Here is a 72,089-nt window from a genome sequence, read left to right on the forward strand (position 1 = left end):
CGTCACATACGCACGGGCGCAATTCGGATGTAATTGGAGAAAGACTGCAGGAGGCGCGCATACCGGTATAGCGGTATGTTAAAAAATCATATCGTTTTTTTTTCAAAAACCGGTATACCGGTTAAACCGGTATACCGCCCAGCACTACTCCTACCCATATGTATAAATACAAATATACAGAGAAGGAATGTTCTGGGCACACAATAAGCTGTACCCCCATACTGTACTGTCTAAGGGAAACACTATGGCACCTCCTACCCATATGTATAAATACAAATATACAGAGAAGGAATGTTCTGGGCACACAATAAGCTGTACCCCCATACTGTACTGTCTAAGGGAAACACTATGGCACCTCCTACCTAGAGCTGGGCGGTATGACCAAAAATTTATATCACGGTATTTTTCAAAATTATATCGGTATCACGGTATTTGACGGTATATAAATAAAAAATAAATAATAAATATTGGTGGCCCCCAACAACCCCAGCGCCCCCCCAACAACCCCAACACCAACCCCAGTGCCCCCCAACCCCCCCAGCCACAACCCCCCCAACCCCAACCCCCCCAGCCACAACCCCAGCCCCCCCAACCCCAACCCCCCCAGCCCCAGCCACAACCCCCCCAACCCCAGCCCCAGTCACAACCCCCCCAGCCCCAGCCCCAGCCACAACCCCCCCAGCCCCAGCCACAACCCCCCCAGCACCAGCCACAACCCTCCCAACCCCAGCCACAACCCCCCAACCCCAGCACCAGCCACAACCCCCCCAGCCCAACTTACCCAACTTGTGGTTCCTCCAGCTCCAGCGATGCGTCCTAGCGACGTCGCGTGCGCGATGACGTCACATGCGCGCCGACGTCACATACGCACGGGCGCAATTCGGATGTAATTGGAGAAAGACTGCAGGAGGCGCGCATACCGGTATAGCGGTATGTTAAAAAATCATATCGTTTTTTTTTCAAAAACCGGTATACCGGTTAAACCGGTATACCGCCCAGCACTACTCCTACCCATATGTATAAATACAAATATACAGAGAAGGAATGTTCTGGGCACACAATAAGCTGTACCCCCATACTGTACTGTCTAAGGGAAACACTATGGCACCTCCTACCCATATGTATAAATACAAATATACAGAGAAGGAATGTTCTGGGCACACAATAAGCTGTACCCCCATACTGTACTGTCTAAGGGAAACACTATGGCACCTCCTACCTAGAGCTGGGCGGTATGACCAAAAATTTATATCACGGTATTTTTCAAAATTATATCGGTATCACGGTATTTGACGGTATATAAATAAAAAATAAATAATAAATATTGGTGGCCCCCCCACCCCACCCCAAACCCCCAACAACCCCAGCGCCCCCCCCAACAACCCCAACACCAACCCCAGTGCCCCCCAACCCCCCCAGCCACAACCCCAGCCCCCCCAACCCCAACCACAACCCCCCCAGCCCCAGCCACAACCCCCCCAACCCCAGACACAACCCCCCAACCCCAGCCACAACCCCCCCAGCCCCAGTCACAACCCCCCCAGCCCCAGCCCCAGCCACAACCCCCCCAGCCCCAGCCCAACTTACCCAACTTGTGGTTCCTCCAGCTCCAGCGATGCGTCCTAGCGACGTCGCGTGCGCGATGACGTCACATGCGCGCCGACGTCACATACGCACAGGCGCAATTCGGATGTAATTGGAGAAAGACTGCAGGAGGCGCGCATACCGGTATAGCGGTATGTTAAAAAATCATATCGTTTTTTTTTCAAAAACCGGTATACCGGTTAAACCGGTATACCGCCCAGCACTACTCCTACCCATATGTATAAATACAAATATACAGAGAAGGAATGTTCTGGGCACACAATAAGCTGTACCCCCATACTGTACTGTCTAAGGGAAACACTATGGCACCTCCTACCCATATGTATAAATACAAATATACAGAGAAGGAATGTTCTGGGCACACAATAAGCTGTACCCCCATACTGTACTGTCTAAGGGAAACACTATGGAACCCCCTACCCATATGTATAAATACAAATATACAGAGAAGGAATGTTCTGGGCACACAATAAGCTGTACCCCCATACTGTACTGTCTAAGGAAAACACTATGGCACCTCCTACCCATATGTATAAATACAAATATACAGAGAAGGAATGTTCTGGGCACACAATAAGCTGTACCCCCATACTGTACTGTCTAAGGGAAACACTATGGCACCTCCTACCCATATGTATAAATACAAATATACAGAGAAGGAATGTTCTGGGCACACAATAAGCTGTACCCCCATACTGTACTGTCTAAGGGAAACACTATGGCACCTCCTACCTAGAGCTGGGCGGTATGACCAAAAATTTATATCACGGTATTTTTCAAAATTATATCGGTATCACGGTATTTGACGGTATATAAATAAAAAATAAATAATAAATATTGGTGGCCCCCCCCACCCCACCCCCCCAACAACCCCAGCGCCCCCCCCAACAACCCCAACACCAACCCCAGTGCCCCCCAACCCCCCCAGCCACAACCCCCCCAACCCCAACCCCCCCAGCCACAACCCCAGCCCCCCCAACCCCAGCCACAACCCCCCCAACCCCAGCCACAACCCCCCCAGCCCCAGCCACAACCCCCCCAGCCCCAGCCCCAGCCACAACCCCCCCAACCCCAGCCCCAGCCACAACCCCCCGAACCCCAGCCCCAGCCACAACCCCCCCAACCCCAGCACCAGCCACAACCCCCCCAGCCCCAGCCCAACTTACCCAACTTGTGGTTCCTCCAGCTCCAGCGATGCGTCCTAGCGACGTCGCGTGCGCGATGACGTCACATGCGCGCCGACGTCACATACGCACGGGCGCAATTCGGATGTAATTGGAGAAAAACTGCAGGAGGCCCGCATACCGGTATAGCGGTATGTTCAAAAATCATATCGGTTTTTTTTCAAAAACCGGTATACCGGTTAAACCGGTATACCGCCCAGCACTACTCCTACCCATATGTATAAATACAAATATACAGAGAAGGAATGTTCTGGGCACACAATAAGCTGTACCCCCATACTGTACTGTCTAAGGGAAACACTATGGCACCTCCTACCCATATGTATAAATACAAATATACAGAGAAGGAATGTTCTGGGCAGCAGGGAGGGAACATGGGGTAGCAGGCAGGGCACAGGGGATAAGAGGTAGGGTACAGGGGGTAAGAGGCAGGGCACAGGGGGTAAGAGGCAGGGCACAGGGGGTAAGAGGAAGAGAACAGGGGGTAAGAGGCAGGGCACAGGGGGTAGCTGGCAGGGCACAGGGGGTAAGAGGCAGGGCACAGGGAGTAGGAGGCAGGGCACAGGGGGTAAGAAGCAGGGCACAGGGGGTAGCAGGCAGGGCACAGGGGGTAGCTGGCAGGGCACAGGGGGTAAGAGGCAGGGCACAGGGGGTAGCTGGCAGGGCACAGGGGGTAAGAGGCAGGGCACAGGGGGTAGCTGGCAGGGCACAGGGGGTAAGAGGCAGGGCACAGGGGGTAAGAGGCGGGGCACAGAGGGTAAGAGGCGGGGCACAGGGGTAAGAGGCGAGGCACAGGGGGTAACAGGCGGGGCACAGGGGGAAGAGGCAGGGCACAGGGGGTAGCTGGCAGGGCACAGGGGGTAGCTGGCAGGGCACAGGGGGTAAGAGGCAGGGAACAGGGGGTAGCTGGAAGGGCACAGGGGATAAGAGGCAGGGCACAGGGGGTAGCTGGCAGGGCACAGGGGGTAAGAGGCAGGGCACAGGGGGTAAGAGGCAGGGCAAAGGGGGTAGCTGGCAGGGCACAGGGGGTAGCTGGCAGGGCACAGGGGGTAGCTGGCAGGGCACAGGGGGTAAGAGGCAGGGCACAGGGGGTAGCTGGCAGAGCACAGGGGGTAAGAGGCGGGGCACAGGGGGTAAGAGGCGGGGCACAGGGGGTAGCTGGCAGGGCACAGGGGGTAAGAGGCAGGGCACAGGGAGGGCAAAGGGGGTAAGAGGCAGGGCACAGGGGTAACAGGCAGGGCACAGGGGGTAAGAGGCAGGGCACAGGGGGTAAGAGGCAGGGTACAGGGGGTAAGAGGCAGGGCACAGGGGGTAGCTGGCAGGGCACAGGGGGTAAGAGGCAGGGCACAGGGGGTAAGAGGCAGGGCACAGGGGGTAAGAGGCAGGGCACAGGGGGTAAGAGTCAGGGCACAGGGGGTAGCTGGCAGGGCACAGGGGGTAAGAGGCAGGGCAAAGGGGGTAAGAGGCAGGGCACAGGGGGTAGCTGGCAGGGCACAGGGGGTAAGAGGCAGGGCACAGGGGGTAGCTGGCAGGGCACAGGGGGTAAGAGGCGGGGCACAGGGGGTAGCTGGCAGGGCACAGGGGGTAAGAGGCAGGGCACAGGGAGGGCACAGGGGGTAAGAGGCAGGGCACAGGGGTAACAGGCAGGGCACAGGGGGTAAGAGGCAGGGCACAGGGGGTAGCTGGCAGGGCACAGGGGGAAAGAGGCAGGGCACAGGGGGTAGCTGGCAGGGCACAGGGGGTAAGAGGCAGGGCACAGGGGGTAAGAGGCAGGGCACAGGGGGTAAGAGTCAGGGAACAGGGGGTAAGAGGCAGGGCAAAGGGGGTAAGAGGCAGGGCACAGGGGGTAACTGGCAGGGCACAGGGGGTAAGAGGCGGGGCGCAGGGGGTAAGAGGCGGGGCACAGGGGGTAAGAGGCGGGGCACAGGGGGTAAGAGGCGGGGCACAGGGGGTAAGAGGCGGGGTACAGGGGGTAGCTGGCAGGGCACAGGGGGTAAGAGGCAGGGCACAGGGGGTAAGAGGCAGGGCACAGGGGGTAGCTGGCAGGGCACAGGGGGTAGCTGGCAGGGCACAGGGGGTAAGAGGCGGGGCACAGGGGGTAAGAGGCGGGGCACAGGGGGTAAGAGGCGGGGCACAGGGGGTAAGAGGCAGAGCACAGGAGGTAAGAGGCAGGGCACAGGGGGTAGCTGGCAGGGCAAAGGGGGTAAGAGGCAGGGCACAGGGGGTAGGAGGCAGGGCAAAGGGGGTAGCTGGCAGGGCAAAGGGGGTAAGAGGCGGGGCACAGGGGGTAGCTGGCAGGGCACAGGGGGTAAGAGGCAGGGCACAGGGGGTAGCTGGCAGGGCACAGGGGGTAGGAGACGGGGCACAGGGGGTAAGAGGCGGGGCACAGGGGGTAGCTGGCAGGGCACAGGGGGTAAGAGGCGGGGCACAGGGGGTAAGAGGCGGGGCACAGGGGGTAAGAGGCGGGGCACAGGGGGTAAGAGGCGGGGCACAGGGGGTAAGAGGCGGGGCACATCCCAACACCGCACTGTATATAATGTATTTCAGGCCCAGATGCAGATCCCGGGCAGGAATAGGCAGGACTGGCAGCTGGGTGGGTCGGTGACTAAAGCTCTAGGGACACAGTCCGGCCTGGGCCCTGCGGTACATTTGGGCCCCTGGGGGCCGCCTATACTATGTGGGCGGAGCTACAGAGAGCGCTAAGGAATGCAGCGCAAAACGTGTTGCCCCGGGGAGGGTAAAATGATTGCTCAGTGCCCCCACCCACTGCCCCAATAGCCCCACCCAGTCACTTACCCTCTTTGGCCTTCTTTCTCCGGGCCAGGGTGCCCCCCAACTAGCCCAGGAACGAGTCATCTTTCTTCCGGGAGGGGGGAGACTTTGGGGTGGGGGATTTCGGGCTGGAAGGAGACTTTTGGGGGGACGTTGCCATGGCTGGGAAAGGCGCAGAGCTGAACAGCGGGGCGGGGCTGGGGCGTCACAGCGGGGCGGGGCTGAGGCGTCAAAGCAGGGCGGGGCTGAGGCGGCACAGCGGGGCGGGGCTGGGGCGTCACAGCGGGGCGGGGCTGGGGCGTGACAGCGGGGCTGGGACTGGGGCGGCACCGGAACCTCTCAGGCGGGATCCGCCCCTTTTTGTTACCCCAGCCTCGCCCACTTACCCCGGGCTGGCACTGTTACCTCAGCCTCGCCCACTTACCCCGGGCTGGCACTGTTACCTCAGCCTCGCCCACTTACCGCGGCCTGACACTGTTACCTCAGCCTCGCCCACTTACCCCGGGCTGGCACTGTTACCTCAGCCTCGCCCACTTACCCCGGGCTGGCACTGTTACCCCAGCCTCGCCCACTTACCCCGGGCTGGCACTGTTACCCCAGCCTCGCCCAGTTACCCCGGGCTGGCACTGTTACCTCAGCCTCGCCCAGTTACCCCGGGCTGGCACTGTTACCCCAGCCTCGCCCACTTACCCCGGGCTGGCACTGTTACCCCAGCCTCGCCCACTTACCCCGGGCTGGCACTGTTACCCCAGCCTCGCCCACTTACCCCGGGCTGGCACTGTTACCTCAGCCTCGCCCAGTTACCCCGGGCTGGAAGTTTCCCTGTTACTTTCCAAACTTGACACAAAGTCTCGTATTTACTAACAACCGTCCCTTGTTTGCGACCTCTGCCGTAAGTCATCCCCTTACTGTGCGTCTCCATGCAGTGATTCTGTAATAACACACAATTGGGCACACTCTGGGGCAGATTCATTAAAAGTCCTGTACAAGTGAATAGAGAGATGCGAATTGCCCCTGTGGCAGACTGTGCCCCATTCTGCCCTCCCCGTTGCCCCCCCTGTGCAGCCAGGCACATGATACATAATACAGACCCATAAAACTTTCTCCTGTTCCATTGACCCCCAACACTTCATGTCATAATGTGGCCCCCAAGCACTGGGCACTGACACACTTACAGGTATATACAGTGTAAGACAGTAATTATTGGGCCCCCAAGGATACCAGCGCCGGACTGGGCTGCTGGGGTACCGGGAAAAAACCTGAAACCCCCCAGGGCGATACCGTGATGCAACGTCTCCCTCCCCGCGCCACAAGTAAGTCAAGGGGTATTATAGGGGCACTGATTCCCCCCAGGGCTGAGGGTGCTGGTTGCTGGCACCGTCGGGGTATTAGGGGCACTGATTCCCACTGGGGCTGAGGGTGCTGGGTGCTGGCACTGTCAGGGGGTATTAGGGGCACTGATACCCCCTGACAGTGCCAGCACCATCAGCCCCAGTGGGAATCAGTGCCCCTAATACCCCCTGACAGTGCCAGCACCCTCAGCCCCAGTGGGAATCAGTGCTCCTAATACCCCGACGGTGCCAGCAACCAGCACCCTAAATCCTCAGCCCTGGGGGGAATCCGTGCCCCTAATACCCCCTGACAGTGCCAGCACCCTCAGCCCCAGTGGGAATTAGGGGCACGGATTCCCCCCAAGGTTTAGGGTGCTGGCACTGTCCGGGGGTATTAGGGGCACTGATTCCCACTGGGGCTGAGGGTGCTGGGTGCTGGCACTGTCGGGGTATTAGGGGCACTGATTCCCACTGGGGCTGAGGGTGCTGGCACTGTCAGGGGGTATTAGGGGCACGGATTCCCCCCAAGGTTTAGGGTGCTGGGTGCTGGCACTGTCCGGGGGTATTAGGGGCACTGATTCCCACTGGGGCTGAGGGTGCTGGGTGCTTGCACTGTCAGGGGGTATTAGGGGCACTGATTCCCACTGGGGCTGAGGGTGCTGGGTGCTGGCACTGTCAGGGGGTATTAGGGGCACTGATTCCCACTGGGGCTGAGGGTGCTGGCACTGTCAGGGGGTATTACAGGGGCACTGATTCCCCTCAGGGCTGAGGGTGCTGGCACTGTCAGGGGGTATTAGGGTCACTGATTCCCACTGGGACTGAGGGTGCTGGCACTGTCAGGGGGTATTAGGGTCACTGATTCCCACCGGTGCTGAGGGTGCTGGCACTGTCAGGGGGTATTAGGGGCACGGATTCCCCCCAGGGCTAAGGGTGCTGGCACTTTCAGTGGGTATTAGGGGCACTGATTCCCACTGGGGCTGAGGGTGCTGGTTGCTGGCACTGCCAGGGGGTATTAGGGCACTCATTCCCCCCCAGGGCTGAGGGTGCTGGTTGGTGGCACCGTCAGGGGGTATTAGGGGCACTGATTCCCCCCAGGGCTGAGGGTGCTGGCACTGTCAGGGGGTATTAGGGGCACTGATTCCCACCGGTGCTGAGGGTGCTAGCACTGTCAGGGGGTATTAGGGGCACTGATTCCCACTGGGGCTGAGGGTGCTGGGTGCTGGCACTGTCGGGGTATTAGGGGCACTGATTCCCACTGGGGCTGAGGGTGCTGGCACTTTCAGTGGGTATTAGGGGCACTGATTCCCACTGGGGCTGAGGGTGCTGGCACTGTCGGGGTATTAGGGGCACTGATTCCCCCCAGGGCTGAGGGTGCTGGCACTGTCAGGGGGTATTAGGGGCACGGATTCCCCCCAGGGCTGAGGATTTAGGGTGCTGGGTGCTGGCACTGTCAGGGGGTATTAGGGGCACTGATTCCCACTGGGACTGAGGGTGCTGGCACTGTCAGGGGGTATTACAGGGGCACTGATTCCCACTGGGGCTTAGGGTGCTGGCACTGTCGGGGTATTAGGGGCACTGATTCCCCCCAGGGCTGAGGGTGCTGGCACTGTCAGGGGGTATTAGGGGCACGGATTCCCCCCAGGGCTGAGGATTTAGGGTGCTGGGTGCTGGCACTGTCAGGGGGTATTAGGGGTACTGATTCCCACTGGGGCTGAGGGTGCTGGCTCTGTCAGGGGGTATTACAGGGGCACTGATTCCCACTGGGGCTGAGGGTGCTGGCACTGTCAGTGGGTATTACAGGGGCACTGATTCCCCTCAGGGCTGAGGGTGCTGGCACTGTCAGGGGGTATTAGGGGCACTGATTCCCACTGGGGCTGAGGGTGCTGGCACTGTCAGGGGGTATTACAGGGGCACTGATTCCCCTCAGGGCTGAGGGTGCTGGCACTGTCAGGGGGTATCTGGGGCACTGATTCTCACTGGGGCTGAGGGTGCTGGTACTGTCAGGGGGTATTACAGGGGCACTGATTCCCCCCAGGGCTGAGGGTGCTGGGTGCTGGCACTGCCAGAGGGTATTAGGGGCACTGATTCCCACCGGGGCTGAGCTAGATAGACACGTGAGATGATACAGATAGATGATATATATGATAGCTAGGTAGATAGATAAAGCACTTAGATTGATAGATAGATGGATGATAGATAGATAGATAGAGCACTTCGATAGATATTTGATTGATAGAGCACTTAGATTGATATATGGATAGATAAACGATAGATAGATGATAGATACAGGGGCGGGCCAAGTTTTTGGGTTAGGCAGGACACTGGCCCAGTTGCTGGTTCCGCCCGGGTACTGATGGCTTTCAGCTTCTGTACAAACTCATTCTGTGTCGGAAGCTCAAATTCATTTTTACTTTCACTCCCTTCTTGCTGCGCCGGAGTTCTGTAAATGACAGGGACAAAGGGCGTTCTGCAGCTGGAACTGTGTGTATCTGTTTGGCTGCACTGATTCCTGGGGGTAGGAGCTGCCATGATGCTTCCCCTGCCAAGGCACGCCAGAGGGGCCCCCGCCATAGGCTGCAGTTCAACTGTGCCCAGACTCTCATAGCATGGGGCTAAGTGGTTTGGGCAGAAAAGTACATTTTCCCTAGAGAAAGCTCTTGGTTTCCCAGGTTATTTTGGACTACAGCTCCCAGCAGCCTCCAAAATATTATTAAACGGTGAAGCATTCTGGGAGCTTTAGTCACGCAACAACGGAAAAGGGTTCGAAAAGTGACGCAGCTCAAAGAAGCCTTTCCTCCAATGAGAATCCTGCCTGCTTTGTGTACACCCCTCTTTAAATATATGAGCATTGCTGGAGCTTTAAAGGGGTTGTTCAACTTTGCGTTAACTTTTAGTATGATGTAAAGAGTAATATTCTAAGACAGTTTGCAATTGGTCTTCATTTTTTATTTGTAGTTTTTTTTAGTTATTTCATTTTCAGTTCAGAAGCAGCAGTCTGGAGTTTCAGTAGTTTTATGGTTGCTAGGGTCCAACTTACCTTAGCAACCAGGGAGTAGTTTGGATGAGAGATCGTAATATATAAAAGAGAGGGCTATTTGTAGTTTTTTTAGTTATTTCATTTTCTGTTCTGGAACTCTCCGGTCTGGAGTTTCAGCAGTTTTTTTAGTTGCTAGGGTCCAACTTACCTTAGCAACCAGGGAGTAGTTTGGATGAAAGACCATAATATATAAAAGAGAGGGCTATTTGTAGTTTTTTAGTTATTTCATTTTCTGTTCTGGAACTCTCCGGTCTGGAGTTTCAGCTGTTCTTTGGTTGCTAGGGTCCAAGTTACCTTAGCAACCAGGGAGTAGTTTGGATGAGAGATCGTAATATATAAAAGAGAGGGCTATTTGTAGTTTTTTAGTTATTTCATTTTCTGTTCAGGAACTCTCCGGTCTGGAGTTTCAGCAGTTTTTTAGTTGCTAGGGTCCAACTTACCTTAGCAACCAGGGAGTAGTTTGGATGAGAGATCGTAATATATAAAAGAGAGGGCTATTTGTAGTTTTTTAGTTATTTCATTTTCTGTTCTGGAACTCTCCGGTCTGGAGTTTCAGCTGTTCTTTGGTTGCTAGGGTCCAAGTTACCTTAGCAACCAGGGAGTAGTTTGGATGAAAGACCATAATATATAAAAGAGAGGGCTATTTGTAGTTATTTAATTTTCAGTTCAGGAGCTCTCCAGTCTGGAGTTTCAGCAGTTTTTTGGTTGCTAGAGTCCAAGTTACCTTAGCAACCAGGGAGTGGTTTGGATGAGAGACAGTTATATATATAAAAGAGAGAGCCTGGATAAAAAAGAAAGTTACAAAAGGTAACAATAAAACTGGAGCCTCGCAGAGCAATAGTTTCTGGCTGCCGGGGTCACTGACCCCCATTTAAAAACTGCAAACAGAAGAAGAAGGCAAATAATTCAAAACTATAAGAAATAAATAATGAAGACCAATTGAAAATGTGCTTAGAACAGGTCACTCTATAACATACTAGTTAGCTTAAAAGTGGACCTACCCCTTTAATAGCCAACAGGCAAGTATCACACAGTAGAATGCACGAGCCCCCCAAATTCTTGGGGCTGATATAAAATCTACAATCACCTGTATGTCCTGTACCTGTTTAATCAAACAAGTGAAACCTGTAGGCGCGGGGCTCGCACTCCGGCAGGGCAGTATTAATTACCTGATCAGCTTAGTCCTTGTATCAACTTGCCCTTTAATCTGTAAATGTGGCTAATTGCGCTGCACTGACTGATGCCGGCTTTGGATACCTGTTGCCATAATACAAGTACAAGCCATTCATGAATAATCCCTTTTCGGTTTCGGGGGGCTGCGGGGTGCGCTCGGCCAATAAGCTTATTTACTAACAAACGAGTGACGTCACTCGCTCCCCCTTCCAGGAATTTCAGGTTTGGGCTCTGTAAGCCTATGCGTTATGTGATTGGCTTATGGTGCACAGCAATGCTAGGGTTAACTAATCTCTGTGTGCCCGGGGACCTATTTTTCGGCATTTGCCATTGGCTCATTTATTTCCAATAGACCCCCTGACTGCTGTTCTGTGAGAGACACTGCCTGGTGGGGAACTGATTTAAAGGCACAGTTTCACTCTGTACCCATAATGCACCTTCCCCTGAGGGGTCTGGTGTAGCCGGGGTTATGTCTCACAGCAGCCATAGCCACCAGCACTTGGAGGGTTAATACTGCAACCACTGCTAAAGGTAGAATCACAGTTAAGGTAAGTACAGGTAATGCACAGGTAAGTACTAAAGGTAGAATCATATGGCCACTGTACAGGTAAGTACTAAAGGTAGAATCATATGGCCACTGTACAGGTAAGTACTAAAGGTAGAATCATAGTGGCCACTGTACAGGTAAGTACTAAAAGTAGAATCATAGTGGCCACTGTACAGATAAGTACTAAAGGTAGAATCATAGTGGCCACTGTACAGGTAAGTACTAAAGGTAGAATCATAGCGGCCACTGTACAGGTAAGTACTAAAGGTAGAATCATAGTGGCCACTGTACAGGTAAGTACTAAAGGTAGAATCATAGTGGCCATTGTACAGGTAAGTACTAAAGGTAGAATCATAGCGGCCACTGTACAGGTAGTACTAAAGGTAGAATCATATGGCCTGTACAGGTAGTACTAAAGGTAGAATCATAGCGGCCACTGTACAGGTAAGTACTAAAGGTAGAATCATATGGCCAACTGTACAGGTAAGTACTAAAGGTAGAATCATAGTGGCCACTGTACAGGTAAGTACTAAAGGTAGAATCATAGCGGCCACTGTACAGGTAAGTACTAAAGGTAGAATCATATGGCCACTGTACAGGTAAGTACTAAAGGTAGAATCATAGTGGCCACTGTACAGGTAAGTACTAAAGGTAGAATCATAGCGGCCACTGTACAGGTAGTAAAGGTAGAATCATATGGCCACTGTACAGGTAAGTACTAAAAGTAGAATCATAGCGGCCACTGTACAGGTAAGTACTAAAGGTAGAATCATATGGCCACTGTACAGGTAAGTACTAAAGGTAGAATCATATGGCCACTGTACAGGTAAGTACTAAAGGTAGAATCATAGCGGCCACTGTACAGGTAAGTACTAAAGGTAGAATCATATGGCCACTGTACAGGTAAGTACTACAAGTAGAATCATAGCGGCCACTGTACAGGTAAGTACTAAAGGTAGAATCATAGGGGCCACTGTACAGGTAAGTACTAAAGGTAGAATCATAGCGGCCACTGTACAGGTAAGTACTAAAGGTAGAATCATATGGCCACTGTACAGGTAAGTACTAAAGGTAGAATCATATGGCCACTGTACAGGTAAGTACTAAAGGTAGAATCATATGGCCACTGTACAGGTAAGTACTAAAGGTAGAATCATATGGCCACTGTACAGGTAAGTACTAAAGGTAGAATCATAGCGACCACTGTACAGGTAAGTACTAAAGGTAGAATCATAGCGGCCACTGTACAGGTAAGTACTAAAGGTAGAATCATATGGCCACTGTACAGGTAAGTACTAAAAGTAGAATCATAGCGGCCACTGTACAGGTAAGTACTAAAGGTAGAATCATATGGCCACTGTACAGGTAAGTACTAAAGGTAGAATCATATGGCCACTGTACAGGTAAGTACTAAAGGTAGAATCATATGGCCACTGTACAGGTAAGTACTAAAGGTAGAATCATATGGCCACTGTACAGGTAAGTACTAAAGGTAGAATCATAGCGACCACTGTACAGGTAAGTACTAAAGGTAGAATCATATGGCCACTGTACAGGTAAGTACTAAAAGTAGAATCATAGCGGCCACTGTACAGGTAAGTACTAAAGGTAGAATCATATGGCCACTGTACAGGTAAGTACTAAAGGTAGAATCATATGGCCACTGTACAGGTAAGTACTAAAGGTAGAATCATAGTGGCCACTTTACAGGTAAGTACTAAAGGTAGAATCATATGGCCACTGTACAGGTAAGTACTAAAGGTAGAATCATATGGCCACTGTACAGGTAAGTACTAAAGGTAGAATCATAGTGGCCACTTTACAGGTAAGTACTAAAGGTAGAATCATATGGCCACTGTACAGGTAAGTACTAAAGGTAGAATCATAGCGACCACTGTACAGGTAAGTACTAAAGGTAGAATCATATGGCCACTGTACAGGTAAGTACTAAAAGTAGAATCATAGCGGCCACTGTACAGGTAAGTACTAAAGGTAGAATCATAGTGGCCACTGTATAGGTAAGTACTAAAGGTAGAATCATATGGCCACTGTACAGGTAAGTACTAAAGGTAGAATCATAGCGACCACTGTACAGGTAAGTACTAAAGGTAGAATCATATGGCCACTGTACAGGTAAGTACTAAAAGTAGAATCATAGCGGCCACTGTACAGGTAAGTACTAAAGGTAGAATCATATGGCCACTGTACAGGTAAGTTCTAAAGGTAGAATCATATGGCCACTGTACAGGTAAGTACTAAAGGTAGAATCATAGCGACCACTGTACAGGTAAGTACTAAAGGTAGAATCATATGGCCACTGTACAGGTAAGTACTAAAAGTAGAATCATAGCGGCCACTGTACAGGTAAGTACTAAAGGTAGAATCATATGGCCACTGTACAGGTAAGTACTAAAGGTAGAATCATATGGCCACTGTACAGGTAAGTACTTAAAGTAGAATCATAGCGGCCACTGTACAGGTAAGTACTAAAGGTAGAATCATATGGCCACTGTACAGGTAAGTACTAAAGGTAGAATCATATGGCCACTGTACATCTAAGTACTAAAGGTAGAATCATAGTGGCCACTGTACAGGTAAGTACTAAAGGTAGAATCATATGGCCACTGTACAGGTAAGTACTAAAGGTAGAATCATATGGCCACTGTACAGGTAAGTACTAAAGGTAGAATCATAGTGGCCACTGTACAGGTAAGTACTAAAGGTAGAATCATATGGCCACTGTACAGGTAAGTACTAAAGGTAGAATCATAGCGGCCACTGTACAGGTAAGTACTAAAGGTAGAATCATATGGCCACTGTACAGGTAAGTACTAAAAGTAGAATCATAGCGGCCACTGTACAGGTAAGTACTAAAGGTAGAATCATAGTGGCCACTGTACAGGTAAGTACTAAAGGTAGAATCATATGGCCACTGTACAGGTAAGTACTAAAAGTAGAATCATAGCGGCCACTGTACAGGTAAGTACTAAAGGTAGAATCATATGGCCACTGTACAGGTAAGTACTAAAGGTAGAATCATATGGCCACTGTACAGGTAAGTACTAAAGGTAAATTCATATGGCCACTGTACAGGTAAGTACTAAAAGTAGAATCATAGCGGCCACTGTACAGGTAAGTACTAAAGGTAGAATCATAGCGGCCACTGTACAGGTAAGTACTAAAGGTAGAATCATATGGCCACTGTACAGGTAAGTACTAAAAGTAGAATCATAGCGGCCACTGTACAGGTAAGTACTAAAGGTAGAATCATATGGCCACTGTACAGGTAAGTACTAAAGGTAGAATCATAGTGGCCACTGTACAGTTAAGTACTAAAGGTAGAATCATATGGCCACTGTACAGGTAAGTACTAAAGGTAGAATCATATGGCCACTGTACAGGTAAGTACTAAAGGTAGAATCATAGCGACCACTGTACAGGTAAGTACTAAAGGTAGAATCATATGGCCACTGTACAGGTAAGTACTAAAGGTAGAATCATATGGCCACTGTACAGGTAAGTACTAAAGGTAGAATCATATGGCCACTGTACAGGTAAGTACTAAAGGTAGAATCATATGGCCACTGTACAGGTAAGTACTAAAGGTAGAATCATAGTGGCCACTGTACAGGTAAGTACTAAAGGTAGAATCATATGGCCACTGTACAGGTAAGTACTAAAGGTAGAATCATATGGCCACTGTACAGGTAAGTACTAAAGGTAGAATCATAGCGGCCACTGTACAGGTAAGTACTAAAGGTAGAATCACAGTGCTACCTGCCCAGGTAAGTAGTATCATCATGACAAGTGAACAGGTAAGTACTACAGCTAGAGTCACAGGGCTACCTGTGCAGGTAAGTACTACAGCTAGAGTCACAGGGCTACCTGTGCAGGTAAGTACTACAGCTAGAGTCACAGGGCTACCTGTGCAGGTAAGTACTACAGCTAGAGTCACAGGGCTACCGGTGCAGGTAAGTACTACAGCTAGAGTCACAGGGCTACCTGTGCAGGTAAGTACTACAGCTAGAGTCACAGGGCTACCTGTGCAGGTAAGTACTACAGCTAAAGTCACAGGGCTACCTGTGCAGGTAAGTACTACAGCTAGAGTCACAGGGCTACCTGTGCAGGTAAGTACTACAGCTAGAGTCACAGGGCTACCTGTGCAGGTAAGTACTACAGCTAGAGTCACAGGGCTACCTGTGCAGGTAAGTACTACAGCTAGAGTCACAGGGCTACCTGTGCAGGTAAGTACTACAGCTAGAGTCACAGGGCTACCTGTGCAGGTAAGTACTACAGCTAGAGTCACAGGGCTACCTGTGCAGGTAAGTACTACAGCTAAAGTCACAGGGCTACCTGTGCAGGTAAGTACTACAGCTAGAGTCACAGGGCTACCTGTGCAGGTAAGTACTACAGCTAGAGTCACAGGGCTACTTGTGCAGGTAAGTACTACAGCTAGAGTCACAGGGCTACCTTTGCAGGTAAGTACTACAGCTAAAGTCACAGGGCTACCTGTGCAGGTAAGTACTACAACTAGAATCACAGGGTTACCTGTGCAGGTAAGTACTACAGCTAGAGTCACAGGGCTTCCTGTGCAGGTAAGTACTACAGCTAAAGTCACAGGGTTACCTGTGCAGGTAAGTACTACAGCTAGAGTAACAGGGCTACCTGTGCAGGTAAGTACTACAGCTAGGGTCACAGGGCTACCTGTGCAGGTAAGTACTACAGCTAGGGTCACAGGGCTACCTGTGCAGGTAAGTACTACAGCTAGAGTCACAGGGCTACCTGTGCAGGTAAGTACTACAGCTAGAGTCACAGGGCTACCTGTGCAGGTAAGTACTACAGCTAGAGTCACAGGGTTACCTGTGCAGGTAAGTACTACAGCTAGAGTCACAGGGTTACCTGTGCAGGTAAGTACTACAGCTAGAGTAACAGGGCTACCTGTGCAGGTAAGTACTACAGCTAGAGTCACAGGGCTACCTGTGCAGGTAAGTACTACAGCTAGAGTCACAGGGCTACCTGTGCAGGTAAGTACTACAGCTAGAGTCACAGGGCTACCTGTGCAGGTAAGTACTACAGCTAGAGTCACAGGGCTACTTGTGCAGGTAAGTAGCCGTGACACCCGTTTGGGTGCAGTCACACTCACGGGTGATGTCACTAGGGAGCCCGGGTGCTGCTCTATATATGGTGCTGTGTATGTTTGGGTGCCTTAGTCGGGGTGGGAATGGTATTTCCCGGCTAATTACACAACGAAAGCCAAATATGGGGCTAATTAGTGCCGCATTGTGCAACATAGCTCAGTACCACGGGGAATAGGGGGTGCACCTACTGATGACAGGAATAGGGGGTGCACCTACTGATGACAGGAATAGGGGGTGCACCCTACTGATGACAGGAATAGGGGGTGCACCTACTGATGACAGGAATAGGGAGTGCACCCTACTGATGACAGGAATAGGGGGTGCACCTACTGATGACAGGAATAGGGGGTGCACCCTACTAATGACAGAAATAGGGGGTGCACCTACTGATGACAGGAATAGGGGTTGCACCCTACTGATGACAGGAATAGGGGGTGCACCCTACTAATGACAGAAATAGGGGGCGCACCCTACTGATGACAGGAATAGGGAGCGCACCCTACTGATGACAGGAATAGGGAGTGCACCCTACTAATGACAGGAATAGGGAGTGCACCCTAATAATGACAGAAATAGGGGGCGCACCCTACTGATGACAGGAATAGGGGGTGCTGCTACTAATGACAGGAATAGGGGGTGCACCCTACTAATGACAGAAATAGGGGATGCACCCTACTGATGACAGGAATACAGGGTGCACCCTACTAATGACAGGAATAGGGGGTGCTGCTACTAATGACAGGAATAGGGGGTGCTGCTACTAATGACAGGAATAGGGGGTGCACCCTACTAATGACAGAAAGAGGGGATGCACCCTGCTGATGACAGGAATACGGGGTGCACCCTACTAATGACAGAAATAGGGGGTGCACCCTACCGATGACAGGAATACGGGGTGCACCCTACTAATGACAGAAATAGGGGGTGCACCCTACTGATGACAGGAATAGGGAGTGCACCCTACTAATGAGAGGAATACGGGGTGCACCCTACTCACAGAAATAGGGGGTGCACCCTACTAATGACAGGAATACGGGGTGCACCCTACTAATGACAGAAATAGGGGGTGCACCCTACTGATGACAGGAATAGGGAGTGCACCCTACTAATGACAGGAATACGGGGTGCACCCTACTAATGACAGGAATAGGGAGTGCACCCTACTAATGACAGAAATTGGGAGTGCACCCTACTAATGACAGGAATAGGGGGTGCTGCTACTAATGACAGGAATAGGGGGTGCACCCTACTGATGACAGGAATAGGGGGTGCACCCTACTAATGACAGAAATAGGGGGTGCACCCTACTGATGACAGGAATAGGGGGTGCACCCTACTGATGACATGAATAGGGGGTGCACCCTACTAATGACAGGAATAGGGGGTGCACCCTACTGATGACAGGAATAGGGGGTGCACCCTACTAATGACAGGAATAGGGGGTGCACCCTACTGATGACAGGAATAGGGGGCGCACCCTACTAATGACAGGAATAGGGAGCGCACCCTACTGATGACAGAAATAGGGGGTGCACCCTACTGATGACAGGAATACGATGTGCACCCTACTGATGACAGGAATAGGGAGTGCACCCTACTGATGACAGGAATAGGGGGTGCACCCTACTAATGACAGGAATACGAGGTGCACCCTACTGATGACAGGAATAGGGAGTGCACCCTACTAATGACAGGAATACGGGGTGCACCCTACTAATGACAGAAATAGGGGGTGCACCCTACTAATGACAGGAATACGGGGTGCACCCTACTAATGACAGAAATAGGGGGTGCACCCTACTAATGACAGGAATACGGGGTGCACCCTACTGATGACAGAAATAGGGGGTGCACCCTACTGATGACAGAAATAGGGGGTGCACCCTACTGATGACAGGAATAGGGAGTGCACCCTACTAATGACAGGAATAGGGGGTGCTGCTACTAATGACAGGAATAGGGGGTGCTGCTACTAATGACAGGAATAGGGAGTGCACCCTACTAATGACAGGAATAGGGGGTGCACCCTACTAATGACAGAAATAGGGGGTGCACCCTACTGATGACAGGAATAGGGGGTGCACCCTACTGATGACAGGAATAAGGGGTGCACCCTACTGATGACAGGAATAGGGGGTGCACCCTACTGATGACAGGAATAGGGGGTGCACCCTACTAATGACAGGAATAGGGGGTGCACCCTACTGATGACAGGAATAGGGGGCGCACCCTACTAATGACAGGAATAGGGAGCGCACCCTACTGATGACAGAAATAGGGGGTGCACCCTACTGATGACAGGAATACGATGTGCACCCTACTGATGACAGGAATAGGGGGTGCACCCTACTAATGACAGGAATACGAGGTGCACCCTACTGATGACAGGAATAGGGAGTGCACCCTACTAATGACAGGAATAGGGGGTGCACCCTACTGACAGGAATACGGGGTGCACCCTACTGATGACAGGAATAGGGGGTGCTCCTGCTGATGCCAGGAAGACAGGGTGCTCCTGCTATAACAAATAAATAATGAAGACCAATTGCAAAGTTGCTAGGAATAGGCCATTCTATAACATAGTAACAGTTAACTTAAAGGTAAACCGCCCCTTGGCAATATCAGTTATGTTATTGGCCATGGGACTGGGGCACCAAGGAACCCACCCCCGGCCCATTATACACTAAGGCCCACTGACTTGCCGGTACCAACAGGACTCCATTGCCCTTTAAACTGGGCCGGCCTAAAGCTGGGCATAAGCCGCAAACTGGGATGATCTCTATTTGGCATCCAGGCGACCGACTGGATGATAATGGGGGGCCAATGGAGCCCTGGTGGGGGAGGGGCACATTGGCGTTTGGCCAGGCACCATACATAGGCCAATAAGCTTCCGACTTTGTGCTTTGTTTCCTGCAACACAGCGGTATTCTTCCAATAAATGATATTTACTTTCATTCCTGAAAAATCCTTTATTTTGGGTTTACATTGCCTTTAGCTTTGCTCATAGCCTCAACAGTGAGGGTGATTCACTTTATTTGTTATACAGCTCTGCCACCCAGTGGCCAATGAGAGTATTGCAGCTGATTATTGATTCCTATACAAATACATTTTATAGACAGGGATGGGGGAAAATAGCTTTCTATCCCCTTCCCTCACCCCCTGTTATGTAGTGTGTGTATATAACACTATTTAGCCCCCCCAGCACTGCTTTCTGCACCTTAAACATAAAAATAGCCACAGCCGAATCCGCACAGGCGATTGGTTTATTGAGTTTAGTAGGTACAGTTCAGCACCCATTTGGGGTGGGGTAACTTTAGTAGGGGAACCCTTCACTTTATGTTGAATTTCCCCTTTAAACACAGGACGCTGTTATTATTTCTCTTTGGGAATTAGGATCATAGGGGTCAGTTCTGTATGGGAATTCTTGTTTGGGGGGCTGGGGGGGGGGCATGTAGGCAGCACCCCTACCCATCATTCAGACGGGCAAATTAGAGGCTGCTGGGGGTGCATAACGGAGCCTGGTACTTACTGTAAGGCAGATGCACATACAGTTAAAGGAGAACTAAACCTAAAATGCTAGAAATGCTGTATTTTATATCCTGTACTTACTGTACCAGCCCAGAGGGGCAGCAGCCCTATAGCAGTAATGATCCCGGCCTTCACAGTTGCCCCCGGCAGCCCCCCCTCTTGGATCTTGTTAGGCCGTCTTTTGTGTGTCAGTGGCACTGCACGTGCTCAGTGGGCTCTGGGCTCACTTACCATAAAAGTCACACCGGCCCGGGGTATGTTATTACCAGAGAGCTGCGCCACCATGGGTTTTCTTCTTGCCAATCATCCCCTGCCCCACAAGTACCATACTGTGCATTTGCCCCACCCAGGGCAGTTACATGGCGGCCCAGTAGTGCTGTAGAAGAAAGTACCCTCGGCACCAACCAAATATTTTAGCTTTTCCTTCCCCTGTATCAGCAGCCGGGGGGGTTGCAGCTTTGACATCCCAGATCCACAAAACAGCAACTGTCGCTGCCGGTGATGCAACTGTCGCTCTGTTCTGGGTCGGCTTCTGATTTAGGAAACGGGGGGGGGGGGGAATAATTAGCGGCGCCGGACTCACATGAGATGCCAATACCCCATTATCCCCCCTCGTTACCGGCGTTGGCAGCCGCCAGATCTCTCCTGTTGCACATTAATCACTTCCATAGAGAGAGAGTAATTAGCAGTCTAATTAGGGTCATCATGGGCTTCGACTGCGTGACTGCCCACAGCCAATGGGATGCGAGGGAACCATTATCTTTATTGGACTCATCCCCCCACTCTACCTACCTACCAACCTATCCACCCACCTAGCAACCTACCCACCCATCCACCTACCAACCTACCTAGAGTAAGAGCCTTTCCCAGCTGGGCGCCCCCCAGTGGCAGCATCGGCCTCCCCATCACTCATGTTCCCTGGGATTGGGAAAGCTTTGGGGGGCTCAGTAAGATATTTAATACATTTATATACGCAATAGCGCAAGTCACACAGGCTGGACGTATCCGCGCGGCCATTTGTCTGAGTGCGAGTGTCCGGCCCAATACAAACAATTCACCGCAGGAACAAGGGAAGAAGTAATGGATATTTGTGCGATTCCATCTGCGTCTTGGCCCCGACTGTACTCAGGGGGCTCATAACTCAGTATAAAAACCGTTTCTGGCACGGAAAGAAACTCCACTTATTTACCTTTCAGTCAACTGTTAGTGTGATGTAGCCAATCTGAGACAATTTGCAATTGGTCTTTTTTTTTAATATCTGTAGTTTTTGTTAGTTATTCCATTTTCAGTTCAGCAGCCTGGAATTTCAGCAGCTATTTGGTTGCTAGGGTCGCTAGCAACCAAGGAGTGGTTTGGATGGAGACTGGTATATGAATAGGAGGGGGCTGAATAGACATGAAAGTTACAAAAAGTAACAATAACAATAAAACTGGGGCCTCACAGAGCAATAGGGTTTGGCTGCCGGGGTCACTGACCCCCATTTTAAAGTTGCAAAGAGTTGGAAGAAAGGAAATAATTCAAAAACTATAAGAAATAAATAATGAAGACCAATTGAAAAGGTGCTATTAATAGGTAATTCGATAACATAGTTAGATTAAAGGTAAACCATCCCTTTGATAGCAATAATATATCAGTTATGTTATTGGCCATGGGACTGGGGCACCAAGGAACCCACCCCCGGCCCATTATACACTAAGGCCCACTGACTTGCCGGTACCAACAGGACTCTATTGCCCTTTAAACTGGGCCGGCCTAAAGCTGGGCATAAGCCGCAATCTCTGAGTCAAACTGGGATGGTCTGATTATTTGGCTCCCAGGCTGCCGACTAGATCATAATGGGGGGCCGATGGAGCCCTGGGGGGAGGGGCACATTGGCGTTTGGGCAGGCACCATACATAGGCCAATACATTTCTGATATAGTTCTACGCTCTGTTGTGCTTTGTTTCCTGCAACACAGCGGTATTCTTCCAATAAATGATATTTACTTTCATTCCTGAAAAATCCTTTATTTTGGGTTTACATTGCCTTTAGCTTTGCTCATAGCCTCAACAGTGAGGGTGATTCACTTTATTTGTTATACAGCTCTGCCACCCAGTGGCCAATGAGAGTATTGCAGCTGATTATTGATTCCTATACAAATACATTTTATAGACAGGGATGGGGGAAAATAGCTTTCTATCCCCTTCCCTCACCCCCTGTTATGTAGTGTGTGTATATAACACTATTTAGCCCCCCCAGCACTGCTTTCTGCACCTTAAACATAAAAATAGCCACAGCCGAATCCGCACAGGCGATTGGTTTATTGAGTTTAGTAGGTACAGTTCAGCACCCATTTGGGGTGGGGTAACTTTAGTAGGGGAACCCTTCACTTTATGTTGAATTTCCCCTTTAAACACAGGACGCTGTTATTATTTCTCTTTGGGAATTAGGATCATAGGGGGTCAGTTCTGTATGGGAATTCTTGTTTGGGGGGCTGGGGGGGGGGCATGTAGGCAGCACCCCTACCCATCATTCAGACGGGCAAATTAGAGGCTGCTGGGGGTGCATAACGGAGCCTGGTACTTACTGTAAGGCAGATGCGCATACAGTTAAAGGAGAACTAAACCTAAAATGCTAGAAATGCTGTATTTTATATCCTGTACTTACTGTACCAGCCCAGAGGGGCAGCAGCCCTATAGCAGTAATGATCCCGGCCTTCACAGTTGCCCCCGGCAGCCCCCCATATTGGATCTTGTTAGGCCGTCTTTTGTGTGTCAGTGGCACTGCACGTGCTCAGTGGGCTCTGGGCTCACTTACCATAAAAGTCACACCGGCCCGGGGTATGTTATTACCAGAGAGCTGCGCCACCATGGGTTTTCTTCTTGCCAATCATCCCCTGCCCCACAAGTACCATACTGTGCATTTACCCCACCCTGGGCAGTTACATGGCGGCCCAGTAGTGCTGTAGAAGAAAGTACCCTCGGCACCAACCAAATATTTTAGCTTTTCCTTCCCCTGTATCAGCAGCCGGGGGGGTTGCAGCTTTGACATCCCAGATCCACAAAACAGCAACTGTCGCTGCCGGTGATGCAACTGTCGCTCTGTTCTGGGTCGGCTTCTGATTTAGGAAATGGGGGGGGGGAATAATTAGCGGCGCCGGACTCACATGAGATGCCAATACCCCATTATCCCCCCTCGTTACCGGCGTTGGCAGCCGCCAGATCTCTCCTGTTGCACATTAATCACTTCCATAGAGAGAGAGTAATTAGCAGTCTAATTAGGGTCATCATGGGCTTCGACTGCGTGACTGCCCACAGCCAATGGGATGTGAGGGAACCATTATCTTTATTGGACTCACCCCCCACTCTACCTACCTACCCACCCACCAACCTACCTACCCATAAACCTACCCACAACTTACCTACCTAACTACCTATCCTCCCATCTACCAACCAATCTACCTACCCATAAACCTACCCACAACTTACCTACCTACCCACCCATCTACCAACCAATCTACCTACCCATAAACCTACCCACAACTTACCTACCCACCCATCTACCTACCAACTCACCTACAAACCTACCTACCCACCAACCTAACTACCTACCTGCCCATAAACCTACCCACAACTTACCAACCTACCTAACTACCCACCAACCTACATACCCACCTACCCACTACCCACCTACCAACCAACCTACTTACCCACCTGCCAACCAACCCATCCACCCACCCACCCACCTACTCACCAACCAACTACCCACCTAAGGAAACTCTGACTCGGCGTTACATTTCCAGTTAAATGCGACTGTATTTCCCCCCATTTCTTCTCTCTTTGTATTTTGCCCATAAAAGGGAACAGACAGTTTAATTTTGCCTTTAATTTCTCCCTCTGACAAGTACAGATATGAATTGAGTAAGAGCCTTTCCCAGCTGGGCGCCCCCCAGTGGCAGCATCGGCCTCCCCATCACTCATGTTCCCTGGGATTGGGAAAGCTTTGGGGGGCTCAGTAAGATATTTAATACATTTATATACGCAATAGCGCAAGTCACACAGGCTGGACGTATCCGCGCGGCCATTTGTCTGAGTGCGAGTGTCCGGCCCAATTTTGGCTTGGCTTGGGTCAGTGACCCCCATTTGAAAGCTGCAAAGAGTTGGAAGAAAGGAAATAATTCAAAAACTATAACAAATATATAATGAAGACCAATTGAAAAGTTGCTAGGAATAGGTCATTCTATAACATGCTAAAAGTTAGAATAAAGGTACCCTGAGAGCTCAGTTTGGGGCGCCACATGTTTCCCCCGGTAACCAAGGAAACGAAAGATCATAATGCGCTCACTTTTGTGCATCGCTGCTCCTTATCAGAGTCAGAGCCGGAAACCAGATAAGCGCTAATACTGTGCAGCCCGAGCCAACTAAATCCTATTTGCTGTAAGTACAACAGTGTAACTAAAGCCTGTGAGAGTGTGAGCAGGGGGCCATTTACTACATTGGCTGCAAGTGGGGATCTGGGGAAATGCACTGGGGGGGGGGGGGGGCAGGTATGTGGGTTCCAGCAATAGCCACAACTTTGTCTGTCCCTGGGCCCCTGAGTGTTACACTTATCATTGGGGTTAGGGCCACTTGCTGGGCCCAAACGTCTCACTCATTGCCTTCAAGTAGGGGAAGCGGAATAAAGTTACGGCGGCCATACATTGGCAAAGCTGCCAAATAAACAGATCTTTACCTGCGTTAGCCACCACGTTTGGCCCAATCAGCACAATCTGATCATTTGGGCCAACATTTGGATCATAATGGCGGCCTAGAAAGGCCCATCAGAGGAGGATCACATAGACATGTGTCTTGTGTTTTCTAACTTACTCAGCTAACATCAGGCCAACGTTTAGAAAGAGATAAAGTAGGCCTATGGGAGGCCCCATACACAAACCAATCAGCTGCCAGTCCAGTCTGGAGGGGCCAAGTTGACAGCTTTGTATGGCCGTGTGTGTGATCCCTGTGTTGTAGGAAAGTTTTGCAAATAGTTAAAGAAAGTACCCCGGCATCTCCTCATTCAACCCCGGCATCTCCTCATTTCATCAGAAAGATCCCTTAGGAACAACTGACCCAACAGAAAGCTAAAGTAAATAAAACAAGACATAAAGATGTACAGGAGTATTTACTGGGTAAGGGGGGTCAGTTCCAGGTTCTGTTGGGTTCTGCTCAGCACCAATATTTTGCACCTACAGTATGAGATGATTCCAGATCCATAGAGGAGAGAGGCGCTATAGCTGCTATGTGCATCATGATAAGGACTTGTATGCCCGTGTTTTATAATGTGGAAGGCTCCCGAGCTGTTTGAGGTTCCCCATAATAACAGAGGGAGACCCTAAAGAAGGAGATTTGTTGTTAAAAAGGATCCCTGTATGAAGTACAAGAGTTCTCCTCAGGCAGAAGCAAAGACCTGGTTAGGCAGGCAGTACCAGAAGAATGGAGTAGGGCAGGGGTCCCCATCCTTTCTTACTCCTGAGCCACAGTCAAATGTAAAAAGACTTGGGGAGCAACACAAGCACCATAAAAGTCCATGGAGGAGCCAAATAAGGGCTGTGATTGGCTATTAGGGGCCTCTATGCACCCTATCAGCTTACAGGGGCTTTATTTGGTCTTGTTTTTATTCAACCAAAACTTGCCCCCAAGTCAGGAATTCAAAAATAACTCCCTGGTTTGGGGGCACTGAGAGCAACACCCAAGGGGTTGGGGAGCAACATGTTGCCCCCGAGTCACTGGCTGGGGATCAGTGGAGTAGAGGGAACTGTCGGTCCATGTTAAGATGTTTGAGGTGTTTCCCTTTGGTCTGTGTTATGCAGGTTCCTAGCACTGTGGAACTAGGGGCAGATCCATTACACGCCTTGGGCCTCAACCCATCAAGAGAAAGAAACTGGAAAAGTCGTGTCAGCTTTTTCACTTTGGGTGCAAGCACCACTCTCCCCCCCTTACCATAGAGCAGGGATCCCCAACCAATGGCTCAGGGGCAACATGTTGCTCACCGACCCCTTGGAGGTTGCTCCCAGTGGCCCCAATGTAGGTGCCCAGTATTAAATGTCTGGCTTGGGGCAAGTTTTGTAAGCGCAAAGTTACAGTTTTATTCCAATTATAGCTTCCTGCAGAGTCTACATGGGGCTACCAAATAGCCAATCACAGCCCTTATTTGTCATCCCCAAAAGACTATTTTTTATGCTTGTGTGGCTCCCCAACACTTGTTACATGTGAGTAATAAAAGGTTGGGGATCCCTGCCATAGAGAGGAGCCCACACACAATCCCAGCTCTTTACATTGAGCATCAGCAGATACGAGGCCGGGCTTATTTTATTCTGCAAGTATCTGAAACCCGATTCAAACAAAGTCCCTGGCAATGCCCAGGCGGGACAGTAGCCTTAGGGCTTTATCTTGTAAACTTTGTGCCTGTTCCCTCCCAGATTAACTGCCGAGGATGGATCTCATGCTGCCGGCCTCATTACATGCAAAGCAGAGTTTTGGAAACAATTATGTTGCCATTAATATACGTCTTTGGGTGAGAGATGCGCAATTTAATATGTGGAATTATACATTTTATTGACCTTTAACAGAGAAATAAAGCTCAAAAAAAGAAGTAGGGTAGAAATGCTGCAATTACATTTTGTGGTTCTGTACCAGCCCAAGGCCCCCACGGCCCTTTAGCAGATCTGTGCCCCTGAAGATGCCCCCAGTAGCCCCCCATCTTCTTTCTGCTGATTCCCGGCACATACTCTGGGCTGCTGGCACTGACCCCCCTGTGCCCACGGGTGAGTGACCGGATCATTACTGGTATAGAGGTTCTGGTACTTTAGCCTGCTGCATTATGTTCAGTGCATGAAATACAGCATTTCTACCCAGATTTGTTTTGAGGGTTTATTTCCCCTTTACAAGATGTTGGGGATCTATATGTGCATATGGAGAGGGAACCTTTCCAGTCACTGTTGGAGCAATGGAGCCGTGTGGCTGAGACATGGGGCTAGTAGCAGGCAATAGGCATACAGCAAATAATAAATACACAGGGCACAAGGGCATTGGTGGGGAAAGGCCGCAGCCGCTTTATTTGGAACAGCACATAACATGTCATAACCTTTAATACTTGAATAGCTCAGAACTTCCAACCCCAGGGAATGAGCCCGGCTCTGCTCAAACCCCACAGGCTGCCTTAAATGAAATCTCCTATAACCCCCCCACAACAGCCCAGGGGTTACCCCCTTACAGCTGCGACAATGTACCTTTTTCTTTTCCTTTTTATAACTTTTTTTCTTTGGGTTTGGGGGACATTGTAGACTTAAGGTGCCCATACACGTTCAGATCCGCTGGCTACGGGTGGGGGATATCGGGAGAATCCAGGCTAATTCGGTTGTTTAGCCCTGGGGCCAAACGATCGAATTATAACGACGGGTATAGGAAAAGTCGGTTTGGGGACCGCATCAACGAGCCGATGTGGTCCCCGATCCGACTAAATTTTTTTAACCTGCCCAATCGATATCTGGCCAATTTCAGGCCAGATTCCCAGAATTTTGAATCAAACCAATAAAGAGAACAATATATCTGGCAGTAGGTAAAAGCTGGAGAAGATCCCACTAAGAAGTAGATTAGATCTGTAGAAGAACATACCTGGACTTTAGGTGGCCATTCACGGTAAGATCTGCCGTTTGTTGAGGTTGCCAAACGAGAGGATCTTCCTGAGATGCCCACCTAAGGAGAGAGATACCGGGCTGAATGACCGAATTACAACAGCGGGCATAGGCACCATGGGACCGAGGTCCTTGTTTGGCGAGGTCTCCCAATATTCCCACCTACAGTATATTATCCCAATGGTTGAATTAAAATGGCAGGTATTTGGGCCGTCAGACTGAGGATTGCATTAACGAGCTGATGCAGTCCCCGATCCGATGGGAAATTCAAACCTGCCTGATCATGACATGGACAATTTTAGGCCAGATACAAGTCGGGTAGGCCCATTGGGGGGCCCCATATACAGCAGATAAGCTGTTGAATCAGTCTAAAGGACCAGAATCAGCAGCGGAAATCTGCCCATGTATGGCCACCTATATTCTCTATTCCCAGCTCCTGTGCTGCCCTCTAGTGGCCAAACCTCAATCTGCAGCTGGGATTGTTCTGGATCCTGCTGAAAGTTGCAGTTAGACTAGCCCTGGGTTAACAGATACCTGACTTCAGGACACTCGCTAAGGTCCTACATACGCTTCTCCTGGTGCAATTAGCTTTACCCTTTCCAACCTACATGTGAGCAAATCTACAGAATGGAAATGGACTCACCCACGGCAGCTTTTGGGGATGTGTTTAGATTGTCCACACTGGGCCCACTCTCTGCATCTGTAGGAACACAATAATATCTGTATTACACAGAGCGCCATGGAGACTGAGGTGGGGGCGGCATATCAGATACACACTCACTTGGGGAGGGAGGAGCTACCCAGCAAACCTGACGGATGTAACTCCGGCGAGCTCCGACAATCTGAGCTAAAAAAGCGATAAATTAGCACTAAAAAGCCTACCCATACACCATACCTGGGACAAGAAAGCACTGCTGAATGGACACGGGTCCTAAAAATCCCAACAAAAAAGCATCAAAGCAGATAACTGCATTTTTTACGCCGCAACCCTACACTCACGCGTCGCGAGACGCCATTTTAGATCAGCAGCATGAAACTGCAGAGGGAGAAATAGGCACCAGCGGAAGATATAAAACGCATACTGCTAGACCTCAAAAAAACCCTACAAGCCGACCTAAAACAGCTCAGAGAGCGCACGGCACATATTGAAACCAAAATGGGAGAATACGCAGAGGCCCATAACGAGCTAGCGGACCAACAGAACAAACTAGAGAAGGAGGTTGAGCGTCTCACAAACAAGGTAGCGGACCTAGAGGGTCGCTCCCGCAGAAATAACCTGAAACTGCGGGGCATCCCAGAATCAGTTCCCCCACGCCAACTGGAGAGCTAACGGAACTATTACAGGCAATTCTACCAAATGCACCTCCAATAGACTTGACAATAGATAGAATCCACCGGGTTCCAAAGCCGAGATCCGCTCCAGAAGCAGCCCCCAGAGATGTGCTGACGAAGATCCACTTAGTAAAAGAGAGACTCTTACAAGCAGCACGCAAGAAAGAAAATTGGCCGGCTAAATACGCAGACCGGCAAATCTACACAGACCTCTCGCAAACCACCTTAATGAAAAGGAAAGCATACGCCAAAGTCACCACACAGCTCCGGCAGAACAAGATCCCGTACAGATGGGGATTCCCGGTTAAGCTTATAGCGCTTAGAAATGGCTCACCGACTGTCTTCAACTCCCCAGAGGCCAAAGCAACACTGGAACCTCCCACTCCCAACATCTCCATCCAAACGCACCCCTCCGCAAACACCATCACCTCGTAAGCTTCCCAGGGAATGGCACACTCCATAACTATGCACAAGGTGAACCTCACAATCTACCACTAAAATAGACATTAAGCAACTGAAAGCAGCTCAGAGAATGCGGAGCAAATTGAAGTCCATCGCGCATTCCCCCCTCCCCACTCCAACGGCAAAAGCCTTGGAAAATAAAAGGGCACAGTATCAACAAATAAATACTGTGCCACAGGAAGGCAACTAACCTATAGACTAATGATAATACACTACCTACCTGAAATCCAGCAACAGAAGCTGGGAAAATTACACTCTTTACAGTTACCAGTTAAATGTTATTTGTTTACTCACCGGGTCAAAGTCCTAATGGAGAAAAATATTTGTGACAAAAATGTTAATAACCCAAAGGGTAAAGCATACATCAAAATGCAGAGATGGTTAATGTATACTCTATAAACGCCAGGGGATTAAATACCCCGCAAAATCTCTCCCTAAATGAGGCTTTTAGAGCCAAAGCTGACCTGATATTTTACCAAGAAACCCATTTTAAAAAGTCTAATCACCCAAACTTTTATAACAGGAACTATCCCCACAATTACCACGCTTACTCCAAAACCAAATCAAAAGGCGTAATAAGCGAATAAGCTCCCAAGTATCATTTCATATGCACCTGATGTATGCGGACTCTATGGGCAGATACTTGATGTTGATATGCAATATAGGTGACCAGGTATACACACTGATCAATATATATGTCCCTAACGACAACCAGCTACAATACCTCACCAAAACACTCACAAATCTCTTGGAATATAAAAGAGGGAAATGTATTGTATAGCGGGAGATTTAATTGCATAATGGATCCAATCCAAGACATAGCCAGAACAGTGAAAAAAACGATAACCAAACAACAGGTAAAAGCAGCACAGAAGTTTAGGGATCTTTTCCATAATTTAGCACTAGGAACATGGAAGGAGAGCAAAAACCCAGAGCTTAAGGAATTACCTATTACTCCCCTAGGCACTCCATGCACTCTAGAATAGACATGATATTTACAGACAACCCACGACATCAATAACCAAAGCATGGATAGGAATTCAAAACTGGTCGGACCTCGCCCCAATAGGTGTAGAAATAGGACGAGGAAGATCTACTAGTAACATAGAACCCTGGAGACTGAACGACTCCCTCCTCACACGAAGAGAGGACCAAAACCCAATAAAACAAAACATAAACAAATAGTTTAAAAACAATAAATCAGAAGAGGTAGGAGCACAATACCTATGGCTCGCACATAAAGCGACCCTGAGAGGGGAATTTATAGCTATGGCTAAAGGAAACGTAGGGAAACTGAAAAACAACCAATCACTTTAGAACAAGAAATAAAACACCTAGAAAAGCAATTCCACGATAACCCCACTAACAACTAGCCCAGGATATTCAAAACACTAAGAGAGAACTAAACCAAGCTCTACTGAATAAAACAGAAAACCGATTAAAGCTTCTAAAACAAACTTATTATACTAAAAGCAACAAGGCAGACAAACTACTAGCCCCACAGCTGAGAAACAAACAGGCCCTAACCAGGATCCCCTATATTGCAGAACAAAAAAATAGCAGATCTTTTCGCAGCACTACTACACCCCCTTATATAATCTAACGTCAAATAACACCGAACCAAAACCTACAGCAGAAACTATTTCACAGTACCTTACATCAATGAATCTTCCACAACCCACACAAAACCAAAAAGAAACCCTTAACTCACCAATCACAATAGAGGAGGTACAACAAGCAATAAAACAACTCAAAATTGGGAAAGCCCCAGGTCCAGATGGATATACAAATATCTATTACAAAACATTTGCCAAAGAATTAGCCCCACGGCTTTTACAGTTATTTACAGACATCACGGACACAGGTGAAATTGTTCCAGAATTCCTACAGGCGCACATATCAACTATACCTTAACCAGGGAAACCAGCAGATATGTGTCAGCATTTTAGGCCAATAGCCTTATTAAACACTGACCTAAAGCTTTATTCTAAAATACTCGCACATAGACTTAATAAAATGTTACCCTCCTTGACAAACACAGACCAGGTCGGATTTGTGATGGAACGTCAGGCCCCAGATAACACTAGAAAGCTCCACACACTACTGCAAATAATAAAACAACGTAAAACACCAGCGTTATTGCTATCTCTAGATGCAGAAAAGGCCTTCGACAGGATCCACTGGGAATATATGGAACAAACTCAAAAAATGTAACCTAGGAACTCATTTCATAAAGGCAGTAATGACTCTTTACTCATTACCATCAGCTAGGGTAAACGCAGCAGGGATCCTGTCGGAGACTTTCTGCTTCACGAATGGCACGCGACAAGGCTGCCCCCTGTCCCCTTTAATATTTGCCCTAATGGTAGAACCAATAGCATGCAAAATAAGAGCGAACATCAACATCACAGGAACACAAACACAGGCTGCCCCCAGACCACAGGCCGCTTTGCAGAAGACATAATACTCTCACTCAGCAACCCTCACATATCAATCCCTAACTTACTGAAGGAACTAGAACAATTATATCAAATATCATGGTATAAGATAAACGCAAGTAAGACACAAGCTCTCCCGATAAACATCCCAACATCAGAAATACAACTTATGAAAGAAAACTTGAATGGCGGAAGCACTCTATAAAATATTTAGGAGTAAAACTCTCAAAAGACCCTGAACTACTGTTTCAAGCTTACTACAAAGCACTACAAAAAGCCCTTCAGAATGACTACCAGAAATGGAAAGCACAGTGTATCTCATGGCTAGGCAGAATAGTGGCCATTAAAATGAACGCCCCTACCAAGAATTCTATACTTTTTCAGAACAATTCAGATACAACTCCCCCTACCATACCTTCAGACTCTGCAGTCACATATTAACAATTTTATATGGGCCAATAAAAAGCCAAGAATTGCAACTCAAATTCTTCAGTACTCAGTAACAAATGGCGGATTAGGGGTTCCCAGCCTGTTGCACTACTACAGGGCTACAATACCGGGCACAGCAGCCCAAATGCACAGCCCTCGACACAACAAAAAATGGCTTGACATTGAAAATATAGTTTCCTGCCCAATATGACAATACCCCAACTACTACGGATCCCAAAAACCCAGAGACCGGAAACACCACAGATATCACCAACCACCAGAACTGGACTTTCAAATTGGCACAACCAAAACAAGGGGAACTGGGAGAATTCCCCTCCCCAATAACACCAATAGCAGCTTTGGGCCCCTGACCCACAATCTCCCCGACTTGGACGGACAAAGGTATCAACAGAATAGCAGACTTATATCTAATTAACACCTACAGGACATTCAAAGAACTCCAGGAAAAATCCCAAATAAGGAGTATTATAAATACATGGGAATCACGCACCTATTAAGCACGAATATGCCCTCATATAAAACATTAAGACACAAAACCAGAATGGAACAATTATGTGCTTTAGAGGGGAGGAGAAAAGGATCCCTCTCAGAATGTTACCAATTCTTATTAGCAATCCCACAAGATCATAAACACCCACACATGACAAAATGGCAACAGGACCTAAAAATAACAATCAAACAGGAACAATGGCAAGAAATACTCAGCACAACTACAGGAGCAACGAGATGCACCAACCACATTGAAGCATATAAAAAGCTCCTACTCAGATGGCATATGGCACCAGAGAAATGAGAGCGAATAACAGGCACATACCCTGTAACGTGCTGGAGAAGATGCAATCAGAAAGGCACATTATTCCACATGTGGTGGGAATGCCGGCAAATAAAGGAACTGTGGGAACAAGTCTTTCATTGGATCAATACAGAGATAAACATCACAAAAACTCCTGAAACAGCATTACTACTATACTTCCCAAAACAAACATAACAGAAAACTTCTACTTCATGTGTTTAACGCCACAACTACGGAAATAGCAAGGCACTGGGAAACAGGCGGACAAAGCAGCTTACAACAAATCATACAAGCGATCGGTAGGAGAGCAACAATGGGAAAAATGTCGGCGAGAAAAGATAACAGACTCAACAACTACAAAAAGATATGGTCCCCGTGGAATGCATACAGTACTAACCCCCCCAAACAGGACTGCAGAACTTTCATAGTCCTATCAAACAAGTGCATTCAGACTGGGAACCAATAGCAAGCAGCACAAGGACAGACCCGGTGAGGTAGTTACTACTTATCGGTTATAAGCCGACAATGTTACACTATTTTCTAATACTGAGTTAATCTAATAGACACTGAATTGCTAAAAACCATTAAGGGAAAGGTAAAAATAACGCTACACCTTCTCTCCTGAGTTGAAGGAAAGAGGAGGCACTAGATGTGAATATTAACATGACTGGAACCTTTCTATGTCAACTCATAATAAAGAAGTTATAAAAACAAATACACACTCACTTGCAGAATCAGCAGGTTCCGGGGAGCGTATAGTTCTTGTTACAGGGGTTACAGGGTAGATGCGGGTTCTGATGCTGGGGTTGCCTCCCAGGAGCTGGAAGGCTGAAGAGGTGAGCGATTACAATGGGTCCAGTTAATGGCGCCCGTGAAATGTAACCATGACAGTGACGGGAGCAGCGCTTACCTGGGTCATCTCTGCAAAAAAGTCAGATTCTTTCTTCTCTGCCGGCTGAACGAGAGCGCAGTTCATCCCATCGATCCAGAGCTGGCAAGAGACAGAGGTTCCTCTTATAAACACTTCTCATGTGGCACAAGTACACTGGCTCATTCATCTGGGCCCCTGGTTGGAGGGCCCTGCCAACAAGTAAAATGGGGCCCCAATGAAAAAAAGGCCCCTTGCTTACACCCTAATCTACCCTGACCAAATCCTATGTCAAAACCCACACTTTCCCCACAAGTCCAACCCTTTCCTGACCCACTAACTGCGCCTTTCCAGCTCTTGCCCTCCCTCTGTCACGGAGCCCCTGACTGCAGTGCCCCTGATGGTGACCGTGCCCATTTATATACCAGGCAGGCCCAAACTAATGCTGTGATCAGCATCCAATAGGGTGAGGTGATGCACTGACAAATCTCGGTGACTGAGGGCTGCACCGGGCCATGGATACGGTACCAAGAGCACCAATACAAACACACAATGATATCCATCTTTGCCATTTGTGGGCACTGTTACCCAATGGCCTCCCTCGCTCACTCACATCAGTGCCAGGCTTAGACATGGCAGCATTCGCCAGCTGTCTGATCTTCTCCCGGTACATCTGGGCGCTGCGGCTGTTGTACTTTACTTTGGTGTCGCTGGTGGGGGCGCCGTGCTGATGGAAAAACCCATTCTAGTTAGAGACAAGAGGGAAGGTCCATTAGAAGCCAAGCAGGAAGGTGTTAGTGCTCACACAGAGATTTCAGCCCTCGCACACAGCCACACTAACACCGGGGAAAATGGGGGCAGGAAAGACTTGGCACAGGCCGCTTAAGAGACCTGAGTGACAGGCGGCACCAATACAGACAAGCGGCTGCGACTCTCCAAACTTCTCACTGGCCAACGCAATTGGTCAGTGGGGTTCTCCCTGCAGTTCTGCTCAGGAAGCCCATTAACCCTTTAATACAATGGCCTCAGTGCCTTCCCTGCACAGAGAATACCCCTAGCTGAGGAGTGCGTAGGGCTCAGTGCAACAAGACAACCCTGCCCCTATATACAACCCCCCTCCCATGTATCTGGGTCCCAGGGGCCTGATGAATGGAACTGCCCAATCTAGCACCTTAAGTTACTATTGTATTACACACTTGTGTTTAAATTAGCATTAGAAAGGGAAAAGTGGAATCTATGCCTTATTCCCCAAACACTGTACTGCCCAGTCTGTGACCAATCAGGTCAGCGGCACAGTTTCTGTATCATAGGAGCTGCCCCCAGTGGTATATCCTGCACAATAATGTACCCGGGGGTACAAAGCAAAGCATGCTGGGAATCCCAGGCTTAGTTACCTGCCCAGTCTGGACCCTCTCATATAATAGCCCCATATGCCCCCAGTGGTATATACTGCACAATAATGTACCCGGGGGTACAAAGCAAAGCATGCTGGGAATCCCAGGCTTAGTTACCTGCCCAGTCTGTACCCTCTCATATAATAGCCCCATATGCCCCCAGTGGTATATCCTGCACAATAATGTACCCGGGGGTACAAAGGAAAGCATGCTGGGAATCCCAGGCTTAGTTACCTGCCCAGTCTGGACCCTCTCATATAATAGCCCCATATGCCCCCAGTGGTATATCCTGCACAATAATGTATCCAGAGGTACAAAGCAAAGCATGCTGGGAATCCCAGGCTTATTTACCTGCCCAGTCTGTACTCTCTCATATAATAGCCCCATATGCCCCCAGTGGTATATCCTGCACAATAAAGTAAGCGGGGGTACAAAGCAAAGCCGAATAAGCCACACAGTTTGACACCTCATTCATGGGTCTACGACAAACAGTTTGTCGTAGACCCATGAATGAGGTGTCAAACCCTGCAGCTTATTCGGGAATGGGGTGCTATAACTTTTCTGAGGGGTGGGCGGTTAATTGCCCCAGCAGGGGGCAATTAACCGCCCACCCCTCAGAAAAATCATACCACCCCATTCAAGAATAAGCCGCACAGTTTGACACCTCATTCATGGGTCTACGACAAACGGTGGTTAATTGCCCCCTGCTGGGGCATTTAACCGCCCACCCCTCAGAAAAGTCATAGCACCCCATTCCCGAATAAGCCGCATGGTTTGACACCTCATTCATGGGTCTACGAGAAACGGTGGTTAATTGCCCCCTTCTGGGGCAATTAACCGCCCACCCCTCAGAAAAGTTATAGCACCCCATTCCCGAATAAGCTGCAGGGTTTGACACCTCATTCATGGGTCTACGACAAACGGTGGTTAATTGCCCCCTGCTGGGGGGCATAGCCCACCCCTCCGAAAAGTCATAGCACCCCATTCCCGAATATGCCGCACGGTTTGACACCTCATTCATGGGTCTATGACAAACGGTGGATAATTGCCCCCTGCTGGGGCAATTAACCCCCCACCCCTCAGAAAAGTCATAGCACCCCATTCCCGAATAAGCCGCACGGTTTGACACCTCATTCATGGGTCTTTGACAAACGGTGGTTAATTGCCCCCTGCTGGGGCAATTAACCCCCCACCCCTCAGAAAAGTCATAGCACCCCATTCAAGAATAAGCCGCACGGTTTGACACCTCATTCATGGGTCTACGACAAACGGTGGTTAATTGCCCCCTGCTGGGGCAATTAACCCCCCACCCCTCAGAAAAGTCATAGCACCCCATTCCCGAATAAGCCGCACGGTTTGACACCTCATTCATGGGTCTACGACAAACGGTGGTCAATTGCCCCCTGCTGGGGAAATTAACTGCCCACCCCTCAGAAAAGTCATAGCACCCCATTCCAGAATAAGCAACACGGTTTGACACCTCATTCATGGGTCTACGACAAACGGTGGTTAATTGCCCCCTGCTGGGGCAATTAACTGCCCACCCCTCAGAAAAGTCATACCACCCCATTCCTGAATAAGCCGCCCGGTTTGACACCTCATTCATGGGTCTAAAACAAACAGTGGTTAATTGCCCCCTGCTGGGGCAATTAACCGCCAACCTCTCAGAAATGTCATAGCACCCCATTCCCGAATAAGCCGCACGGTTTGACACCTCATTCATGGGTCTACAACAAACGTGGTTAATTGCTCCCTGCAATATCCTGCACAATAAAGTAAGCGGGGGTACAAAGCAAAGCCGAATAAGCCGCACAGTTTGACACCTCATTCATGGGTCTACGACAAACAGTGGTTAATTGCCCCCTGCTGGGGCAATTAACCGCCCACCCCTCAGAAAAATCATACCACCCCATTCAAGAATAAGCCGCACAGTTTGACACCTCATTCATGGGTCTACGACAAACGGTGGTTAATTGCCCCCTGCTGGGGCATTTAACCGCCCACCCCTCAGAAAAGTCATAGCACCCCATTCCCGAATAAGCCGCATGGTTTGACACCTCATTCATGGGTCTACGACAAACGGTGGTTAATTGCCCCCTTCTGGGGCAATTAACCGCCCACCCCTCAGAAAAGTTATAGCACCCCATTCCCGAATAAGCTGCAGGGTTTGACACCTCATTCATGGGTCTACGACAAACGGGGGTTAATTGCCCCCTGCTGGGGCAATTAACCGCCCACCCCTCAGAAAAGTCATAGCACCCCATTCCCCAATAAGCCGCACGGTTTGACACCTCATTCATGGGTCTATGACTAACGGTGGTTAATTGCCCCCTGATGGGGCAATTAACCCCCCACCCCTCAGAAAAGTCATAGCACCCCATTCCCGAATAAGCCACACGGTTTGACACCTCATTCATGGGTCTATGACAAACGGTGGTTAATTGCCCCCTGTTGGGGGCAATTAACTGCCCACCCCTCCGAAAAGTCATAGCACCCCATTCCAGAATATGCCGCACGGTTTGACACCTCATTCATGGGTCTATGACAAACGGTGGATAATTGCCCCCTGCTGGGGCAAATAACCCCCCACCCCTCAGAAAAGTCATAGCACCCCATTCCCGAATAAGCCGCACGGTTTGACACCTCATTCATGGGTCTATGACAAACGGTGGTTAATTGCCCCCTGCTGGGGCAATTAACCCCCCACCCCTCAGAAAAGTCATAGCACCCCATTCAAGAATAAGCCACACGGTTTGACACCTCATTCATGGGTCTACGACAAACGGTGGTTAATTGCCCCCTGCTGGGGCAATTAACCCCCCACCCCTCAGAAAAGTCATAGCACCCCATTCCCGAATAAGCCACACGGTTTGACACCTCATTCATGGGTCTACGACAAACGGTGGTTAATTGCCCCCTGCTGGGGAAATTAACTGCCCACCCCTCAGAAAAGTCATAGCACCCCATTCCAGAATAAGCAACACGGTTTGACACCTCATTCATGGGTCTACGACAAACGGTGGTTAATTGCCCCCTGCTGGGGCAATTAACTGCCCACCCCTCAGAAAAGTCATACCACCCCATTCCTGAATAAGCCGCCCGGTTTGACACCTCATTCATGGGTCTAAAACAAACAGTGGTTAATTGCCCCCTGCTGGGGCAATTAACCGCCAACCTCTCAGAAATGTCATAGCACCCCATTCCCGAATAAGCCGCACGGTTTGACACCTCATTCATGGGTCTACAACAAACGTGGTTAATTGCCCCCTGCTGGGGCAATTAACCTCCCACCCTCTAGAAAAGTCATAGCACCCCATTCCCGAATAAGCCGTGCGGTTTGACACCTCATTCATGGGTCTACGACAAACTTTGCGGTACTCAGTCAAAGTTGGTCTCAATGTTAAGTCTATGGGTGGAGAATTGCCCCCTGCTGGGGCTATTAACCGCCCACCCTTGAGAAATGTCATAGCACCCCATTCCCGAATAAGCCGCACGGTTTGACACCTCATTCATGGGTCTACGTCAAACGGTGCTTAATTGCCCCTGCTGGGGCAATTAACCTCCCTCCCCTTAGAAAAGTCATAACACCCCATTCCCGAATAAGCCGCACGGTTTGACACCTCATTCATGGGTCTACAACAAACGTGGTTAATTGCCCCCTGCTGGGGCAATTAACCTCCCACCCTCTAGAAAAGTCATAGCACCCCATTCCCGAATAAGCCGTGCGGTTTGACACCTCATTCATGGGTCTATGACAAACTTTGCGGTACTCAGTCAAAGTTGGTCTCAATGTTAAGTCTATGGGTGGAGAATTGCCCCCTGCTGGGGCTATTAACCGCCCACCCTTGAGAAATGTCATAGCACCCCATTCCCGAATAAGCCGCACGGTTTGACACCTCATTCATGGGTCTACGACAAACGGTGCTTAATTGCCCCCTGCTGGGGCAATTAACCTCCCTCCCCTTAGAAAAGTCATAACACCCCATTCCCGAATAAGCCGCACGGTTTGACACCTCATTCATGGGTCTACGACAAACGGTGGTTAATTGCCCCCTGCTGGGGCAATTACCTCCCCTTAGAAAAGTCATAGCACCCCATTCCCAAATAAGCCGCACGGTTTGACACCTCATTCATGGGTCTACGACAAACTAGTTATTTGCCACAATCCCCATTATAAGTCAATGGGGCAAATTTGGGGACCACTCTTGCCCCGGGGGTAAAACTTATACCCTTGTGCGGGGTATCTTCTGACACAGGTTGCAAACCTCTTCAAATGTGGTAAATTTCACGTTTCTAACCAATTCCCTCTCTGCGCTACAATCCCTCACAGTCGGCCTCAATGTTAAGTCAATGGGATTTATTATACAGACATTAACCCATCGCTGCCTGTGCAGGAATACAGATCTGCCATTTCAACTGCCATCTGTAACATGACACCCATTCCCAGCTGGGGCTGGTCACGTGACATTGTTATTCCAACCCTATGTAACTATATGTGTGTAACCCACATTCCCAGGCCCCAGTTGCACGTGTGATGTCACAATGGTTTGAACCTCAGAAAGGTTGGAGTCAATGTAATTAGAGTTTGTTGTGAGTGATGTCGTTGTGATGTCACAATGTCACAGTCAAAGTGCCCAAGCAGCGGCCAAACTGGCTCATTCTTGATCAGGTGACTGAGGTAGGTGGAGCTCTAGGGGTGTTGGTGCCAACGTTAGCAGGAATAAGAGATAATAATAACGAATCAGTTTAATACTGGCGCTGTGGGGGCTTTGGTGTATTGTTTTTTCGAAATGGCACAAAAATTCGGAAACAATTTGTCAAAAAAAATTGACGGACATGAAAAGAAATGTTGCGCGTCGTGTTTCTGACCCACACAGCAATTTTTTTGACAGTTTCACTCATTTTTCACTCACTAATTACTGTAACTAAAGGGATATTTCTGTTTGTCTCCATAGAGAGAAAGTGAGAGAAAATGTTTCGGCGTTTACTTTCGTTTTTGCCTTGCGTGCCGAGGGTAAGTACTTTATTCTTTTTACTCTAATATCCCTCATATAGTGCTATTCATAGCCTTGCTATATACAGGTATAGGACCCGTTATCCAGAATGCTCGGGACCTGAGGCTTTCCGGATAAGGAGTCTTTCCGTAATTGGGATCTCCACACCTTAAGTCTACTAAAAAGTTATTTAAACATCATTTAAACCCAATAGGGCTGTTCTGCCCCCAATAAAGGGTAATTATATCTTAGTTGGGATCAAGTACAGGTACTGTTTTATTATTATATTGAAAAGGGAAACATTTAACCATTAAATAAACCCAATAGGGCTGTTCTGCCCCCAATAAGGGGTAATTATTTCTTAGTTGGGATCAAGTACAGGTACTGTTTTATTATTACAGAGAAAAGGGAATCATTTAACCATTAAATAAACCCAATAGGACTGTTCTGCCCCAATAAGGGGTAATTATATCTTAGTTGGGATCAAGTACAGGTACTGTTTTATTATTACAGAGAAAAGGGAATCATTTAACCATTAAATAAACCCAATAGGACTGTTCTGCCCCAATAAGGGGTAATTATATCTTAGTTGGGATCAAGTACAGGTACTGTTTTATTATTACAGAGAAAAGGGAATCATTTAACCATTAAATAAACCCAATAGGGCTGTTCTGCCCCCAATAAGGGGTAATTATTTCTTAGTTGGGATCAAGTACAGGTACTGTTTCTTTCTGGATAACGGGTTTTCGTATAAGGGATCCTATACATATATATATATTATTGTAGGGAGATCAGATCACTTGAAAATTCAGGGACACGTCTAATAAATCCATGTTGCAGGGCAGCACTGATTGCAGTTTCAGACGTGTCCCTGAATTCCCAAGGGATCTGCTCGCCCTATTGTATTGCTGAATTCATTCTACTTTGCCTATTTGCTCATTTCCTTTGATAATAAAACCTTTTTTTATTCTTCACTAGAAAAAACGGAATAAACCCCCGAGAGAATTTCTTGCGGTAAGCAGAGAATAACTGGTTAACCCAATATAAAATTCCCACGTTACTGACTATTTGCCCTATTCGAGCCATTGTATTTACAATCTGTTTGCCTTTTTCTCATTAATTTTTGTAATAAAACGTGTTTTTATTCTTCCTAGATTGAAAAAGATGAAGCCGATGTGGTCGTCGTGGTAAGCAGGGAGGAACTGGTTAACACAATATAATGATCACACTTTGCTCACTATTTGTGCTTTTCCAGCCATTTCATTTACTATTATTTTTGGCCATTTTTGCTCGTTTATTCTTGTAATAAAACATGATTTTATCCTTCCTAGAACCACCAAGACGAACCCGCCGGCGACATCATTGTGGTAAGCAGCAATTTGGCCAAATGTAAAAAACACAACTTTCCTGGTTATTTGTGTTACTGAAACCTTATTATTTACTGACCTATAGATTTATATGTGACTTTGTCACAGGCCCTTAATAACGCTGAGAATTTACTGGTATATTCACTACTGACCCCATTCCCCCATCATTTCTACTTTCCCACTTTTATATCTAAATCTACAAAATCATTCATTACCACAAACCATATCTGGCACATTCTATAACATATCAATATATATAATAGATTATTATTGGCTGAAACCCTTTTCAATATGTTTGGTTCCCTGGCAAGAGACAGCCCCTTCCCCTTTGAATTCATATCAGAATAAATTCATGTACAGACTGCATTTATTTATACACATGAATGATATCTTCTCAAAAGCACTTTTCCCCCCAGTACTAAACATATCTTTAGTCATTTTGTGCCTTATATAGATCTTGATAGATGATAGGCCGTTAATTCTATAAAATAACAACACTTTGTTTATCTCATTCCCAGGCTCTTCCGGAGACCACCACCTGCCTGGTAAGCAGAAAAGGAGTTGACACCCTACATTATTGTTTGTTTTTATGAATCGCACCTTTTTAGCCCTAAAAATAGAGTATTTTACTAATTACACAATATTTCTGTGATTTACCAAGTGTAAAAACCCTAATAGAAAATGACGCAATCTAAAAGCTGTCAGTGGGAGCCGCGCTGGGCAAATTGTAGCCTTTATTGAATATTTGGCTCAAGGGGTTTCCATGATTTGTATTGTTTGTAAGCACATGGAAATTCTTGTGAAAATGAGGATTGAGGTTTTTGGTGAAAAATCCAGAAATGCGTGAATCTGATTTATTTTCCTCTCTTAATCAGGTTCCGTCGGTTGGATGTGGCATTGACATCTGCCCAGAGCCGCCGACCCCTGAGACCAACATCTGCCAGGTAAGTAGTAAAGGAACTATTTTATTTGCTGAAACTGAGTTAATTAATGATAATGAGCTACAGAACTATAGTAAGTTGATCCCATAACTAATCGTATCGCTCTTCATCAGGAGGAACCAGAGCAGATTGCTGAGCCTGGCGAGGAGATTGAGGTAAGCATAAAGGTGCCCATACACTATAAGATCCGCTCGCTTGGCGATGTCCCCAAGCAAGTGGATCTTCACCCGATATCCCCACCTATGGGTGGGCGATATCGGGTAGCAAGAAACTTAAAAAAAAATAATCCGATCATTTGGCCCTGGGGCCAAACGATCAGATTACATTTGTGGTTATGGGGCAGTCGGTTCGGGGACCGCATCAACGAGCCGATACGGTCCCGATCCGACTGGATTTTCTAACCTGGCCGATCGAGATCTGGCCAATTTCAGGCCAGATATCGGTCGGGCTGGCCGCTCTGTTCTGCCCAAACACGGGCCGATTAGCTGCCGAATCAGTCCAAGGGACCCATATCGCCAGCTATAGTCGGCCCGTGTATGGGGACCTTTAGGCTAACAGAGAGGGATAAGTACAAATCAAAGTCACTTATCAGCCAATCGGCTTATTTACAACAGAAATCATACAACCTCGCTCATCTTTTTCATTTCCCTTTCTTACCCAGGAGCGCCCAGAAACACCCGGGGCTCAGACTCGCCAGGTAAGAAGGAATAATTGTTTCTGCTCTCTTACACTTTAGCAGCCATATTAATGTCATTCCTACCGTGTCCCTTTGTCATATTTATACCCTGTCTCAGAATCCTCATTACTACATTGAATTGATCTGATCTGGGCCTTTTCTATTTCTTAACCAGGAGGAACCAGCTGAGACTCCCACTGACACTAACACCTGTCAGGTAAGTAAAAGGGAAGGGAGACATATTGTGAAAATGGCGCCACTCAGTATTATATTACTTTCCTTTATACAAGTTTTATCTCAGAATGATTTATGGGGCTAACTTAACACAATATTATTCTTTTTTTCGCCAAAACTAGGAGGGAGCAGGCGACGCTCTGCCGCAGGTAAGCAGCAATGGGCACAATATGTTACGTTTATATGTTGTGTTGCGCTGCAATAAGGAGTTTAACTGAACTGAGTTTAATCCCCTTTTTCTGTATTCCCATTAGGACTGTCAGGAGCCTGAAAAGAGCCAAGATGACGTAAGCAGAAAAAATACCTTTTACAAACTTTGCGTTCAGTTGCGCTGTGAAATATTTGTTTCTGATCTTCTCTCTGTTTTATCCAGGAAGAACACCATCATTCGTCATCATTCCCCTTCCACCATTGCTGTCACTGCAAGGTAAGCAGAAAATAATCAATGAACGGAAAAGTGCAATTAAAGACATTGTAAAGATTTGTTTTATCATATTCTGTACTGATCTGAGTTTTCTTATCTTAACCAGGAGAATCGAAGGGGCATGCCTCCGTGTCAGCCCATCAAACTCTTTGGGGTAAGCAGCAAAGACAATTATATTACAATTTCAATCCCGGCATCAGATCGCCCTACAGAACATTCACTTTAGCATCTTCTCTAGGGAACTGAGTTAATGTAGTTCTGTGGGGCTGAATTAATGGGAATAGTTTTATAGGTTGGGTTAGACTGCAACACGCAGACTGTCGTCTAAAGATTGTAACTGACTTTATTTTTAATCCCCTTTTCCTGTCTTTTCAACAGCCAACATCATCGGAGGAATCCAGTGACAGTGACCATTCCTGTCACTGTGAGGTAAGCAGAAAATAATCAATGAACGGATGAAAGTGCAATTAATGAAATGTTAAAGATTTGTTTTATCATATTCTGTACTGATCGGAGTTGATCTCATAAAATAATGTTTTCTTATCTTAACCAGGAGAACCGAAGGGACATGCCCCCATTCGAGCCCTATTTTGATTCTGGGGAGTCATCAGGGGAGAGCAGTGACAGTGTAAGCAGAAAAAGAAAACTGTTACAAACTTTGTATTCATTTGCCCTGTGAAATATTCATTTTTCATCTTCTCTCTTTTATAACCAGGATGAACAACTGAGCGAGGAGGGAGCCCCCTCCGAGCTAATCTGGATGAGCTCTCTGAGCTCCTTGTTCTTTGTGTGAGGTAGGGATAATATTACCTACTGTACCCATTATATATATTACTGGCTCATTTGTTGGGGAATTGGTTAGTTCTTCTACATTGAATAAACTCACATATCAAATTCTCTTCTTATTTATTAAAATGGAAAACTCTTTCACATAAAAAAAACTTGAATACCTCGAATATACTAATTTGTAAAAAATATGGCACGACTTTGCCCAGGGCAACTCCCATTTACTTCTATATAAACTCACTCGCATTTAGATGAAGTTTTACATTGGAGTTTTCAGGTTTTTTGCACTTAAATAACAGACATTTGAGCTTTTGAAGCATAATTCTAATTTGAGGTTCTTTGAGTGCAAAATATCTTAAATTGTGAAAAAAAAATCAAACTCGAACTATTTATAAATTCCCCATATATGTGAGAACCCGACTAAAATGTTACCTAAGATAATGGTACCCCAACAATGAATTATTCCTTGTCCTTTATATATTTATTTCAACATTTTACCTAATACACTGAATTCATATGATAAATCCTTTTTCTCTTCCTCAGGTGGCGCAAAAACATCTGCCGAGCTGTAACACCTGCTCTATCTAGTAGAATTGGGTCTGAAGCAACTGGACTTTTCCCAGTTCATCTTGGAAACGTTTCCCCAACACATCCGCGCGGCTTCTTCAGTTCAGATGGCAGGTAGGGAATTCCCCGGCACTTGAACCCTTGAGGGTAGTACACTCACAGACATCCAATCACAATGGTTCTATTGAACGTATTCAGTTAGGGGTTGGCTGAAACTGACAGGGGTAAGAAGGTGAGATCCAGTCACAGTGGTACCATGATTCTTATTGATGAGGGTGTTAATCCTTCAAAGTACATGCCTGGAGGTGTGAAATGCTGTGAAACCGCCGGGGTAAGGGTGTCAAAGCGCCATTGTATGTTGGTGACAAACAGAGTGAGGAAACGGCTGAAACAAGGCACCACCCTTCACAGCAGAACAAAGATAAATCCAGAACAAGTTTGTTCCTTACTGGGCCTGTGTCTCAATACCACCTACTTCAAGCACAATGGAGTTTTCTATGGACAAAAACATGGTGGTGTTATGGGTTTGCCTGTGTCTCCAGTTCTACTGAACTGTTACATTAAAGAAGTGGAAAAGAAAGCCCTGGGCACCTTCAAGGGAACTGAAAGAGCAGTACTTGCTTTTTGATTCCCACCGCCCTTTGGAACATACAACTTGGCGTTATTAGGACTTGACACTATTGGGCTGATACAGCAGAACAAAGCTGAATCCAGAACAAGTTTGTTCCTTACTGGGCCTGTGTCTCAATACCACCTACTTCAAGCACAATGGAGTTTTCTATGGACAAAAACATGGTGGTGTTATGGGTTTGCCGGTGTCTCCAGTTCTACTGAACTGGTTCATGGAAAAAGTGGAAAAGAAAGCCCTGGGCACCTTCAAGGGAACTGAAAGAGCAGTACTTGCTTTTTGATTCCCACCGCCCTTTGGAACATAAAACTTGGCGTTATTAGGACTTGACACTATTGGGCTGATACAGCAGAACAAAGCTGAATCCAGAACAAGTTTGTTCCTTACTGGGCCTGTGTCTCAATACCACCTACTTCAAGCACAATGGAGTTTTCTATGGACAAAAACATGGTGGTGTTATGGGTTTGCCGGTGTCTCCAGTTCTACTGAACTGTTACATGGAAAAAGTGGAAAAGAAAGCCCTGGGCACCTTCAAGGGAACTGAAAGAGCAGTACTTGCTGTTTGATTCCCACCGCCCTTTGGAACATACAACTTGGCGTTATTAGGACTTGACACCATTGGGCTGATACTGTGGCACGCAATGCTGAAGAGAAGGAATACAAACCTCTAAAAGGAGCTCTGAGAACTTGTGGGTCCCCAGACTGGGCCTTTATGGAAACTAAATGAGAGACAGGTAGCGATGAGCAAGTTTTGTCGGCAGGCATGGATTCACAGCCATTGGCTCATCAATAAAGACAGGCAAAGAGACCAGGCCAACACACTCCTAACCGAATAAGTTCAATGGAATCGCCGTGATTGGAAGTCTGTGACTGTTCTGTTCCAGTCGTACTTTGAAGGATGAAAACCCGCATCAATGGGAATCATGGTACCACTTTGACTGGATCTTACCTTCTTACCCCTGTCAGTTTCAGCCAACCCCTAACTGGATACGTTTAATGGAATCATTGGGATTGGATGTCTGTGACTGTTCTACCCTCAAGGGTTTAAGTGCCGGGGAATTCCCTACCTGCCATCTGAACTGAAGAAGCCGCTCGGATGAGTTGGGGAAACGTTTCCAAGATAGACTCGGAAAAGTACAGTTGTTTTACACTTAATTCTGCTACAAGGCAGCCATCGGGGGGTGGGGTAGGGGCACAGGGGCCCATTTGTCATCCTCGGGCCCCACAATAACATCTTAATAACATCTGGTCCCCGATGGCTAGCCTCCTCTGCAGCAAAGGAAAGAAATATGGAATTCAGAAAACACTTGCAAGCGTTGGTAAGTGCATCTGATGCTAAATCAAATAGAAGTCGCCCTTCAAACAGAAGGCTGACAACAATATTAAATCTTTTCTCTTTTTGTAAAGAGACAGATTTATACAATAAACGTTCCATTGTTGTGTGACATTGAGCGGCTCTGTTTGCTTATTAGAGAGACAGGGAAAGGTTGGGGGAACAGGGAGGGGGGACTGGAGTTTTGCTTTGCTGAGACACCCGAGAAACTATGGGGGGGGCATTTACTAACCGGTGGTTTTAGAAACTCACATAAACTCCTGAAAGTTATTTGATTAAAAAAACAAACAATCAATGATTTATTAAGAATCCTTAGTATTAATATCTAAGGAATAGCAGCAGTTTAAATGTAAACCAAATGAAAGTCTATAAATGAAATCTGATTGGCTGTTGTTGGCTCTGCCCACTTTTCTAAACTTGGGACGCAGTCACCCAGTGACAAAATGTGCAAAGTTTGGGAACCCTGGCATTTCAATAGGTGAAATCTGATTGGCTGTTAGTGGCCCCACCCACTTTTTCAAAACTAAAAGTGCAGTCCCCTAGTGACCAACTGTGAAAAGTTTGGGGACCCTGGGGTTAATACTGTGAGAATGGCAGCAGGTTGAATTTCCCCATTGAAAGTCATTAGGTAAAATCTGATTGGTTGTTCACAGCTCTGCCCACTTTTGGGCATCCAACAATCATCATATTTTCAATCAGACGGACCCCATGACTATGTGCTTCAAGTTTGGGGGGTGCAGCGTCAAAGCTGTAAGTGTGGCAGCAGTTTGAAATTCTTCCCTGTCAATGTCAATGGGATAATTGGGGGGTTCAGAGAGGCTCCCCAAGAAGACGGGGGGCGGGATCCCTTAGAAACACACAAACAACCAGCTCCGCTATATTGTGAAGAAGTGTGGGGAGTTTGAGTGTTGTACCCCTAAAACTGTAGGAGGAGTAGCGTTTAGAAAATGGGGGGCGCTAAGAATAAGTGGAACAGTATTTGGGGGTTCCCAACCCAACACAATAAAAGGTACAGGAGACAGGAGTTGGGGGACTGAGTTTACTATTGGCCCAAACATGGAATTAAATGGGGATATTGGGAAATGGAACTCATCGGGCTGATATTATTGCTATGGGCCTTTGTATTCAGTTTCCCGGCCGACCCCCCATCTCAGAACTTCCCTCCTTCCAGTAGGGGGAGTAACGTTACACAGTCAGTAGGGGGAGTAACGTTACACAGTCAGTAGGGGGAGTAACGTTACACAGTCAGTAGGGGGGAGTAACGTTACACAGTCAGTAGGGGGAGTAACGTTACACAGTCAGTAGGGGGAGTAACGTTACACAGTCAGTAGGGGGAGTAACGTTACACAGTCAGTAGGGGGAGTAATGTTACACAGTCAGTAGGGGGAGTAACGTTACACAGTCAGTAGGGGGAGTAACGTTACACAGTCAGTAGGGGGAGTAACGTTACACAGTCAGTAGGGGGAGTAACGTTACACAGTCAGTAGGGGGGATTCCTGCTGGATCAAACCAAAGCAATACTGACGTAGATTATTGATCCAGGTAATATTATTACCCCATTTATATACCCCAGTAAGTAGAGTAATAACCCCCACATACAGCTGCCAATATATATATCCATTAAGCTCCCCCACCTTGTACCCCACCGGGGCAATCATAGTCCAGGTACAGTCACTGAAAGGAGGGTACGGCTTCTGTGTATCCGGGGCTGGAGAAATTCCCACCGGCACGGTCAGAGTTCCGCCGCAGCTCACTGATTGCAAAGAGGGGTTTGAGGGAAACATAAAATATTAATATTGGCATAAATATCAAAGCTTGGAACTATATAACTAATATAGTGCTCCTAGCTACAGGCTGAGTTATACAGGGAACTCTGAGTATCACTCATGTATTATAAGGGATAATGTACCCCCTACTGTAAATGATAAGGATATTAGCAGTCACTGAGGGGTTCTGTGCCCATATAAAGGCACAAGGCTGCAGGCTGAGTTATACAGGTCACAGAACTGCGAGTTGACTTCTAATATCCTCACATTTTACTTCAGGGGTACACTATTTATTAAAATACGCATGTTTCAGTGAGTCATGTGACATTACATCACTAAGCACAATTTATAAGTATACAATTTAATATAAATTATATTTAATATATATACCGTATATACTCGAGTATAAGCCGAGTTTTCCAGCACTCAAATTGTGCTTAAAAAGGAATCCTCGGCTTATACTCGAGGCAAGCAGTAAGGGCACTTACATGTCCGCAGCGGCCGCTGAGCACCGAGCACAGAGCGACGAGGATGAACACACAGCCCGTCTCGCGCGCACCCCCGCCATTTGTTCCCATTCTCTAGGCAAGCGCTGATGGTGGCAGGCAGACTGTCTCAGACAACGGTGCAGCTCTCTCCCAAACACCCCGACTGTCTTCCCTAAGTAGCAGCTGCACTCCCTAGCCGTGGGGGCTTCTTGCTCGGGGGCCCCAGACAGTCCTACTGGGTGAGCCAGCTGTGTGTGACTGCCAGTTGGTCCAGTGGGGACGGTTTAGCTGAGACCCCCCCCATCGCACAGACGCCTCAGCGACGCGCCAATATGTGCCACGCGAGCGTGCACACCGCGCACCCCACCCCCTTCCTCCTGGTCTGTGCACACCATCATGGTTCGACTGCACTGGTAATGGCCTGGCAGAGCTCGTCACTGACACAAACTTTAACAGGTAGGGGGGAGAAGTGCCATGTTATTTAAAGTTTATTGGATATGAAAATAGCTCGATAAATGTATGCTGTATTGCCCCCTTCATTTCCCAAAATGGTTGGTCCCTAGAAAGGTACCTCTGCTGTCTGCCCCCATTTGCAGCCATACATAATCAGCTAGCTGGCAGCACTGCCAGGTGGGCACAGGCCAGAGTCCCATACCTGAACATCAGTAGTTTGGACTACAATAGAGTATTGTTAGGTTGTTAGAGGATGCTGGTTGTAGTTCAGTAATGGCTGTAGGAAGGATAAAGGATTGCAAACACAGCCCTGATCTGCTGTATGGGGTGTGGGCAGGTCAGGTGGCAGTTCTGTCAGCGAGTAGATGTGAAATTCCTAATGTGAGATTTTATGGGCAGCAATCAAAGTACAAGGCACACAGTCATTAGCAGCAGCGGAAACAGCCCCCACCTGCTTTTTACTGCTAAAAGTGATTTCTAAAGTAACAGAAGCAGTGGACTTTGCCAACTAACAAGTATGGAGACCCATTTAAAACAAATTGCTCATCTATATAGATCACTTGACCACCCCTCCTTTTAGTCTACATCTGTCCAGGTGATGATGGCCCCTGTGGCTCCATAAAGTAGAGTTAGTCCTGTACCAACTGGTCAGAGTTACATTAGCAGCTTAATGCTGTTAGATGGCCAGAAAATGTATCCATGTAACAAGCGCTGGTTTAGTGCTAGGCTTATACTCGAGTCAATAAGTTTTTCCAGTTTTCTTAGGTAAAATTAGGTACCTCGGCTTATATTCGGATCGGCTTATACTCGAGTATATACGGTAGTCTAATTATTATAATATATAATGTATATTATAATATTATTATAAATATATTAAATATTAGAAATCACCCAAGAGTTTCATGACCATGTAAAGGCACAAGGCAGAAGGATGAGTACTTACCGTATTTTTCGCCGTATAAGACGCACTTTTTCTTCCCCAAAACTGGGGGGGGAAAGTTGGTGCGTCTTATACGGCAAATACACACAATACACAAGGGAAACACTATGGCACCTCCTACCCATATGTATAAATACAAATATACAGAGAAGGAATGTTCTGGGCACACAATAAGCTGTACCCCCATACTGTACTGTCTAAGGGAAACACTATGGCACCTCCTACCCATATGTATAAATACAAATATACAGAGAAGGAATGTTCTGGGCAGCAGGGAGGGCACAGGGGGTAAGAGGTAGGGCACAGGGGGTAAGAGGCGGGGAACAGGGGGTAAGAGGCGGGGCATAGGGGGTAAGAGGCGGGGCACAGGGGGTAAGAGGCAGGGAACAGGGGGTAGCTGGAAGGGCAAAGGGGGTAAGAGGCAGGGCACAGGGGGTAGCTGGCAGGGCACAGGGGGTAAGAGGCAGGGCACAGGGGGTAGCTGGCAGGGCAAAGGGGGTAAGAGGCAGGGCACAGGGGGTAGGAGGCAGGGCACAGGGGGTAAGAGGCAGGGCACAGGGGGTAGCTGGCAGGGCAAAGGGGGTAAGAGGCAGGGCACAGGGGGTAGCTGGCAGGGCAAAGGGGGTAAGAGGCAGGGCACAGGGGGTAAGAGGCAGGGCACAGGGGGTAAGAGGCAGGGCACAGGGGGTAGCTGGCAGGGCACAGGGGGTAAGAGGCAGGGCACAGGGGGTAGCTGGCAGGGCACAGGGGGTAAGAGACGGGGCACAGGGGGTAAGAGGCGGGGCACAGGGGGTAAGAGGCGGGGCACAGGGGGTAAGAGGCGGGGCACAGGGGGTAAGAGGAAGGGCACAGGGGGTAAGAGTCGGGGCACAGGGGGTAAGAGGCGGGGCACAGGGGGTAGCTGGCAGGGCACAGGGGGTAAGAGGCGGGGCACAGGGGGTAAGAGGCGGGGCACAGGGGGTAAGAGGCGGGGCACAGGGGGTAGCTGGCAGGGCACAGGGGGTAAGAGGCGGGGCACAGGGGGTAAGAGGCGGGGCACAGGGGGTAGCTGGCAGGGCACAGGGGGTAAGAGGCGGGGCACAGGGGGTAAGAGGCGGGGCACAGGGGGTAAGAGACGGGGCACAGGGGGTAAGAGGCGGGGCACAGGGGGTAAGAGACGGGGCACAGGGGGTAAGAGGCGGGGCACAGGGGGTAAGAGGCGGGGCACAGGGGGTAAGAGGCGGGGCACAGGGGTAAGAGGCGGGGCACAGGGGGTAAGAGGCGGGCACAGGGGGTAAGAGGCGGGGCACATCCCAACACTGCACTGTATATAATGTATTTCAGGCCCAGATGCAGATCCCGGGCAGGAATAGGCAGGACTGGCAGCTGGGTGGGTCGGTGACTAAAGCTCTAGGGACACAGTCCGGCCTGGGCCCTGCGGTACATTTGGGCCCCTGGGGGCCGCCTATACTATGTGGGCGGAGCTACAGAGAGCGCTAAGGAATGCAGCGCAAAACGTGTTGCCCCGGGGAGGGTAAAATGATTGCTCAATGCCCCCACCCACTGCCCCAATAGCCCCACCCAGTCACTTACCCTCTTTGGCCTTCTTTCTCCGGGCCAGGGTGCCCCCCAACTTGCCCAGGAACGAGTCATCTTTCTTCCGGGAGGGGGGAGACTTTGGGGTGGGGGATTTCGGGCTGGAAGGAGACTTTTGGGGGGACGTTGCCATGGCGGGGAAAGGCGCAGAGCTGAACAGCGGGGCGGGGCTGGGGCGTCACAGCGGGGCGGGGCTGGGCGTCACTGCGGGGCGGGGCTGGGGCGTCACAGCGGGGCGGGGCTGGGCGGCACAGCGGGGCGGGGCTGGGGCGTCACAGCAGGGCGGGGCTGGGCGTCACAGCGGGGCGGGGCTGGGACGTCACAGCGGGGCGGGGCTGGGGCGTCACAGCAGGGCGGGGCCATGACTGGGGCGTCACAGCGGGGCGGGGCTGGGGCGGCACCGGAACCTCTCAGGCGGCATCCGCCCCCTTTTGTTACCTCAGCCTCGCCCACTTACCCCGGGCTAGCACTGTTACCCCAGCCTCGCCCACTTACCCCGGGCTGGCACTGTTACCTCAGCCTCGCCCACTTACCCCGGGCTGGCACTGTTACCCCAGCCTCGCCCACTTACCCCGGGCTGGCACTGTTACCCCAGCCTCGCCCACTTACCCCGGGCTGGCACTGTTACCCCAGCCTCGCCCACTTACCCCGGGCTGGCACTGTTACCCCAGCCTCGCCCACTTACCCCGGGCTGGCACTGTTACCTCAGCCTCGCCCACTTACCCCGGGCTGGCACTGTTACCCCAGCCTCGCCCACTTACCCCGGGCTGGCACTGTTACCCCAGCCTCGCCCAGTTACACCGGGCTGGCAATGTTACCCCAGCCTCGCCCACTTACCCTGGGCTGGCACTGTTACCCCAGACTCGCCCACTTACCCCGGACTGGCACTGTTACCCCAGCCTCGCCCACTTACCCTGGGCTGGCACTTTTACCCCAGACTCGCCCACTTACCCCGGGCTGGCACTGTTACCCCAGCCTCGCCCAGTTACCCAGGGCTGGCACTTACCTCAGCCTCGCCCACTTACCCCGGGCTGGCACTGTTACCCCAGCCTCGCCCACTTACCCCGGGCTGGCACTTTTACCCCAGCCTCGCCCACTTACCCCGGGCTGGCACTGTTACCTCAGCCTTGCCCACTTACCCCGGGCTGGCAGTGTTACCTCAGCCTCGCCCACTTACCCCGGGCTGGCACTGTTACCAGCCTCGCCCACTTACCCCGGGCTGGCACTTTTACCCCGCCTCGCCCAGTTACCCCGGGCTGGCACTGTTACCCCAGCCTCGCCCACTTACCCCGGGCTGGCACTGTTACCCAGCCTCGCCCACTTACCCCGGGCTGGCACTGTTACCCCAGCCTCGCCCACTTACCCCGGGCTGGCACTGTTACCCCAGCCTCGCCCACTTACCCCGGGCTGGCACTGTTACCCCAGCCTCGCCCACTTACCCGGGCTGGCACTGTTACCCCAGCCTTAACCCCGGGCTGGCACTGTTACCCCAGCCTCGCCCACTTACCCCGGGCACTGTTACCCCAGCCTCGCCCACTTACCCCGGGCTGGCACTTTACCCCGGGCTGGCACTGTTACCTACCCACTTACCCCGGCTGGCACTGTTACCCCAGCCTCGCCCACTTACCCCGGGCTGGCACTGTTACCTCAGCCTCGCCCACTTACCCCGGGCTGGCACTGTTACCAGCCTCGCCCACTTACCCCGGGCTGGCACTGTTACCCCAGCCTCGCCCACTTACCCCGGGCTGGCACTGTTACCTCAGCCTCGCCCACTTACCCGGGCTGGCACTGTTACCCCAGCCTCGCCCACTTACCCCGGGCTGGCACTGTTACCCCAGCCTCGCCCACTTACCCCGGGCTGGCACTGTTACCCAGCCTTACCCCGGGCTGGCACTGTTACCCAGCCTCGCCCACTTACCCCGGCTGGCACTGTTACCCCAGCCTTGCCCACTTACCCCGGGCTGGCACTGTTACCCCAGCCTTGCCCATTTACCCCGGGCTGGCACTGTTACCCCAGCCTCGCCCACTTACCCCATGCTGGCACTGTTACCCCAGCCTTGCCCACTTACCCCGGGCTGGCACTGTTACCCCAGCCTCGCCCACTTACCCCGGGCTGGCACTGTTACCTCAGCCTCGCCCAGTTACCCCGGGCTGGCACTGTTACCTCAGCCTCGCCCACTTACCCCGGGCTGGCACTGTTACCTCAGCCTCGCCCACTTACCCCGGGCTGGCACTGTTACCCCAGCCTTGCCCACTTACCCCGGGCTGGCACTGTTACCCCAGCCTCGCCCAGTTACCCCGGGCTGGCACTGTTACCTCAGCCTCGCCCACTTACCCCGGGCTGGCACTGTTACCTCAGCCTCGCCCACTTACCCCGGGCTGGCACTGTTACCCCAGCCTTGCCCACTTACCCCGGGCTGGCACTGTTACCCCAGCCTCGCCCAGTTACCCCGGGCTGGCACTTTTACCCCAGCCTCGCCCACTTACCCCGGGCTGGCAGTGTTACCTCAGCCTTGCCCACTTACCCCGGGCTGGCAGTGTTACCTCAGCCTCGCCCACTTACCCCGGGCTGGCACTGTTACCTCAGCCTCGCCCACTTACCCCGGGCTGGCACTGTTACCCCAGCCTCGCCCACTTACCCCGGGCTGGCACTGTTACCTCAGCCACGTCCACTTACCCCGGGCTGGCACTGTTACCTCAGCCTCGCCCAGTTACCCCGGGCTGGCACTGTTACCCCAGCCTCGCCCACTTACCCTGGGCTGGCACTGTTACCTCAGCCTCGCCCACTTACCCCGGGCTGGCACTGTTACCTCAGCCTCGCCCAGCTACCCCGGGCTGGCACTGTTACCTCAGCCTCGCCCACTTACCCCGGGCTGGCACTGTTACCCCAGCCTCGCCCACTTACCCCGGGCTGGCACTGTTACCCCAGCCATGCCCACTTACCCCGGGCTGGCACTGTTACCTCAGCCTCGCCCAGTTACCCCGGGCTGGCACTGTTACCCCTGCCTCGCCCACTTACCCCGGGCTGGCACTGTTACCCCAGCCTCGCCCACTTACCCTGGGCTGGCACTGTTACCTCAGCCTCGCCCAGTTACCCCGGGCTGGCACTGTTACCCCAGCCTCGCCCACTTACCCCGGGCTGGCACTGTTACCCCAGCCTCGCCCACTTACCCCGGGCTGGCACTGTTACCCCAGCCTCGCCCACTTACCCCGGGCTGGCACTGTTACCCCAGCCTCGCCCAGTTACCCCGGGCTGGAAGTTTCCCTGTTACTTTCCAAACTTGTCACAAAGTCTCGTATTTACTAACAACCGTCCCTTGTTTGCGACCTCTGCCGTAAGTCATCCCCTTACTGTGCGTCTCCATGCAGTGATTCTGTAATAACACACAATTGGGCACACTCTGGGGCAGATTCATTAAAAGTCCTGTACAAGTGAATACAGAGATGCGAATTGCCCCTGTGGCAGACTGTGCCCCATTCTGCCCTCCCCGTTGCCCCCCCTGTGCAGCCAGGCACATGATACATAATACAGACCCATAAAACTTTCTCCTGTTCCATTGACCCCCAACACTTCATGTCATAATGTGGCCCCCAAGCACTGGGCACTGACACACTTACAGGTATATACAGTGTAAGACAGTAATTATTGGGCCCCCAAGGATACCAGCGCCGGACTGGGCTGCTGGGGTACCGGGAAAAAACCTGAAACCCCCCAGGGCGCTACCATGATGCAACGTCTCCCTCCCCGCGCCACAGGTAAGTCAAGGGGTATTATAGGGGCACTGATTCCCCCCAGGGCTGAGGGTGCTGGTTGCTGGCACCGTCGGGGTATTAGGGGCACTGATTCCCACTGGGGCTGAGGGTGCTGGGTGCTGGCACTGTCAGGGTGTATTAGGGGCACTGATACCCCCTGACAGTGCCAGCACCCTCAGCCCCAGTGGGAATCAGTGCCCCTAATACCCCGACGGTGCCAGCAACCAGCACCCTAAATCCTCAGGCCTGGGGGGAATCCGTGCCCCTAATACCCCCTGACAGTGCCAGCACCCTCAGCCCCAGTGGGAATTAGGGGCACGGATTCCCCCCAAGGTTTAGGGTGCTGGGTGCTGGCACTGTCCGGGGGTATTAGGGGCACTGATTCCCACTGGGACTGAGGGTGCTGGGTGCTGGCACTGTCAGGGGGTATTAGGGGCACTGATTCCCACTGGGGCTGAGGGTGCTGGCACTGTCAGGGGGTATTAGGGGCACGGATTCCCCCCAAGGTTTAGGGTGCTGGGTGCTGGCACTGTCCGGGGGTATTAGGGGCGCTGATTCCCACTGGGGCTGAGGGTGCTGGCACTGTCAGGGGGTATTAGGGGCACTGATTCCCACTGGGGCTGAGGGTGCTGGCACTGTCAGGGGGTATTAGGGGCACTGATTCCCACCGGTGCTGAGGGTGCTGGCACTGTCAGGGGGTATTAGGGGCACGGATTCCCCCCAGGGCTAAGGGTGCTGGCACTTTCAGTGGGTATTAGGGGCACTGATTCCCACTGGGGCTGAGGGTGCTGGGTGCTGGCACTGTCAGGGGGTATTAGGGGCACTGATTCCCACTGGGGCTGAGGGTGCTGGGTGCTGGCACTGTCAGGGGGTATTAGGGTCACTGATTCCCACCGGTGCTAAGGGTGCTGGCACTGTCAGGGGGTATTAGGGGCACGGATTCCCCCCAGGGCTAAGGGTGCTGGCACTTTCAGTGGGTATTAGGGGCACTGATTCCCACTGGGGCTGAGGGTGCTGGGTGCTGGCACTGTCAGGGGGTATTAGGGGCACTGATTCCCCCCCAGGGCTGAGGGTGCTGGTTGGTGGCACCGTCAGGGGGTATTAGGGGCACTGATTCCCCCCAGGGCTGAGGGTGCTGGCACTGTCAGGGGGTATTAGGGGCACTGATTCCCACCGGTGCTGAGGGTGCTGGCACTTTCAGTGGGTATTAGGGGCACTGATTCCCACTGGGGCTGAGGGTGCTGGCACTGTCGGGGTATTAGGGGCACTGATTCCCACTGGGGCTGAGGGTGCTAGCACTGTCGGGGTATTAGGGGCACTGATTCCCACTGGGGCTGAGGGTGCTGGCACTTTCAGTGGGTATTAGGGGCACTGATTCCCACTGGGGCTGAGGGTGCTGGCACTGTCGGGGTATTAGGGGCACTGATTCCCACTGGGGCTGAGGGTGCTGGCACTTTCAGTGGGTATTAGGGGCACTGATTCCCACTGGGGCTGAGGGTGCTGGAACTGTCAGGGGGTATTAGGGGCACTGATTCCCCCCAGGGCTGAGGGTGCTGGGTGCTGGCACTGTCAGGGGGTATTAGGGGCACTGATTCCCACTGGGGCTGAGGGTGCTGGCACTGTCAAGGGGTATTAGGGGCACTGATTCCCACCGGTGCTGAGGGTGCTGGCACTGTCAGGGGGTATTAGGGGCACGGATTCCCCCCAGGACTGAGGATTTAGGGTGCTGGGTGCTGGCACTGTCAGGGGGTATTAGGGGCACTGATTCCCACTGGGACTGAGGGTGCTGGCTCTGTCAGGGGGTATTACAGGGGCACTGATTCCCACTGGGGCTGAGGGTGCTGGGTGCTGGCACTGTCAGGGGGTATTAGGGGCACTGATTCCCACTGGGGCTGAGGGTGCTGGCACTGTCAGGGGGTATTAGGGGCACTGATTCCCACCGGTGCTGAGGGTGCTGGCACTGTCAGGGGGTATTAGGGGCACAGATTCCCCCCGGGGCTGAGGATTTAGGGTGCTGGGTGCTGGCTCTGTCAGGGGGTATTACAGGGGCACTGATTCCCACTGGGGCTGAGGGTGCTGGCACTGTCAGGGGGTATTACAGAGGCACTGATTCCCCTCAGGGCTGAGGGTGCTGGCACTGTCAGGGGGTATTAGGGGTACTGGTTCCCACTGGGGCTGAGGGTGCTGGCACTGTCAGGGGGTATTAGGGGCACTGATTCCCACTGGGGCTGAGGGTGCTGGCACTGTCAGGGGGTATTAGGGGCACTGATTCCCACCGGTGCTGAGGGTGCTGGCACTGTCAGGGGGTATTAGGGGCACAGATTCCCCCCGGGGCTGAGGATTTAGGGTGCTGGGTGCTGGCTCTGTCAGGGGGTATTACAGGGGCACTGATTCCCACTGGGGCTGAGGGTGCTGGCACTGTCAGGGGGTATTACAGAGGCACTGATTCCCCTCAGGGCTGAGGGTGCTGGCACTGTCAGGGGGTATTAGGGGTACTGGTTCCCACTGGGGCTGAGGGTGCTGGCACTGTCAGGGGGTATTAGGGGCACTGATTCCCACCGGTGCTGAGGGTGCTGGCACTGTCAGGGGGTATTAGGGGCACGGATTCCCCCCAGGGCTGAGGATTTAGGGTGCTGGCTCTGTCAGGGGGTATTACAGGGGCACTTATTCCCCTCAGGGCTGAGGGTGCTGGCACTGTCAGGGGGTATTAGGGGTACTGATTCCCACTGGGGCTGAGGGTGCTGGCACTGTCAGGGGGTATTAGGGGCACTGATTCCCACTGGGACTGAGGGTGCTGGCTCTGTCAGGGGGTATTACAGGGGCACTGATTCCCACTGGGGCTGAGGGTGCTGGCACTGTCAGGGGGTATTAGGGGCACTGATTCCCACCGGTGCTGAGGGTGCTGGCACTGTCAGGGGGTATTAGGGGCACGGATTCCCCCCAGGGCTGAGGATTTAGGGTGCTGGGTGCTGGCACTGTCAGGGGGTATTACAGGGGCACTGATTCCCCTCAGGGCTGAGGGTGCTGGCACTGTCAGGGGGTATTAGGGGCACTGATTCCCACCGGTGCTGAGGGTGCTGGCACTGTCAGGGGGTATTAGGGGCATGGATTCCCCCCAGGGCTGAGGATTTAGGGTGCTGGGTGCTGGCTCTGTCAGGGGGTATTACAGGGGCACTGATTCCCCTCAGGGCTGAGGGTGCTGGCACTGTCAGGGGGTATTAGGGGTACTGATTCCCACTGGGGCTGAGGGTGCTGGCACTGTCAGGGGGTATTAGGGGCACTGATTCCCACTGGGACTGAGGGTGCTGGCTCTGTCAGGGGGTATTACAGGGGCACTGATTCCCACTGGGGCTGAGGGTGCTGGCATTGTCAGGGGGTATTACAGGGGCACTGATTCCCACTGGGACTGAGGGTGCTGGCTCTGTCAGGGGGTATTACAGGGGCACTGATTCCCACTGGGGCTGAGGGTGCTGGCACTGTCAGGGGGTATTACAGGGGCACTGATTCCCCTCAGGGCTGAGGGTGCTGGCACTGTCAGGGGGTATTAGGGGCACTGATTCCCACTGGGGCTGAGGGTGCTGGTACTGTCAGGGGGTATTACAGGGGCACTGATTCCCCCCAGGGCTGAGGGTGCTGGGTGCTGGCACTGTCAGGGGGTATTAGGGGCACTGATTCCCACTGGGACTGAGGGTGCTGGCTCTGTCAGGGGGTATTACAGGGGCACTGATTCCCCTCAGGGCTGAGGGTGCTGGCACTGTCAGGGGGTATTAGGGGCACTGATTCCCACTGGGGCTGAGGGTGCTGGCACTGTCAGGGGGTATTACAGGGGCACTGATTCCCCTCAGGGCTGAGGGTGCTGGCACTGTCAGGGGGTATTAGGGGCACTGATTCCCACTGGGGCTGAGGGTGCTGGTACTGTCAGGGGGTATTACAGGGGCACTGATTCCCCCCAGGGCTGAGGGTGCTGGGTGCTGGCACTGCCAGAGGGTATTAGGGGCACTGATTCCCACCGGGGCTGAGCTAGATAGACACGTGAGATGATACAGATAGATAGATGATATGCCTCTTCTGCCTACCCCTAGTTCTGGCCCTGGATAGATGATAGATAGATAGATAGATAGATAGATGATGGATAGAGCACTTTGATTGATAGATGGATAGATAGATAGATAGATAGATAGATAGATAGATAGATAGATAGATAATAGATAGAGGATAGATAGAGGGATGGATAGGTAGATAGATAGAGGATAGATAGGAAGATGGATGGATAGATAAATAGTTTTTGGGTTAGGCAGGACACTGGCCCAGTTGCTGGTTCCGCCCGGGTACTGATGGCTTTCAGCTTCTGTACAAACTCATTCTGTGTCGGAAGCTCAAATTCATTTTTACTTTCACTCCCTTCTTGCTGCGCCAGAGTTCTGTAAATGACAGGGACAAAGGGCGTTCTGCAGCTGGAACTGTGTGTATCTGTTTGGCTGCACTGATTCCTGGGGGTAGGAGCTGCCATGATGCTTCCCCTGCCAAGGCACGCCAGAGGGGCCCCCGCCACAGGCTGCAGTTCAACTGTGCCCAGACTCTCATAGCATGGGGCTAAGTGGTTTGGGCAGAAAAGTACATTTTCCCTAGAGAAAGCTCTTGGTTTCCCAGGTTATTTTGGACTACAGCTCCCAGCAGCCTCCAAAATATTATTAAACGGTGAAGCATTCTGGGAGCTTTAGTCACGCAACAACGGAAAAGGGTTCTAAAAGTGACGCAGCTCAAAGAAGCCTTTCCTCCAATGAGAATCCTGCCTGCTTTGTGTACACCCCTCTTTAAATATATGAGCATTGCTGGAGCTTTAAAGGGGTTGTTCAACTTTGCATTAACTTTTAGTATGATGTAAAGAGTAATATTCTAAGACAGTTTGCAATTGGTCTTCATTTTTTATTTGTAGTTTTTTTTAGTTATTTCATTTTCAGTTCAGAAGCAGCAGTCTGGAGTTTCAGTAGTTTTATGGTTGCTAGGGTCCAACTTACCTTAGCAACCAGGGAGTAGTTTGGATGAGAGATCGTAATATATAAAAGAGAGGGCTATTTGTAGTTTTTTAGTTATTTCATTTTCTGTTCTGGAACTCTCCGGTCTGGAGTTTCAGCTGTTCTTTGGTTGCTAGGGTCCAAGTTACCTTAGCAACCAGGGAGTACTTTGGATGAGAGATCGTAATATATAAAAGAGAGGGCTATTTGTAGTTTTTTAGTTATTTCATTTTCTATTCTGGAACTCTCCGGTCTGGAGTTTCAGCTGTTCTTTGGTTGCTAGGGTCCAAGTTACCTTAGCAACCAGGGAGTAGTTTGGATGAGAGATCGTAATATATAAAAGAGAGGGCTATTTGTAGTTATTTAATTTCCAGTTCAGGAGCTCTCCAGTCTGGAGTTTCAGCAGTTTTTTGGTTGCTAGAGTCCAAGTTACCTTAGCAACCAGGGAGTGGTTTGGATGAGAGACAGTTATATATATAAAAGAGAGAGCCTGGATAAAAAAGAAAGTTACAAAAGGTAACAATAAAACTGGAGCCTCGCAGAGCAATAGTTTCTGGCTGCCGGGGTCACTGACCCCCATTTAAAAACTGCAAACAGAAGAAGAAGGCAAATAATTCAAAACTATAAGAAATAAATAATGAAGACCAATTGAAAATGTGCTTAGAACAGGTCACTCTATAACATACTAGTTAGCTTAAAAGTGGACCTACCCCTTTAATAGCCAACAGGCAAGTATCACACAGTAGAATGCACGAGCCCCCCAAATTCTTGGGGCTGATATAAAACCTACAATCACCTGTATGTCCTGTACCTGTTTAATCAAACAAGTGAAACCTGTAGGCGCGGGGCTCGCACTCCGGCAGGGCAGTATTAATTACCTGATCAGCTTAGTCCTTGTATCAACTTGCCCTTTAATCTGTAAATGTGGCTAATTGCGCTGCACTCACTGATGCCGGCTTTGGATACCTGCCATTCATGAATAATCCCTTTTCGGTTTCGGGGGGCTGCGGGGTGCGCTCGGCCAATAAGCTTATTTATGTTCTGTGAGAGACACTGCCTGGTGGGGAACTGATTTAAAGGCACAGTTTCACTCTGTACCCATAATGCACCTTCCCCTGAGGGGTCTGGTGTAGCCGGGGTTATGTCTCACAGCAGCCATAGCCTCCAGCACTTGGAGGGTTAATACTGCAACCACTGCTAAAGGTAGAATCACAGTTAAGGTAAGTACAGGTAATTCACAGATAAGTACTAAAGGTAGAATCATAGTGGCCACTGTACAGGTAAGTACTAAAGGTAGAATCATAGCGACCACTGTACAGGTAAGTACTAAAGGTAGAATCATAGTGGCCACTGTACAGGTAAGTACTAAAGGTAGAATCATAGTGGCCACTGTACAGGTAAGTACTAAAGGTAGAATCATATGGCCACTGTACAGGTAAGTACTAAAGGTAGAATCATAGTGGTCACTGTACAGGTAAGTACTAAAGGTAGAATCATATGGCCACTGTACAGGTAAGTACTAAAGGTAGAATCAAAGTGGCCACTGTACAGGTAAGTACTAAAGGTAGAATCATAGCGGCCACTGTACAGGTAAGTACTAAAGGTAGAATCATAGTGGCCACTGTACAGGTAAGTACTAAAAGTAGAATCATAGCGGCCACTGTACAGGTAAGTACTAAAGGTAGAATCATAGTGGCCACTGTACAGGTAAGTACTAAAGGTAGAATCATAGCGGCCACTGTACAGGTAAGTACTAAAAGTAGAATCATAGCGGCCACTGTACAGGTAAGTACTAAAGGTAGTATCATAGTGGCCACTGTACAGGTAAGTACTAAAGGTAGAATCATAGTGGCCACTGTACAGGTAAGTACTAAAGGTAGAATCATAGCCGCCACTGTACAGGTAAGTACTAAAGGTAGAATCATATGGCCACTGTACAGGTAAGTACTAAAGGTAGAATCATATGGCCACTGTACAGGTAAGTACTAAAGGTAGAATCATATGGCTACTGTACAGGTAAGTACTAAAGGTAGAATCATATGGCCACTGTACAGGTAAGTACTAAAGGTAGAATCATAGTGGCCACTGTACAGGTAAGTACTAAAGGTAGAATCATAGCGGCCACTGTACAGGTAAGTACTAAAGGTAGAATCATATGGCCACTGTACAGGTAAGTACTAAAGGTAGAATCATATCGCCACTGTACAGGTAAGTACTAAAGGTAGAATCATAGTGGCCACTGTACAGGTAAGTACTAAAGTAGAATCATATGGCCACTGTACAGGTAAGTACTAAAGGTAGAATCATAGCGGCCACTGTACAGGTAAGTACTAAAGGTAGAATCATAGTGGCCACTGTACAGGTAAGTACTAAAAGTAGAATCATAGCGGCCACTGTACAGGTAAGTACTAAAGGTAGAATCATAGCGGCCACTGGTATCAGGTAAATGTAACTAAAAGGTAGAATTCATAAGCGGCCACTGCTATCAGGTAAGTACTAAAGGCTAGAATCATAGCGGTCAACTGTACAGGTAAGCTACTAAAGGTAGAATCATAGGCGGCCACTGTACAGGTAAGCTAGCTAAAGGTAGAATTCATAGCCGGGCCACTGTACAGGTAAGTTACTAAAGGTAGAATCATAGTGGCCACTGTACATGTAAGTACCTCAAAAGTAGCAATCATAGCGGCCACTGTACAGGTAAGTACTTAAAGGTAGAATCATAGGTGGCCACTGTGACAGGTAAGTACTAAAGGTAGGAGCATAGCGGCCACTGTACAGGTAAGTACTAAAAAGTAGAATCATAGCGGCCCACTGTACAGGTAGAGTACTAAAGGTAGTATCATAAGTGGCACTGTACAGGTAAGTACTAAGGTAGAATTCATAGTGGCCACTTACAGGAAGTACTAAAGGTAGAAATCATAAGCCGCCCACTGCTATCAGGTAAGTACTAAAGGGTAAGAAATCATATGGCCACTTGTACAGGTAAGTAGCTTAAGGTAGAATCATATGGCCCACTGTGCAGGTAAGTACTAAAAGTAGAATCATAGCGGCCACTGTACAGGTAAGTACTAAAGGTAGAATCATAGTGGCCACTGTACAGGTAAGTACTAAAGGTAGAATCATATGGCCACTGTGCAGGTAAGTACTAAAAGTAGAATCATAGCGGCCACTGTACAGGTAAGTACTAAAGGTAGAATCATAGTGGCCACTGTACAGGTAAGTACTAAAGGTAGAATCATATGGCCACTGTAGAGGTAAGTACTAAAAGTAGAATCATAGCGGCCACTGTACAGGTAAGTACTAAAGGTAGAATCATAGCGGCCACTGTACAGGTAAGTACTAAAGGTAGAATCATATGGCTACTGTACAGGTAAGTACTAAAGGTAGAATCATATGGCCACTGTACAGGTAAGTACTAAAGGTAGAATCATAGTGGCCACTGTACAGGTAAGTACTAAAGGTAGAATCATATGGCTACTGTACAGGTAAGTACTAAAGGTAGAATCATATGGCCACTGTACAGGTAAGTACTAAAGGTAGAATCATAGCGGCCACTGTACAGGTAAGTACTAAAGGTAGAATCATATGGCCACTGTACAGGTAAGTACTAAAGGTAGAATCATAGTGGCCACTGTACAGGTAAGTACTAAAGGTAGAATCATATGGCCACTGTACAGGTAAGTACTAAAAGTAGAATCATAGCGGCCACTGTACAGGTAAGTACTAAAGGTAAAATCATATGGCCACTGTACAGGTAAGTACTAAAGGTAGAATCATATGGCCACTGTACAGTAAGTACTAAAGGTAGAATCATAGCGGCCACTGTACAGGTAAGTACTAAAGGTAGAATCATAGTGGCCACTGTACAGGTAAGTACTAAAGGTAGAATCATATGGCCACTGTACAGGTAAGTACTAAAGGTAGAATCATATCGCCACTGTACAGGTAAGTACTAAAGGTAGAATCATAGTGGCCACTGTACAGGTAAGTACTAAAGGTAGAATCATATGGCCACTGTACAGATAAGTACTAAAGGTAGAATCATAGCGGCCACTGTACAGGTAAGTACTAAAGGTAGAATCATAAAGGTAGAATCATATGGCCACTGTACAGGTAAGTACTAAAGGTAGAATCATATGGCCACTGTACAGGTAAGTACTAAAGGTAGAATCATAGTGGCCACTGTACAGGTAAGTACTAAAGGTAGAATCATAGCGGCCACTGTACAGGTAAGTACTAAAGGTAGAATCATATGGCCACTGTACAGGTAAGTACTAAAGGTAGAATCATATGGCCACTGTACAGGTAAGTACTAAAGGTAGAATCATATGGCCACTGTACAGGTAAGTACTAAAGGTAGAATCATATGGCCACTGTACAGGTAAGTACTAAAGGTAGAATCATAGCGGCCACTGTACAGGTAAGTACTAAAGGTAGAATCATATGGCCACTGTACAGGTAAGTACTAAAGGTAGAATGATAGTGGCCACTGTACAGGTAAGTACTAAAGGTAGAATCATATGGCCACTGTACAGGTAAGTACTAAAGGTAGAATCATATGGCCACTGTACAGGTAAGTACTAAAGGTAGTATCATAGCGGCCACTGTACAGGTAAGTACTAAAGGTAGAATCATATGGCCACTGTACAGGTAAGTACTAAAGGTAGAATCATAGTGGCCACTGTACAGGTAAGTACTAAAGGTAGAATCATAGCGGCCACTGTACAGGTAAGTACTAAAGGTAGAATCATAGCGGCCACTGTACAGGTAAGTACTAAAGGTAGAATCACAGTGCTACCTGCCCAGGTAAGTAGTATCATCATGACAAGTGAACAGGTAAGTACTACAGCTAGAGTCAAAGGGGTACCTGTGCAGGTAAGTACTACAGCTAGAGTCACAGGGCTACCTGTGCAGGTAAGTACTTCAGCTAGAGTCACAGGGCTACCTGTGCAGGTAAGTACTACAGCTAGAGTCACAGGGCTACCTGTGCAGGTAAGTACTACAGCTAGAGTCACAGGGCTACCTTTGCAGGTAAGTACTACAGCTAGAGTCACAGGGCTTAACCTGAGTCACAGGGCTACCTGTGCAGGTAAGTACTACAGCTAGAGTCACAGGGCTACCTGTGCAGGTAAGTACTACAGCTAATGTCACAGGGCTACCTGTGCAGGTAAGTACTACAGCTAGATTCACAGGGCTACTTGTGCAGGTAAGTACTACAGCTAGAGTCACAGGGCTACCTGTGCAGGTAAGTACTACAACTAGAGTCACAGGGTTACCTGTGCAGGTAAGTACTACAGCTAGAGTCACAGGGTTACCTGTGCAGGTAAGTACTACAGCTAAAGTCACAGGGCTACCTGTGCAGGTAAGTACTACAGCTAAAGTCACAGGGCTACCTGTGCAGGTAAGTACTACAGCTAAAGTCACAGGGCTACCTGTGCAGGTAAGTACTACAACTAGAGTCACAGGGTTACCTGTGCAGATAAGTACTACAGCTAGAGTCACAGGGTTACCTGTGCAGGTAAGTACTACAGCTAGAGTCACAGGGTTACCTGTGCAGGTAAGTACTACAGCTAGAGTCACAGGGCTACCTGTGCAGGTAAGTACTACAGCTAGAGTCACAGGGTTACCTGTGCAGGTAAGTACTACAGCTAGAGTCACAGGGCTACCTGTGCAGGTAAGTACTACAGCTACAGTCACAGGGCTACCTGTGCAGGTAAGTACTACAGCTAGAGTCACAGGGCTACCTGTGCAGGTAAGTACTACAGCTAGAGTCACAGGGTTACCTGTGCAGGTAAGTACTACAGCTAGAGTCACAGGGCTACCTGTGCAGGTAAGTACTACAGCTAGAGTCACAGGGCTACCTGTGCAGATAAGTACTACAGCTAGAGTCACAGGGCTACCTGTGCAGGTAAGTACTACAGCTAGAGTCACAGGGTTACCTGTGCAGGTAAGTACTACAGCTAGAGTCACAGGGCTACCTGTGCAGATAAGTACTACAGCTAGAGTCACAGGGCTACCTGTGCAGGTAAGTACTACAGCTAGAGTCACAGGGCTACCTTTGCAGATAAGTACTACAGCTAGAGTCACAGGGCTACCTGTGCAGGTAAGTACTACAGCTAGAGTCACAGGGCTACCTGTGCAGGTAAGTACTACAGCTAGAGTCACAGGGTTACCTGTGCAGTAAGTACTACAGCTAGAGTCACAGGTTACCTGTGCAGATAAGTACTACAGCTAGAGTCACAGGGCTACCTGTGCAGGTAAGTACTACAGCTAGAGTCATATGGCTACCTGTGCAGGTAAGTACTACAGCTAGAGTCACAGGGCTACCTGTGCAGATAAGTACTACAGCTAGAGTCACAGGGCTACCTGTGCAGGTAAGTACTACAGCTACAGTCACAGGGCTACCTGTGCAGATAAGTACTACAGCTAGAGTCACAGGGCTACCTGTGCAGGTAAGTACTACAGCTAGAGTCACAGGGCTACCTGTGCAGGTAAGTACTACAGCTAGAGTCACAGGGTTACCTGTGCAGGTAAGTACTACAGCTAGAGTCACAGGGCTACCTGTGCAGATAAGTACTACAGCTAGAGTCACAGGGCTACCTGTGCAGGTAAGTACTACAGCTAGAGTCACAGGGTTACCTGTGCAGGTAAGTACTACAGCTAGAGTCACAGGGTTACCTGTGCAGTAAGTACTACAGCTAGAGTCACAGGGCTACCTGTGCAGATAAGTACTACAGCTAGAGTCACAGGGCTACCTGTGCAGGTAAGTACTACAGCTAGAGTCACAGGGCTACCTTTGCAGATAAGTACTACAGCTAGAGTCACAGGGGCTACCTGTGCAGGTAAGTACTACAGCTAGAGTCACAGAGGCTACCTGTGCAGGTAAGTACTACAGCTAGAGTCACAGGGTTACCTGTGCAGGTAAGTACTACAGCTAGAGTCACAGGGCTACCTGTGCAGGTAAGTACTACAGCTAGAGTCACAGGGCCTACCTGTGCAGCGTAAGTACTACAGCTAGAGTCAGGGTTAACCTGTGCAGGTAAGTACTACAGCTAGAGTCACAGGGCTACCTGTGCAGGTAAGTACTACAGCTAGAGTCACAGGGTTACCTGTGCAGCTAAGTACTACAGCTAGAGTCACAGGGCTACCTGTGCAGGTAAGTACTACAGCTAGAGTCACAGGGCTACCTGTGCAGGTAAGTACTACAGCTAGAGTCACAGGGCTACTTGTGCAGGTAAGTACTACAGCTAGAGTCACAGGGCTACCTGTGCAGGTAAGTACTACAGCTAGAGTCACAGGGTTACCTGTGCAGATAAGTACTACAGCTAGAGTCACAGGGCTACCTGTGCAGGTAAGTACTACAGCTAGAGTCATATGGCTACCTGTGCAGGTAAGTACTACAGCTAGAGTCACAGGGCTACCTGTGCAGGTAAGTACTACAACTAGAGTCACAGGGCTACTTGTGCAGGTAAGTACTACAGCTAGAGTCACAGGGCTACCTGTGCAGGTAAGTACTACAGCTAGAGTCACAGGGCTACTTGTGCAGGTAAGTACTACAGCTAGAGTCACAGGGCTACCTGTGCAGGTAAGTAGCAGTGACACCCGTTTGGGTGCAGTCACACTCACGGGTGATGTCACTAGGGAGCCCGGGTGCTGCTCTATATATGGTGCTGTGTATGTTTGGGTGCCTTAGTCGGGGTGGGAATGGTATTTCCCGGCTAATTACACAACGAAAGCCAAATATGGGGCTAATTAGTGCCGCATTGTGCAACATAGCTCAGTACCACGGGGAATAGGGGGTGCACCTACTGATGCCAGGAATAGGGAGTGCACCTACTAATGACAGGAATAGGGAGTGCACCCTACTAATGACAGGAATAGGGGGTGCACCTACTGATGACAGGAATAGGGGGTGCACCTACTAATGACAGGAATAGGGAGTGCACCCTACTAATGACAGGAATAGGGGGTGCACCTACTGATGCCAGGAATAGGGGGTGCACCTACTGATGCCAGGAATAGGGGGTGCTCCTACTGATGACAGGAATAGGGGGTGCACCTACTAATGACAGGAATAGGGAGTGCACCCTACTGATGCCAGGAATAGGGGGTGCACCTACTGATGCCAGGAATAGGGGGTGCACCTACTGATGCCAGGAATAGGGAGTGCACCTACTGATGACAGGAATAGGGGGGGTGCAGCCTACTAATGACAGGAATAGGGAGTGCACCCTACTGATCCCAGGAATAGGGGGTGCACCTACTGATGCCAGGAATAGGGGGTGCACCTACTGATGACAGGAATAGGGAGTGCACCTACTGATGACAGGAATAGGGGGTGCACCTACTAATGACAGGAATAGGGAGTGCACCCTACTGATCCCAGGAATAGGGGGTGCACCTACTGATGCCAGGAATAGGGGGTGCACCTACTGATGCCAGGAATAGGGGGTGCTCCTACTAATGACAGGAATAGGGGGTGCTCCTACTAATGACAGGAATAGGGAGTGCACCTACTGATGACAGGAATAGGGGGTGCACCTACTGATGACAGGAATAGGGGGGGCACCTACTGATGACAGGAATAGGGGTGCACCCTACTGATGACAGGCCCTACTAATGACAGGAATAGGGGGTGCACCCTACTGATGACAGGAATAGGGGGTGCACCCTACTGATGACAGGAATAGGGGGTGCACCCTACTGATGACAGGAATACGGGGTGCACCCTACTGATGACAGGAATACGGGAGTGCACCCTACTAATGACAGAAATAGGGGGTGCACCCTACTGATGACAGGAATAGGGAGTGCACCCTACTAATGACAGAAATAGGGGGTGCACCCTACTGATTACAGGAATAGGGGGTGCACCCTACTAATGACAGGAATACGGGGTGCACCCTACTGATGACAGGAATAGGGAGTGCACCCTACTAATGACAGGAATAGGGAGTGCACCCTACTAATGACAGAAATAGGGGGTGCACCCTACTGATGACAGGAATAGGGAGTGCACCCTACTAATGACAGAAATAGGGGGTGCACCCTACTGATGACAGGAATAGGGAGTGCACCCTACTAATGACAGGAATAGGGGGTGCACCCTACTGATGACAGGAATAGGGAGTGCACCCTACTAATGACAGGAATAGGGAGTGCACCCTACTGATGACAGGAATAGGGGGTGCTCCTGCTGATGCCAGGAATACGGGGTGCTGCTGCTATAACAAATAAATAATGAAGACCAATTGCAAAGTTGCTAGGAATAGGCCATTCTATAACATAGTAACAGTTAACTTAAAGGTAAACCGCCCCTTGGCAATATCAGTTATGTTATTGGCCATGGGACTGGGGCACCAAGGAACCCACCCCCGGCCCATTATACACTAAGGCCCACTGACTTGCCGGTACCAACAGGACTCCATTGCCCTTTAAACTGGGCCGGCCTAAAGCTGGGCATAAGCCGCAAACTGGGATGATCTCTATTTGGCTCCCAGGCGACCGACTGGATGATAATGGGGGCCAATGGAGCCCTGGTGGGGGAGGGGCACATTGGCGTTTGGCCAGGCACCATACATAGGCCAATAAGCTTCCGACTTTGTGCTTTGTTTCCTGCAACACAGCGGTATTCTTCCAATAAATGATATTTACTTTCATTCCTGAAAAATCCTTTATTTTGGGTTTACATTGCCTTTAGCTTTGCTCATAGCCTCAACAGTGAGGGTGATTCACTTTATTTGTTATACAGCTCTGCCACCCAGTGGCCAATGAGAGTATTGCAGCTGATTATTGATTCCTATACAAATACATTTTATAGACAGGGATGGGGGAAAATAGCTTTCTATCCCCTTCCCTCACCCCCTGTTATGTAGTGTGTGTATATAACACTATTTAGCCCCCCCAGCACTGCTTTCTGCACCTTAAACATAAAAATAGCCACAGCCGAATCCGCACAGGCGATTGGTTTATTGAGTTTAGTAGGTACAGTTCAGCACCCATTTGGGGTGGGGTAACGTTAGTAGGGGAACCCTTCACTTTATGTTGAATTTCCCCTTTAAACACAGGACGCTGTTATTATTTATATTTGGGAATTAGGATCATAGGGGGTCAGTTCTGTATGGGAATTCTTGTTTGGGGGGCTGGGGGGGGGCATGTAGGCAGCACCCCTACCCATCATTCAGACGGGCAAATTAGAGGCTGCTGGGGGTGCATAACGGAGCCTGGTACTTACTGTAAGGCAGATGCGCATACAGTTAAAGGAGAACTAAACCTAAAATGCTAGAAATGCTGTATTTTATATCCTGTACTTACTGTACCAGCCCAGAGGGGCAGCAGCCCTATAGCAGTAATGATCCCGGCCTTCACAGTTACCCCCGGCAGCCCCCCATATTGGATCTTGTTAGGCCGACTTTTGTGTGTCAGTGGCACTGCACGTGCTCAGTG

General features: G+C 49.6%; 1 protein-coding gene and 2 long non-coding RNA genes across 6 annotated transcripts; 1 reads left to right on the forward strand and 2 right to left on the reverse strand.

Annotated features, from left to right (window-relative positions):
• Positions 1-27,360: 27,360 nt before the first annotated feature.
• LOC108644862 lies at positions 27,361-35,729 on the reverse strand. The gene is made up of 5 exons (XR_004222197.1): positions 34,923-35,729; positions 34,352-34,432; positions 34,168-34,269; positions 28,610-28,666; positions 27,361-28,027 (listed from the first exon to the last, which is right to left on the reverse strand). It is a non-coding gene; the product is annotated as an uncharacterized LOC108644862 (long non-coding RNA).
• A 4,395-nt stretch (positions 35,730-40,124) lies between these two features.
• LOC116410250 lies at positions 40,125-42,064 on the forward strand. Its single transcript, XR_004222204.1, has 3 exons — positions 40,125-40,717; positions 41,676-41,711; positions 41,852-42,064. It is a non-coding gene; the product is annotated as an uncharacterized LOC116410250 (long non-coding RNA).
• A 524-nt stretch (positions 42,065-42,588) lies between these two features.
• On the reverse strand, positions 42,589-53,047 carry LOC116410243 (alpha-parvin-like). 4 transcript variants are annotated; one of them, XM_031900449.1, is made up of 4 exons: positions 52,873-53,047; positions 49,288-49,406; positions 44,220-44,335; positions 42,589-42,606 (listed from the first exon to the last, which is right to left on the reverse strand). In XM_031900449.1, the coding sequence occupies exons 1-3, from the start codon at positions 53,006-53,008 to the stop codon at positions 44,333-44,335; spliced, it is 258 nt and encodes an 85-aa protein (XP_031756309.1). In that variant the 5' UTR covers positions 53,009-53,047; the 3' UTR covers positions 42,589-42,606; positions 44,220-44,332. The 4 variants fall into 4 exon arrangements, with proteins under 4 accessions (XP_031756309.1, XP_031756308.1, XP_031756307.1 ...); XM_031900448.1 differs by lacking the exon at positions 42,589-42,606 and adding an exon at positions 42,764-43,001; XM_031900447.1 differs by lacking the exon at positions 42,589-42,606 and adding an exon at positions 42,764-43,024.
• Between the last annotated feature and the right edge of the window lie 19,042 nt (positions 53,048-72,089).

This window comes from Xenopus tropicalis, chromosome 4, assembly GCF_000004195.4.
Source record: "Xenopus tropicalis strain Nigerian chromosome 4, UCB_Xtro_10.0, whole genome shotgun sequence".
Lineage (NCBI taxonomy): Eukaryota > Metazoa > Chordata > Amphibia > Anura > Pipidae > Xenopus > Xenopus tropicalis.

Excerpts from the sequence above, each read along its gene's own strand:
- LOC116410243 (XM_031900446.1), bottom strand. The coding sequence starts at position 53,008 with ATGGCAACGTCCCCCCAAAAGTCTCCTTCCAGCCCGAAATCCCCCACC. Across the intron at positions 50,638-52,872 it reads GAGAAAGAAGGCCAAAGAGG|CCATTACTGAACTACAACCA; the intron begins GTAAGTGACTGG and ends TCCTTCCTACAG. Across the intron at positions 50,059-50,586 it reads CAACCTAACAATACTCTATT|GGAGAGAGCTGCACCGTTGT; the intron begins GTAGTCCAAACT and ends TCGGGGTGTTTG.